Source organism: Juglans regia, chromosome 14, assembly GCF_001411555.2.
Source record: "Juglans regia cultivar Chandler chromosome 14, Walnut 2.0, whole genome shotgun sequence".
In the NCBI taxonomy this organism is placed as follows: domain Eukaryota; kingdom Viridiplantae; phylum Streptophyta; class Magnoliopsida; order Fagales; family Juglandaceae; genus Juglans; species Juglans regia.
Genome location: NC_049914.1, coordinates 12,392,697 through 12,464,785, shown reverse-complemented (window position 1 = coordinate 12,464,785; position 72,089 = coordinate 12,392,697). Strand labels below are relative to the sequence as shown.

The 72,089-nt window shown below is 36.5% G+C and overlaps 5 protein-coding genes and 1 pseudogene across 7 annotated transcripts; 4 read left to right on the top strand and 2 right to left on the bottom strand.

Moving 5' to 3' along the window:
* Positions 1–6,624: 6,624 nt before the first annotated feature.
* LOC108990133 (60S ribosomal protein L12) lies at positions 6,625–7,442 on the top strand. The gene has a single exon (XM_018964007.2). It carries the CDS (start codon positions 6,726–6,728, stop codon positions 7,224–7,226), a length of 501 nt encoding a protein of 166 aa, XP_018819552.1. The 5' UTR covers positions 6,625–6,725; the 3' UTR covers positions 7,227–7,442.
* A 20,020-nt stretch (positions 7,443–27,462) lies between these two features.
* Positions 27,463–29,425, bottom strand: LOC108990075 (annotated as a pseudogene).
* A 347-nt stretch (positions 29,426–29,772) lies between these two features.
* Positions 29,773–32,320, top strand: LOC108990111 (aquaporin PIP2-7). Its single transcript, XM_018963978.2, has 4 exons — positions 29,773–30,271; positions 30,388–30,683; positions 31,543–31,683; positions 31,819–32,320. The coding sequence occupies exons 1-4, from the start codon at positions 29,968–29,970 to the stop codon at positions 31,930–31,932; spliced, it is 855 nt and encodes a 284-aa protein (XP_018819523.1). The 5' UTR covers positions 29,773–29,967; the 3' UTR covers positions 31,933–32,320.
* A 9,983-nt stretch (positions 32,321–42,303) lies between these two features.
* Positions 42,304–42,714, top strand: LOC108990074. Its single transcript, XM_018963919.1, has one exon. The coding sequence runs from the start codon at positions 42,304–42,306 to the stop codon at positions 42,712–42,714; it is 411 nt and encodes a 136-aa protein (XP_018819464.1).
* Positions 42,715–44,287: 1,573 nt separating this feature from the next.
* Positions 44,288–46,842, bottom strand: LOC108990043. 2 transcript variants are annotated; one of them, XM_018963889.2, is made up of 3 exons: positions 46,730–46,842; positions 46,483–46,602; positions 44,288–44,673 (listed from the first exon to the last, which is right to left on the bottom strand). In XM_018963889.2, exons 1-3 carry the CDS (start codon positions 46,730–46,732, stop codon positions 44,557–44,559), a joined length of 240 nt encoding a protein of 79 aa, XP_018819434.1. In that variant the 5' UTR covers positions 46,733–46,842; the 3' UTR covers positions 44,288–44,556. The 2 variants fall into 2 exon arrangements, with proteins under 2 accessions (XP_018819434.1, XP_018819433.1); XM_018963888.2 differs by having other exon boundaries at positions 46,712–46,829.
* An 11,114-nt stretch (positions 46,843–57,956) lies between these two features.
* On the top strand, positions 57,957–70,013 carry LOC108990136 (probable serine/threonine-protein kinase PBL28). Of its 2 annotated transcripts, none has more exons than XM_018964009.2 (10): positions 57,957–59,570; positions 60,818–61,033; positions 61,527–61,662; positions 62,381–62,634; positions 63,403–63,638; positions 63,867–63,993; positions 64,079–64,150; positions 64,226–64,403; positions 68,978–69,110; positions 69,501–70,013. In XM_018964009.2, the coding sequence occupies exons 2-10, from the start codon at positions 60,949–60,951 to the stop codon at positions 69,735–69,737; spliced, it is 1,458 nt and encodes a 485-aa protein (XP_018819554.1). In that variant the 5' UTR covers positions 57,957–59,570; positions 60,818–60,948; the 3' UTR covers positions 69,738–70,013. The 2 variants fall into 2 exon arrangements, with proteins under 2 accessions (XP_018819554.1, XP_035541533.1); XM_035685640.1 differs by having other exon boundaries at positions 59,070–59,570; positions 60,887–61,033.
* Positions 70,014–72,089: the final 2,076 nt, after the last annotated feature.

Genomic DNA, 72,089 nt, shown 5'->3' with positions numbered 1-72,089 from the left:
TAAGAAAATTTGAGTTCAAGCCAAGTTCGAACAAGTAAACATGCTAATCGAGCTAGAGTACCTTTTAGGCCTGAGCTCCGACTCCGACAGAGTTAGAGTAGTCGTTTCTCACCTCCGACTCTGACTAGGGTCGAAGGCCAAAATGTGTTCCAACTCCGACTCCAAAGGGAGTCGGAGTTCGACTCCAATCAGAGGTCCGAGCTTGGAGCACGGAGCTCGGAGTCCAACTCGGAGTAGCGCACAGCATTCGGTCAAAAATTTGAAACAAAGGAAAAATCTTTACTTCCAGATTCAAAATCCAAACAAAAACATGCAAAAAAAATCTTAGGCAGAAATAGAAAATGTATGACACGTTATAAAGGAAAAAAAAGAAAAAAAAAATGTATGGATCAAAGGGGGGAGAGAGAGTGAGAGAGAGAGAGAGGAACGAAATGTTAAAAAAAATAAAACCTTGCAAAGCCTGGCCTTGGACTCGAAGTGGTGCTCCTCGTCGGAATATAACACACAGTGCACCAATTTGAAGAAGTGAAGAACGGCACCCAGAGGAAGAAGGGAGAAAGAGTTCTCGTGGGGTCTGGGGAAATTGGGGATGAGTGAAAATAGATTGGCCCTTGGGTTGGGGATCTGTTACTATACCATTTAATTAAAAGGCCTAAAAAAAAATTATTTTCGTTGGGAGGGTGGGGTGGGGCTCGAACTCCAATAGTGGAGTTTAATAAAATGGTCAACAACTATTAAGCCAATTGTGCAATTTTAATTATTTTTTAATATTAAATATATCTATCGGAGTCGAAATCAGCAATCCAGAGGCTTGTTCAACTCCAAACTCTGGCTCCGACTCTAACTATTTTTATCCTCTAATTCTAACTCTGATTCTGAACTCTGATTTTTTTGACTCCAACAGAGTCGGAATCAGAGCGAATGTTGGCTGGAGTTGAAGTCACCGGAGTTTTTGCCCACTCCTAGTACCTTTGTTCGAATTCAGCTTGACTCGATTCGTTTGCAGCCCTAATGGTAAGATTTGGGGGTTTTTTTTTTTTTTTTTGGATTGAATGGGAAGCCAAATAACCTTATTTTGTCGGTACCTTAAACTCCTGATGTCATTTCCGAAACATCCCTTAATAATAGATCAAGTCCTCTTATTCCATGGCAGAAAGGAAGCCGAATTCTACGTATAATGAATTGTCTCGAGGCATGCAACTTAATATTTTGCTTATAGATTGAACACCAACAATTATTTCACCAAGAGTGTAAGTAATAAAGACTTGTAATCCTCAAAAGTTATTGTCCAAAGTTTAAAGCTTACAGTATGACATATATGAGAATAAATTATATACTACAAGTATTATTTGACTTGCATAATTATCTATTAAAATATTAATTTCTATGATATTTGTAATTTTATGTAATTTTGTAAAGTTTGAACTTAAATATAAGTGTTACAATCACAAAGAGATCCTATAAAAATAAAATTACAAACTGACTTGTCTTAATATGCTATGTTAGATCTATTTTATAAATTTAATGTGTCAAAAATATATTTAACGTATCGCATCAAGTTACGTCTATTTATAAATTTACTTATGTTGAATCTTTTTATAACTAAAATACTTCTTTTTTATAAATAGTTGATCTAAATTGAGTATTTAATTTTATCATAAATATCTAAGTTTAAATTTACTTTACACGGTTTTCTCTCAGAGAGAGTTTGAGGTTTCAGTGCCTTGGGTTTCCACTCTAAGGTTTACGTCTCACTTGATGTGAGTTTTCGTGGCTGGTTCGCTGGTCTGCTGGTTTTGGTATGTTCATAAGGTCTACGGCTCACCTCATGTGAGTTACCTAGTTGATTCTGTTATTGGTTTTCAAAATGGAGGCAGAAGACTTGGCAACACAATGGGAGAGGTTTCATCTCTCAAAAGAAGAAAGTTCATGTTTCCATGCAAATCCAGATCAATACACCGAGGAAGCTGCACGGGGCAAATACTGTATTGTGGGAAAGGCCCTAATGGAGAAGAGTGTTAACATCGAAGGTTTTAGGGTCACCATGTCGCAGATATGGAAGCTGGATGGGTGGGTTATTTTCAAGGAGTTGGGAGAGCAATGCTTTCTGATGGAATTCCAAAAGATGGTAGATAAAGACAGAGTACTAAGTGGACGTCCATGGTTCTTTGATAGACACCTTCTGACCATGATGGAAGTGGATGAAACAGTATCCATCCATGCACTGCAGTTTCGTTTTGAACCATTTTGGGTGCAGCTGCATAACCTTCCATTGGCCACCATGACAAAAGATTTTGGTCAGCAATTTGCAGGATCCATTGGACACGTTATCAGAGTGGAAGCTGAGGCTGATGGACGTGCTTGGGGGAGGTGTCTCAGAGTAAGGGTAGCGGTGGATCTACATAAACCTTTGCTGAGAGAGAAATGGCTGAAGCTAGGTGAAAAACAGCATTGGATTTCCTTTAAGTACGAACGTCTACAAAGTTTTTGTTTCAAATGTGGGGTGTTGTCTCACAAAGGAAGAAACTGCGCACGGTTAAGAGCTGAGCAACAAGGAGATGAACAGGCCTCGTATCAGTTTGGCCCCTGGTTACGAGGACAACCCAGGAACACAAACAAATTTGATAGCCGCAGGTATGGTGGTGGTGGAGGTGGAAACCAACAGGGTGGTGAACAGAAAGAAGATAGTGGCAGAAGTGGAAGCCAATGTAGTGGTGAACAGAAAAGAGCGGGAAAGCAGGATATGTCCTCAGTAGAAAATGAGGAAGAAAAAAAGCAAAGGGTCCAATCTCAACCACCAACAAAAGAAAAAAGAGTAGGCGAGGTTTTTATTCAGGGTGGTTGTCTTGAGAACCAGTTTAAAGATCACATAGGACAGACAGGTTGGATCCCAGAAGTAAAGCAGTCAACACTTGTGTATGGGGTGCCTAGTCTCGAGGGAGCCACTGAAGCTACTGATATGCAAGGGATCCAAAAGAACATGGGACAGGGTTCTAAATTACCAAAAGAGGGCTCCACGTGCAAAGTAGAAAAATGGTCCCCCACGTATGATCTTGAAAAGTGGGAAGTACAAAGGAGTGAGGTGGATTCTACTAGAAGGCTTGCTGGTACTAGGCAGGTATCCGGGAAAAGAGTGGAGACAGGCAATTTGGAGAGTACAAATGATCATGTGAACCCCAGTAGGGTTGACTTGGTTAGCACTATCAGAAGGTGGAAAAGGAAAGCACGTGAAAAAACATCCCAGGAGGAAGACAATGGTGGTGCCCTTCTGATTGAAACCCCTAACAGGTCCACCAGAGTGTTTTACCAGAGAGGATGCACGAGAAGGATCACACATAGTAACACTGTTTCAAAAAAATTTAAAGGACATGAAGTTAACAAGGAAACATCACTTGCTCAGGCAGAGGCTGGTCTCCAGCCCTGCCAAAACCAATGAGTATCTCGGTATGGAACAGCCGAGGGCTTGGGAACCCTCGGTCAGTAGTGTCCTTAGAAAGTTATCAAAGGAAAAGTGTCCCATCTTAGTTTTCCTAGTGGAAACTAAAAGTAGAAATAAAAGGATGGAAGTGATCAGGAGAAATTTAACGATGGATGGGTGTTTTGCAGTGGACTGTGTGGGATTAAGTGGTGGCATTGCACTGTTATGGAAAGACAAATGGGATGTCAAAGTGATTAACTACACTAGATGGCATATCAGTGCACTGATCCAAGAAGAAAACAGTGGACCAACATGGCAGTTTACTGGTTTTTATGGCCATCCAGAGACTGGAAAAAGAAGTGGGAGTTGGCAACTTTTGAAGATGCTTAAACCTTCCAGCCCCATGGCCTGGCTTTGCTCGGGAGATTTCAATGAGATACTGCACCAAAAGGAGAAAATGGGAGGGGCAAGCAGACCTTATAAACAAATCGAGGAGTTTAGGCAAGCAATAGACTACTGTGGCCTAAATGACATTCACTCTCAGAGACTAAGTTTTACATGGTCCAATAACAGGCTTGGAAGGGAATTTACAAAGGAAAAGATAGATAGAGCACTTGGAAATAAGGAATGGAATGATAATTTCAGTCATGCCTCATGCACTGCCCTTGCAACTGTAAAATCTGACCATTCCCCCCTCCTCATTGAATTATGGAGAACAAGTAATGGAAGAAGGAGAAGACAAGTGTGCTTCAGATATGAAATGGCATGGGAACAAAAGGATGATTGTAAAAAGGTCATTAGTGAGGCATGGAAGGAAGGTAATGGATCAAGTAGTGAGGCTAGTACTATAAGGAGACAACTAGATGCATGCAAACAGGAGTTACTGGTTTGGCAGCAGAAAACTAAAAAACAGCAGGCCATGAACATTACTCGGGGACTATAAAACATTGGTCATCTCTAAGAAACTGGCTCAGGCAGACACTTAGCTACCATGAAACAAGCTCAGGAGGATGTGGTGTCTGCATTGATAGAAAATGATCTAAAGTGGCGCCAAAGGGCAAAGCAACACTGGCTTAAGCATGGAGATAGAAATACCCAATACTTTCATATGCAAGCTAGTCAAAGAAGAAAGACCAATACCATCAAAAGGGTCGAGGTCTCACAAGGAAGGTATGTCACTGAGCAGGCAGAGATTGGAGGTGTGTTCACAGGTTACTTCTCTTCACTATTTACTTCCACCTATCCCTCAAATTTTGAAAACTGTCTGTCTGCTATGGGAACAAAACTTGATTTGGAGATGCAGGCATGGTTAATGATCCCTTTCACTAGAGAACACATAACAGAGGCTATTTCTCAGATGAATCCACTAGGGTCTCCTGGCCCTGATGGATTTCCAGCTCAGTTTTACCAAAAGCACTGGGAGGTAGTGGGTGAACAAGTGTGTAATTTTGCACTCAAAGTCCTAAACCAGGGTGGATCCCTTAAGGAGGTTAATGACACTTACATTACCCTCATACCAAAAATTAAAAACCCTAAGCGAGTCTCGGATTATAGACCTATTAGCCTGTGCAATGTGGTATACAAAATAGTCTCCAAAACCCTTGCAAACAGGCTGAAGGCCATCCTGCCTAAGCTCATTTCCCATAACCAAAGTGCATTTGTACCCGGGAGGCTCATTTCTGATAACACTCTAATTGCCTACGAGATCCTTCATACCATGAACTCAAAAATGAAAGGCAAAAGAGGTTTTATGGCCATGAAATTAGATATGAGTAAAGCCTACGATAGGGTGGAATGACAGTTTGTTGAAGCTATTATGGCCAAGATGGAGTTCCCTCCAAAATGGATTAACTTAATTCAGACCTGTCTCCAATCTGTAACATACTCAATACTGGTTAATGGTGAGCCTCAAAGGTCCTTCTTGCCTTCAAGGGGCCTTAGACAAGGTGACCATTTATCTCCCTACCTCTTCATTCTATGTGCAGAAGCCCTCACTGCCCTGTTAAACAAAGCTGAAAGCTGTGGTGTTTTGACCCCTATCCCTTTTGGAAGAGGCTCAGTATCAGTGAATCACCTATTTTTTACAGATGATAGCCTGCTCTTCTGCCAAGCTTCAACCGAGGAACTTAGACATGTGCTCAACTTACTTGATATATATGAGAAGGCCTCAGGACATGTGATAAATAAAGACAAATCTTCTATTTTTTTCAGCAGAAATAATGGCCAAGCAGTTCAAAAACAAATTTTGGAGATTGTAGGAGTAAAATCTTCTGGCTCTTTTGAAAGATACTTGGGTCTACCTGCAATGGTGGGAAGAGCAAAGGTGGCATCATTCCATTCTCTAATTGATAGGACATATAGGAATTGGAGTGCTCATTAGAGATAAAGACTTCAAGCATCCAACTGCTCTCCACCAACTGGCCAAGGCAGAACTGGTAGCATACAAGGAAACTCTCACAGAGGAGCTAGTTGTCAATCCCACAGCTCATGTAGGGACTCAAAAGTGGTCAAAGCCTGAGGTTGGTTCTTTTAAAGTCAACTGGGATGTGGCTGTAAATCAAAGGGAAGGGCATATAGGAATTGGAGTGCTCATTAGAGATCACCAAGGTTCCCTATTGGAAGCCTACAGGCACACAGATCCTTCAAAGGAACTCCCTTCGATGCTGAAGCCTATGGCATACTCCTAGTAGCAGTTTTCTGCAAAGAGATTGGCATAACACAATGTCTGTTGGAGGGGCATTCAAAGCAAGTAGTAGATTTAATGAACCATCATCCAAAGAGCTGGAGTTTGGGTGGCTGTCTGGTGGAAGATGCAAGGGTGGTACTAAACTCTTTTGCTTGCTGGTCAGTGGTGCATACATTCCGAGAAGCTAACATGGCAGCACATCACCTAGCCAAATTTGCCCTGGATTGTACAGAGGATCGATATGATCTTGAAACATGCCCCTCATGTATCTTTTCTATTGTCACAAAAGAAATGAAGTAGCTGTTTTTACTCGATTTCTATTTGTGAATTCATGTAATTGGACTTATGTCTTAATGAGATCAGTTTCTTTTATCAAAAAAAAAAAAATTACTTTACACATTTATAAAAAATAAATACGTAAACGACCAAAATGCCTATCCAACATTCACAAGAAATGGGTAAAATAGGCATTAAACTCCTCGTTATCAAAGGTCACAAAAGACATTTCATCTCCTAACTTGGGGAGCAAAGCTGCAAAACCCTAGCTTCTTTATAATTCTCATGATTTCCCCACTCGCGGTCGCTTCTCCGAAACCCTAGCCCCCTCATACCAAAGCAACAATGCCGCCGAAGTTTGACCCTTCACAGGTCGTGGATGTCTACGTCCGAGTCACTGGCGGCGAGGTTGGCGCGGCGAGTTCACTCGCTCCCAAAATTGGCCCTCTCGGGCTCTCCCCCAAGAAGATCGGAGAGGACATAGCCAAGGAGACCGCCAAGGACTGGAAGGGCCTCCGCGTCACGGTCAAGCTCACGGTCCAGAACCGTCAGGCCAAGGTCTCCGTTGTCCCCTCCGCTGCCGCCCTCGTTATCAAGGCCCTCAAGGAGCCCGAGCGCGACCGTAAGAAGACGAAGAATATCAAGCATAACGGGAACATCTCCCTCGACGACGTCATCGAGATCGCGAAGGTCATGCGGCACAGGTCCATGGCCAAGGACCTCTCTGGGACCGTCAAGGAGATCCTCGGTACGTGCGTGTCCGTCGGTTGTACGGTCGACGGGAAAGACCCCAAGGACTTGCAGCAGGAGATCACCGATGGTGATGTCGAAATCCCTCTGGACTGAGTTCCCCATTGAGGATTTTTTTTTTTTCAAATATAGTTTTAATTTTTTTTTTGGATAATTTGGGGATTGTATGGTTTACCATGTTTAAGGAATTAGAATATTTGCAGGGATTTGTATGCTAATTTAATTATGTTGATGGAGTTATGGTGTTAGTGTGATTTCTTTCGCTGGGGGATTGGTTATTGTTAGCTCCATGCACGCATGGTATTTTACTTATTTGTTTATTGCTGTTATATAGTTTAGTGGCAATCTGATCGTTGTCTACGGTAACGTTTGATGCGGAGAAAAGTAGGGAAAGGTAATTACTTTTGTTTCTGTTGAATTCTTTTAACTATTTTCTTGTGAAACATCCAAAACTTCTGCAACCAATCTCATTTTCCGATTTTATTATGCAGCCTGTCCATTTAAACATCTTTGTTCCAATCTCAATGGGTGATTGACCTTCTTTTGCCATTTAGCTCCTGCTCAAGTGGCGCCTTTTCTACTTTTAGGAAAGTTGTGGGTTCAAAACTCTCTGTATGCTTCTGTAAATTACTCAGAGCAAATGGTAGTGTAATCTCTCTGCTTTTTACTTCGACCTTGTTTTGTAACATTTCATCCTTGATCACCCTAAATCTTTAATTCCCCTTTTTAGTTGAATTTAGGTTGACACATTCGTAGTGTAATTTCATTAAGATACATATACTATTGTTGTTGGTCATTAATCAATTAACTCTCTCTCTCGAGTGACACTCAATTGCTCATATTCTTTGTCCTTCATGGGATCATTAATGAACAGAGTCCAAGCTTACAGTTGTTAAATTTTTGCCCCTTCTACGTGAGTCAGACAATGCATTTAGTATGCAGCTTGAGAAACAACGGCATCTTGCATTTAGTGCTCTATAGATAAGGATTGTGAGATGATGGATATGCATATTGAATGATAGAAATTGATGACAGTATGATTGTGATTTGGGGGGTTTTTTTTCCACCAACCATATGATAGTGGCTAGCTTGTGCTTGGGAAAAAATAGAACTCAGTTTTAGGACAAAGGTCCAATCAAAGTTCAGCACCTGACTAGATTGTATTAATATTAGTAGTCTGAGAGTTTAATATGGGAAATGGTATTAATATGGTGTGTTTATCAATACATAGCTTATACGTTATAACATATTAACATGCATGGTTGGGATGTTATGTGTTAAATTTTGGTGATTGTCATAATCCTATAGAATACATAAATAGAAGTAGTGGTTAACCTGTTAGGGCCATCAAACAGCGTAAATATGTGTTAGAAATGGGTTTGAATTAGCTGACACAGCCGAAGCAAATTGCCGAAGGTATCGGCAAGGATGACCTAGAAGGTTGGATAGATTTATAGCCAGATACAGTGACACCTGCTTTAAAGGTGTTTGTTCTCTAGATGATATCCTCCCCAATTGCATAAAACTTCCCCTTCGATCTTTCACGTATTTCAATTGCGGTGTATGGTATCTTTGCAGGATGATTGGCGCTTATAATAGTTCATTTATACGTTCCTTATTTCCCATCATTCTGCGCGTTTGATTGGTGTATGTTTCACATTTGATTAAATGAAAAAGGATTAAATATATGTCAAATATTACATTTTATGTTTCACATATTTTACATCATGAATCTTAAACTCCATAAAGTGAAAAATGTGCACATGAAACTAGCACAAGTTCTAATGCATGTGTATGGTAGGTTAAGATTTGACCATTAGAATATAATGTGAAATCCCAAGGATTGGCTCAAGTGGTAAGGACGTTTATTTTAAGGATATGCTCCACCAGGATTGAACTTCTATAACCTTGGGTGTACACAGTTACTACAGGTCACGTCCTACTGCGCGGTTAGATCTAGAAGTCGATGATTTCTTTGATTTGCATGATGTAAGAGTATGAGAAAAGATATTTGCAAGTCGTGAATTGTGCAACTGCTGTGTAATCGCTTTGAAAAAAGTAAATAAAACATGGAATCCACATAAAAAAATTAATTTTTTAATAGTAGACTCTACTCTTTTTCAAAGTCATTACGTGACATTTACGCACATCATAATTGTATATAGAATTACTCGTAGTAGTACTAATACTACATGTGTTGGGGTTTAACTTGGTAAAAGACATGTTGCATCTAAGTAATTTTCAAGATTTCTCATCATAAAAAAGATGATTGAAAAGTAGGCAACATAGCATATATAATCTTAAAATTAGGATGTACATTATAAAAGGGGTGATAGTTTGCAAATGCAAATTGTAAACACCCTTAAACATAAAGTCTGTTCATATACTTCGTTCATCAGCCCCTCCTTTTTATGCCTTTTGTTAGCCCTAGAGAGACCATAAGTAGAGCACTGTCTAATCCCGATTAGACATGCTATTACAATTGTTGTGCTCAAGGCTGTAGCTCATTCAATTTGTCTGAGAATAAAAAACCAGCAAACTCAACTTCCCAAACCCTTTTTTATCTTATGAATTCCTTGTTTGATTGATCCCATACCGTACTAAATACAAGTTTAAAAAATTAAGGTATTACAAGGTACTTGTGACCTTATAATAAGATATATCACTTGTTCTCAGAAAATGAAAACGACCATCTTTTTTATTTTTTTATGGTTTACCTATATTAATAAGGCTATATTATATTTCATGAATTTCAAACGTGTATCGACCCTCTAAATCTATTCCAATTTGCAAGGGAACAGATAACAAAACAACCAAATTTAGATTTGCCATGTTTTGGATGTAAAACCTCTTCAGAACATTCGATGATCTGGAGAGTTTGGTTAACAAGATTTCTGTTTCGCTCCACATGATGGTCAAAGATTTCAGTACTAAGCGAGAATTTGGTTACTTTTCTGTGGTTCTTAGCAGCAGATGTTCTATGAAAATCTCTTAATGAAGATTTAAAGATTTTAATCTGTTGTGAGGCACAAAAAATAAGCCAAAGATCATCAATAGTTTGCCAAACATAGTCAATCTCCTTCGCTCATCTTCGTCCAGAAATAAAATAGAGCTAAGAGCAATGCCAAATATATCAGATGGTTTTGATCTTCATTGCTAAATTCAGACTCCTACCCCCATATAAACCCCTGCTATTCATCTCCTTTAGCTCAACCCAATTCTCTCTTCTTCTTTTTTTCCTTTTTTTTTTTTTTTTTCCCTTTTTCCGCCTTGAATTTCCTCCTGTTCCTGATATATTTGGCATTGTTCTATTTTTCTCTGATTCTCCCTTTCTCAACCAAACTCCAAGGAGAAAGAAAGGCATCAAGCTGAAATAATATTGCCCTGATCAGCATCCAGTAATTGCAATGGCAAAGGAGCTGAGGCATGTGATGAGGATCACTTGGATTGAAGTTGCACCATCAGTACTTATTGATTTCCCATTGAAGCCTTCCAGTACCCCTACCCTAGAGACCATTTTGGAAGACAGAGCTGAGGAAAATGACGACCACAACAACAATAACAACAACAACATTAATGGCAATGAAGATTATTGATTGATTTTAGGTTTTGGTAAGGGTGGGAATGTTGGTTTCCTAATTTTAAAGGTTTTCTCTGTACGTGAGTGTGAGCATGCATGCAGACTAGATGGCTAGTTGGTACCGATGACTTATCAAAGATGTTTTGACAAATTAGTGTTTTTTTTCGTCTTTGATAAAAGGTCGTGTATGATTTGTAATCTAGTTTGTTTTTTTGGCATTATAATACTAATATAAATTATTAAAATATTATCTACTACTCTGGCAGGCATCTATATTTTTCTTTTTCTTTTTCTTTTGAAATCCATTAAAACATGAGGTGAAAATGAAATCAGAGTTTAACAATTTATAATGCATGATTGAACGTTCAAGTTATCGTACAAATTAAAGTATATATATTTTGTACAATACTAATTGTATAAAAAAAAATTATCACCTAATTTAAAAGTCTTGATTTAATGACGACAATGCAGAGGAAACCTGATCCACATGACCACTACGTGGCGTAAGTTGATTTGTAAGAAAATTAAATTAAATTATATCATGTCATTGATTTGCTGTTATCAATATGAAAGTTGTGACAACCATATTGATTTGCAAATATAGTTTTTTTATAATTAGAAGGATATGTTAAAGAGTTTAACTTCAAACAAGACGGGGTGAATAGAAGAGATTTACACCCTCTAATAATATATTTACACGTATGCATTTCAAGATAAAGAAAAATAAAAATGCTCTCATGTAAGTATAGATCACCCAATCCATACAATCCTTCACCCCATCGTTCTCTCTTTTTCTCCCCTCTCTCACCAACACCAAATGTTTGCTCTCTCTCTCTCTCTCTCTCTCTCTCCCCTCAAGTGGCCGGTCGAAGCTCACTTTCTCTCACCCCTCAGTCCCTCTCTTTGTTACTGTTCCTCATTTTTTTATTTTTTTTTTTCAATTCCACGTACTCAAATGAGAATTCCAGTACTTGATTCTAAAAACTAAGCAAACATAGTAGAGCTTGTACCTGCTAGACTGGGTGGACAAATAGGTTTCTTTGCCTCTGGTTATTTTTTATGTATGTTGAGTTGGATCTTGGTAACTTGGATAGTCATTATGTACCGAATACTCTGCTAGGTGGGACCCTTAAGCAACTTATTGAGGTCAGGATACCACTGAACTGAAGACTGAGAGAAAGTTATGGGCAATGGCTTGTAGGGAGAGAGATTGAGGGGTGCGAGAAAATGGGCTTCAGCTGGCTTGCGGAGAGAGAGAGAGAGAGAGAGAGCAGACTTTGGTCGTCGGCGAGAGGGAGAGAGATGAGAGAGAGAGAGAGAGAGAGAGAGAACGACAAGGGTTGGAGATTGTATGAGCTCTATTTACATGGAGACAGTTCTATTTTTCTTTATCTTGAAATGTAGAGGTGTCAATCGTTTTATTAGAGTGTGTAAATTCTTTCTATTCACACGTCCAGCCCCTAGCCTCTCCCTATGTTAAAATGATCAAGTTATGTTCCAAGAAGATGTTTGGAAATAGTTTTGATCTCATCCCATCTAATTTCCTTCCTAAATATCATTTAAATACAAATACTTTTAAACTAATCATTATAACATTTTTAAACTTTCAAACCAAAAAAAACAATTCAAACTTTTTCAAATCCCAAAATAAAAAAATATTAAAAAATTAAATTCTAACAATATTTTAAATTTATAATATTTTTATTCAAGTTTTTCTTTCTCCTTTTCCAAAACCCTATAAAATATTAAACTCAAGCTATTTCACTACTATTTACAAAATTTTCATCTCATCTTATTCTCCAAGCATGTCCTAAGTCTAGATGTTAAATGATCAATTTGATCCTTGTTTAATTTGATCCTTGTTTAATAAATAAAAATTATTTAGAAAATAAACTTTATAAATTCTAAAATTTAAAAGTACCCAAATAAATTTTTTTTTAAATATCATAACTACATAAAGTTTAAGCAAATTAATGCATAGAATAACAAAATATCTATTTATCTTGGTCTAAATTAAGGATATCATTTTGCCCTTTGTTATCATTTTCTTTACAATTTATATAAACCTAAAATATATATATATATATATATAAATTTAAAAAAAAACATAAAACTAAAATTCTTCTTCATATTTTATTTTTTTCAATTTAAAAAAGTTAAATTATATATAAAAAAAATGTTTCAAAAGTTTTGTGAAAAAATGACAAAATTAATCCTTGGGGTCCCCTTGAAATTCGACAACGTTCGAGGTCTTGCAAAATTGAAGACTATATAAGAACGTTAATGCAATGCAAAATTATAAAAGCGTGGTAGTTAATTAAGTATTTGTTAATGGATTGTTTTTTTCTTAAAAAAAAAAAAATCTAAAGCTCTTCAGTACTACTGAACATGTACTAGTCCCCAATTACGCATAGAATGAATCCATGTGAATAATTAGTTGGTATGCTTGAGAAAAAAAATAAGTTGCTATATATGCACTTTTAAAAAAAAAATCATAAATTTGAACAAATTCTTGTACGTTGATCTTTTTCATACATTTTTCAGCAATTAAAGATCGAGATCTAATAGAGCAAGCAACGCTGGTGCTGCCTCAATGCAATATTCCTCTGACAATGGTACAGCCGCACTACATAACAGAAGCAGCCTTTAAATGACCTGGAATGATTCATTTGTAACAGAATGGGTGCATAAATGTAATTTCCATTTTAACATGTGAGTGAAACGTAGGCTTGAGAAATGCCTATATATACTGTATCAGACCTTTGGACATTGTGTGTGAATGTATATCATATAAAGAAGTTTCTGTGGAAACAGAATATTCATAGTGGCATTGCGTCGAATATCTATTGTGCATTGTTACTCTGCTATTCTCTTTATGTTATCAGTAGCTATCTAGGACTCACGTCCCCTTCTTTGCTCGATCCTCATGGCCCAGAATAAAATCTCCACTTTGAGTCCTAGTATCATCTCCTCCGCAGCCCACCTTATCACCATCAAGCTTACATTCGATAACTACCTCATTTGGAATGCTCAAATCCTTCCTTTTCTCAAAGGCAACCAACTCTATGGTTTTGTCGATGGGACCTGTCCTAAGCCTCCTCCGACCATTAATGAACAAGCCAACCCAGAGCATGCTAAGTGGGTTCTCCAAGATCAACTTCTCATTTCTGCAATCAACTCCTCTCTCACCGATAAGGTTCTTGCCCAAGTTCTGGGTTGCTCCACCTCTTATGAGGTCTGGACAACTCTTGAAGGGCTCTTCTCAGCTCAAACACAAGCTCACATTATGCAAACACAATACTCCCTTTCAACTCTCAAGAAAGGCTCGGGACCATAACTGAATACTTCCATAAAGTCACAGCCCTCTCTGCTTAACTTAACGTTGTTGGCCACCCTCTTTCACCCTCCGAGTTCAATATCTATCTCCTCGCTGGTCTTGGGTCAGATTACGAGTCACTGGTAACCTCCATCACCACTAGGCCCGATCCTATGTCTTCCTCTCAAATATACAGTTACTTACTCAATCATGAATCTCGTCTAAGCCATCAAACTCAGTCGATCCTTTTTGGCTCCTCCTTTTCCACTAATGCCTCTTCTCTTTGACCACCTGCTCAGCTCTTCTCACCTAACGGAGGCCGTGGTAGTGGCTTTCGGAGAGGTCAGGGTGGAGGACGCCCAAATTAGTCGATTCCCACTAATGTTTTCACTTCTAATTCCTCAAATCGCCCTACATGTCAACTTTGTCTTAAAATTGGTCACACAGCCATGGCCTGTTATCGTCGTTTTGTTCATGCCTACCAGAGTCCTCCCCCTTCCTCTTTCTCTGCTAATTACACCGCTTTTCCCAATGGTTCAATAAATCCGAATAGTTGGTTTCCTGACACAGTAGCTACAAATCACTTTACTGCTGATTTTTCTCGATTAAATCTGGAATCCTCTCCCTATCAGGGCATGGATCATGTTAGCATTGGAGACAGATCATCTATTCTCGTCCAGAACTCTGGCACTGGCATACTTCAAACTCCTTCTGGCAAATTTCTACTTCGTCATTTATTTCATGTTCCATTAATTTCTCGCAACTTACTTTCTGTCTGTCAATTTTGTATAGATAACTCTACTTTTTTTTAATTTAATTCATCTGGTTTTCTTGTGAAGGATTTGTGCACTCAGGCAGTACTTCTTCGGGGAACTGTTAAGGACGGTCTTTATGTCCTTGCAACTGATGCCGCGGCCATGACTTCCAACCCTTCTTCCCCACATGCTCTCATTGGTGTACGAACCACTCCACAAATATGGCATTCTCGTTTAGGTCACCCTTCTCCACGGATTACCTCATTTACCATTAAGCAATTTAATCTTCCCACCACCACTAAAACTCGCATATAAACTTGTCCATCCTGCCTCCAAGCCAAATCCCATGCTCTCCCTCATCCCCTGTCTCCATCTCTGTAACGCCTCAATAGAAGGCCCAAACCACATGTCCTATACTCTAAAAGGACTAGTTAATGGTACAATTAGAGCCCCATTGGAACCTTATAAAGAGCAAGAAATTCTCATTCCCAAGCAATGTGGGATCTCATACACCACCTACCCTTATCCATATCATATAGGGTATCACAATCTACCCCCATTAAATTTCTGACGTCCTCGTCGGGCCTATCCATTGTAGGTGGCACGGCTCAAGTCCCACATTTCTGGTTGGGATAGGCTCTGATACCATTTGTAATGCCCCAATGAAAGGCCCAAACCACATGGCCTATACTCTAAAAGGACTAGTCAATGGTACAATTAGAGCCCCATTGGAACCTTATAAAGAGCAAGAAATTCTCATTCCTAAGCAATGTGGGATCCCATACACCACCTACTCTTATCCATATCATATGGGGTATCACAATCTCGATCACATTATCCTTTTCAACTTTTATTTTTAGATGTATGGGGACTAGCGCCTGTGTTGTCATCCCTTGGTTTTAGATTTTATCTATCTATTGTCGATGATTTTAGCAAGTATATTTGGTTTTTTCCATTATGTGCCAAATCTGATGTCTCATCTATTTTTTTAGCCTTTTTAAAATATGTGCATAATAATTTCTCTTCCAAAGTTCTTGCCATTCAAACAGATTGGGGGGGTGAATTTCGTCCCCTTCCCAAAATTCTCCAAAATTTGGGAATTCTCCATCGCATTACTTGCCCATACTCTCACGCTCAAAATGGAAGTATTGAACGACGTCATCGCCATATTGTTAAAATAGGGCTATCTCTCATGGCTCAATCTTCTGTTCCAACAAGATATTGGACTGATGCTTCTCAAACAACAGTTTTTCTTATTAATAGAATGCCCACTCCAATTTTACAAAACACCTCTCCATTTCAAACCTTGTTCAAATTAACTCTTGATTATTCTTTCCTCCGTAATTTTGGCTCAGCTTGCTGGCCCAATTTACGTCCTTTTAATCGTCACAAAATGGATATGCGTTCTCAACTCTGTGTTTTTCTAGGATATAAACCCGATCACAAAGGTTATAGCTGCCTCCATGTTCCATCGGGAAAAATTTACATCTCTCGTGATGTCATTTTTTATGAGACACGCTTTCCATTTAGTAAGAACTCATCACCTTCTCGGTCTACAGACTTACTCGTAACCTCTATTCCCTCTCTCATGGAACTCTTCGATTCCTTCTCACCTGGGCCTCCCTCATCCTCAAAACCCATTACATCAAACGCTTCCCAGCCACCCATTTTACTAAATTCTCCTCAGCCCACTACACCACATTCTTCCCAGCCCATGACACTCAACTTAGCCCATGAAAATTAACCCAGTATCTGACAGCCTCTACACTCCTCATCACCCAACCCTAACTTCCGCCCCTCTGATACATATGTCCCTCTTACCTCAGCGCCGTCTCCTTCTCACCTGAACCCTAACACCCCTTCTTCTCCTACAGAGTCATCGCCACTTCACTCGAAAGCTCCTCTCGCACCAATTCCACACTCTTCACCGTCCATTATAATTTCTTCTTCGCTGTCTCTCACAGCTGCCATAACCTCTACTCCTTCTTCGACTACCCACCATATGCTTACTTGGTCCAAAACTCAGACAAATCGACCTCTCATCCACTCGGATGGAACCATTCCATGGCCCCTACCCAAACCCACGTCCCTTCTCACCGAAGCTCACAACATTCTCGAAGAACCCTCATCCGACACAGAGGCCTCCAAATTTCCTGCATGGCGTGCTGCCATGGCTAGTGAATTTGAGGCCCTTCTTCACAATAACACTTGGATACTTGTTCCCCCTCACCCCAGTCAGAATGTTCTTGGCTCAAAATGGGTACTCAAGACCAAGAGGCTCGCTGATGGCACCCTTGAGTGACGAAAAGCTCGTCTTGTTGCTAAAGGATTCCATCAGCAAGCAGGCCTTGACTACTCTGAGACCTTTAGTCCCGTCATAAAATCCGTCACCATTCGTTTGTTAATTTCTCTTACAGTTTCTCGTCAATGGCCGCTACATCAGCTTGATGTTCAGAACGTATTTCTTCACGGAGATCTAGAGGAGGACGTCTTTATGCAACAACCACTTGGGTTTGTTAATCCTGACTTTCCTCCCTTTGTTTATAAACTCAGAAAATCCATCTATGGGCTTAAACAAGTCCCTCGGGCTTGGTTTTCTAAACTAAGCTCAAAATCGATCTGTCTTGGTTTTCATGCTTCAATCTCTGATTCCTCATTATTTATTTACACTTCTGGCTCTACTTGTGTTTATGTGTTAGTTTATGTAGATGACATTATAGTTACTGCCTCTAAACCAACACTAATCACAGATTTTATTTCTGCTCTTCGCACTACTTTTCCAATTAAAGACCTTGGTATGTTACACTACTTTCTTGGCATCCAAGTGTCTCGGTCTTCCTCTGGTCTGTTTATGTCTCAATCTCGCTATATTTCAGAACTGTTATTACGGACCAATATGCATAACTCAAAGCCTGTGTCTACTCCCATGGCTACTACTACTAAACTTACAGCTCTGGATGGGTCCTCCTTTGAGGACCCCCAACTTTACCGTAGTGTTGTTAGCAGCCTTCAGTATTTATCATTAACTAGACTTGACATCTCTTTTGCTATAAATAAAGTGTGTCAGTTTATGCATACTCCTTGACTTTCCCATTGGCAAGCTGTCAAATGAATACTCTGGTATCTTCGTGCAACAGCTTCCTTTGGCTTACGTTTTTCCTCTCTTTCTTCATCCAAACTCACAGTATTCTCTGATGCTAACTGGGCTGGCTGCCCTGATGATAGGAAGTCAACAGGTGGTTTTTGCATATTTTTTGGTTCACACTTGATTTATTGGGGCTCCAAAAAGCAGCCCACCATTGCTCATTCTTCCACTGAGGCTGAATATAAATCTGTGGCCAATACCGCATGTGAGCTCTTATGGTTACAATCGATTTTAAAAGAATTAGGCATATTCATAACTGAACCACCAAGCTTAATGTGTGGCAATCTTGGGGCCACCTACCTTTCTGTAAATCCAGTTCTACATTCACATTCTAAACATGTGGATCTTGAATATCACTTTGTGAGAGACCGTGTAGCTGCAAAGACACTCAATGTATCTTTTGTTTCAAGTCATGATCAACTTGCGGATATCCTTACCAAGCCGCTTTCATCAAATCGGTTTGCACTCTTACGTTCAAGCCTCACTATTGTTCCTGTGCTGCTTGAATCGTGGGGAGATAATAGAGCAAGCAACGCTGGTGCTACCTCAATGCAATATTCCTCTGACAATGGTACAGCCGCACTACATAACAGAAGCAACCTTTAAATGACCTAGAATGATTCCTTTGTAACAGAATGGGTGCATAAATGTAATTTCCATTTTAACATGTGAGTGAAACGTAGGCTGGGGAAATGCCTATATATACTGTATCAGACCTTTGGACATTGTGTGTGAATATATATGATATAAAGAAGTTTATGTGGAAACTGAATATTCATAGTGGCATTGCAACGAATATCTGTTGTGCATTGTTACTTTGCTATTCTCTTTAAGATCGATCACTCGATACTGCTCAAGCTCGATCTTCAACGCACTACTCCAGATCAGACGTTGCATATAGTGAATATGATCAATCTCATGATCTATATATACATACATACATATATATTGCTATGGTAGATATGTAGATCGTTTATAAATTAATCTGATCAATAAATTCATAAGGTTTTCTAACATGCATGATTTCATACGATACTTATAACCTCCTTCTATATATTAATACCGGAATGAAGCTAGTTCGGTCGTCCAGATCATCTAGAATTATATATATTATTGGATCCGAGATTAATATATATTTCTTCAGTTGATCATGAATGATTAGCTACGAAGAAAAAGGATGATCAGAAGGTTGATCGATGCATATTGCAGATGGAGGTGGCTAGCTAGCTCTAATCAGATCAGGAGATCGAGATGGAGACACTTTGGAAAAGAGGGTGTGTGTGTGTGTGTATATACATATATACATATATATATATATATATATATATATATATTGGAGATGATCAGGTTCTATTGTTCTATATTAGGAGATCGAGATGGAGACACTTTGGAAAAGAGGGTGTGTGTGTGTGTGTATATACATATATACATATATATATATATATATATATATATATATATTGGAGATGATCAGGTTCTATTGTTCTATATTATTGATCGATGGATTAAAGTCTCACATGATAATATATGGCTTTTCAATTATCATTTTAGCTATAGGACCACAATATATACTTACCATGTACTAATTATTAAGGATATATACCAATACATAACATCCTAGCTAATTATATGGTAGTACTAGTACCACTCGATCGGCCACAAAAATGAAGAACATGGTACGTACGAAAAGCAAGCAAAACAAAACAAAGTCATACATATATATATATATATATATACACACCAGGTTGTAATTATATATATATATATATATATATATTATATATAGGGTTGCCATCAATCTGTCATCAGCAGTAGTACCCTAGCTATGATCATTCACTTTTATCATTATATATATAGAGAGAGAGATTGGTTTAATTTTAAAAAAAAATCAAGAGTCGTCACCGAGCAAACTACAGGTCATTCTCGACCATAAATAATCAAAAGAAATATATCATATGATATAAAAAAATGAAAAGATATTGAATTAATTATATTGCTGCATCAATATTGGTCATTAATTACATCTGGTGTTTCATGGACAAGTTGTGGCCTGCTAGCCGTATATATAGTGATCATGCAGATCAGATGATCAACATGCAGTACTTCAAATCAAAACAGTAATGAAGAAAGCAACCTGTTCACCAAACGCTTTCAACATAAAGAATTAATGTGGGGAATGTGATTGGCCGGGATGGGATCATATCAACCCAATATATATTTAAAGATTAAATAAATAAAAAGGAGGTGGGAATATTACTTAGACTAATACTTGGGGCGGTAATGGTGGTCTATTCTTGGCCTCGACATTTCACAAAAAGACATGATGAGTAATTAATATATATATATACATACACAAATATATATATATGGGTATATATAGTTCAGTCGCTACAATGATCAGTACTAGTCAGCTATCATCATAGCATGTTTATTTACTGTCCTATGCTATGGCTCCAATTGAGAGGTATTGGACATGTCGATTTATAATCAATGCAATTCAAGTACTCCATCCAAACATTACAATTTACAAGAAAAGCAAATACGAGTTACGATATTAATTTATAATAAGAAAAACTATAATTTATAATGAGAATTAATTTATTTTAATAAAAAATAATCATTTTCTTAACAAATAGTACTGATTACAAATAAACGTTTTTCTTATAGTAAAAATTTGTTTCAATCATATCAATGCATGATTTGATTCTCTCCATTTGTTTGATCTATATAGTTTAATGTTTTAATATTCATTCGAAACTATATATATTTAAAATGCATTATTTAATTAGATATTGTCATTTTTTAATCGAAGATGATAATCATGAGTACTACTGCTCGATCGGTCAATAACTTTATTTGTACTCTTCATGATAATTCCTAACATATATATACTATTCAATAGTCAACAAGCTCATCCTTATCAGTTTTACAACAGTACTACTATATATTAATCCAATTATAATATATATATACACACTAGTACTACTTAATCACCATTTTAAGCTTCTAATAAGGTTATATAATGTGTATTATTTATTATCTAGTTTGAAAAAATTACTCTGATCAACCACACCCGAACTATCATCTAGCCGGCCACTTGCATTAATATTGTGACCACCAAGTTATCAATTTTGGCAATTGACACTCAAATTAAAGGTTTATAAGTTGCGATATTGAATATATATACTAATTTCGTAAATATTTAATATTTAACCATTCAGATAAAAAAAAAATAGCTAGCTAATATAATATTATAACATACAAATTGCAATTAAAATTTTCAATTGTGGTGTCAATTATTGAAAATTTAAGATGTTATATATTTTTTACCTAATTTAAAGTCTATATAAAATTTTAAAACAATAATTAATTAAGATCAAACGACCGTGATCAATCTCACTAATTATAAAGCTAGAATGAAAAACAAGGTCTTGAGTGATGGTTTTATTTAATTGTATTATTATGAAACTATAAATTAGGTCATGATCAATATGCATGTGTTACCTATATATAATTCTTTTTTTATTAAAAAAGAAACACAAATTGTTGTGGAATTAAATCCATTGGAAGATAATTATTCCAATAAATAAGAAAAAGTGTTAAAAGTTAGCAATTTGAGTCCTAAAAGGCTAATTAAACAACTAATTTGAACACCAAATAAGATATTAGAAAAAAAAATGGTTTGGTGCAAAAAAAAAAAAAAACAAATTAAAAGTAAAGTTATTTGATATATACGGGAAGCGATCAAGAAAAGGAAAACTCTAGCACTGACACGTATTTAGACACGTGGCAAAATTCAAAATGAATGCAGGTATCTTAACAAGATTCTAGGGTTTACAAAAAAAATATTAAATTTTTGTGAGAGTCTAATTTATTGTTGGCGTTTCCTTTCTCATTCTTTTATCCTTTGGTCTTTCTCTTGTCATAACTCAATCGTACGCCTTTCTGCTGTCGTCAGGGAAATATATTGCAAAGGTATGCAGAACTATATATATATATATATATATATATATAAAACATTACTATGTCCATTCTATTTGATACTTCTATTTAATTACTTATTTTTTTATTTAATAATTAAATAAATAATTTTAAATATATTAATATATTTTTTTATTTTTTAAATATATTTAAATATATTAAAAAAATATGAAAAGAAAAAGGAAATGTGTGGGGCGGCATGGTTGCCGCACCCTATATATCTTATATATAGTGCATATATGCTTAAATGCAGGAATGTCATAGCCAGTTGGAATTGATAATGCATGAATGATTAGTTCAATGTTTTGAAGTAATAGCGCAGGTTCATAATAGATGCGAATTAAAGCCAAAAGGATTATAACCACCATGTGTTTTAAAATGATTTGTTTTAGGTACATCCAGATAAGTTCTTCTGCATACCATCGTCACCCAACAACATGACAACCTTTGTATACTCATATTATATATATGATCCTATTGATCTGATAATTATAATCATGTGTATTAAGATTAATATTGCCTGTTTTTTTTATTATCTTTTATTTTGGTCTGGATAGCATTGGATAGTTAATGGGTTGCTTCAAATGTACTGAAAGGCTGGTTGGCTGGCTATGACTTTTGGGTTCCTATCTCAATTCAACCCATTAATATTAATTGCTTGGGTAGTGGAAGAAAAGGAAGTGTTGGAGAGTGACTTTTGGCAGAGATTAGGTCCTGATCGACTCTTTCTTTTTTTGTTTTGGGTTCTCACTACAAGAAATTTGTCCTTTTTCAGCGCTCAAAATCGTCGCAAATACCTATCGAAATCGCTGCATTTGATCATTTTCGGCGATTTATAAATCGCTGCAGGTTCGCCGAAATCCTAAAGCCATTTTTGATCAATTGTGGCGATAGGCAAAAATCGTCACAAAAAACTACTATTTCCGGCGATTTTAGTCTGCCGGAAATGTTTAACAAATCGACAGAAATGGCCTTTCGGTTGACCTCTAAAATCGCTGAGAACTTTTATTTCCGGCGATATATATCGTCACAAAAACTTAATAAATCGCCGAAAATAACTTATTGTTTTTCTCAGCGATTTAAAATTATCGCTGTTATGAAGTATTTCCTGCGGTAATTTTCGCCGCAAAAAACTATTTTTGGCGACTTCATTTCGCCGCAAATATATTTCTACTAAAAAAATTATTTGCGGCGAGAAAAACTCGCCGGAAAAGATGTTTCAGAAAATAAAAAAAAAAATACACAGAACAGTATAGAGAAAATATTGTACACATCCAAGTTTTGCAGGCTTCACAATTTTACCTGATACTATGGATTGCCCTAATATTCTTTTTACATACTCAAAAAAGATCCAAAGATCTATAGTAACTATACTAAGACTATACTATGAACTGCACCAAAACTAATCCCAAACTTGTTGAAAGGGAAAAAACAGAGTTGAGCAAGATCATTGAACTTAACAAGAAAGTATTTTAAAAAAACACATTTACAGGGAGCAGTACCATTGAAGAGTATCACAAGAATGCCAAATAAAATTTGCCAATTAATAACAAATTTAATGTAACTTAGTTAACTAGCTTTTTGTAGATTTTATTTTCTTGTCTTGCCAACAATCACATTGCAATAAATCAGTAGATTTAATTCTCTGTTCTCTTAACATTTCAACCTCTTATTTTTCATTTTCTCTTCCTTTATTCCATCCCTCCATCTCAACCTCAAGAGGTGACATAAGTACCAAGTGAACTTAAATTTCAACCAAAACTAGCTCTAAGCAACCAAAAACTTAATCCACAAAAAAGCAGTATGCACATCCAAATTGTATGTTCTTGCTCAAAAAAGATATTGCACAAGTGGGAAGCACAAACCCAAAAACAATACTGAATGTAGATCAAGATATGAACTAAATCTACTGAGGATATATCCTACTTGGAGATAAGGGACCCTGCAAATCTATAGTCTTGTTGACAAGACCTGCATGCACCTCTTTCACTTTGAATCATGCAGAAAAATGCACAAATACATAGTAGATGTACAAATTGATATTCGCTTGAAGTATTAAGCCTTTTTTTTATGAATAAACATGGTAGTAGCAGCTGGCCAAGGTTAGTACTATATCAAAAGTGATTACAGTGGCATCCTATCTACTATAATACTTGGTAGGAGGTTAGACTAGCCTATGACAGGGATTGCCACTAAGAGTAAACTCACATTACACATCCAGCTGAGATATAATGTCTAAGGAACCTGGTGACAGAAAGGCGCGCCCCCATTTCCATCAGAGAAGGTACCATGTGTTTTGCGTTGCTCAAAAGAGCACAACTTTTTCCAAGCATACTATGGGCAGCAGCCATGCCAGCCTGCCAAGAAGATACACTGTAAGATGCATTCAACCAACTATATAGTTCTTGGAAAGAAAAATACTGCATAGAAAGCTACAGGTTTGGCCACCATCATTCCCAAAGGCTTGGGTGTTCTATGTAGGAAGTACATCCTAGAAGAGGAACAATCTTTGGTCACCTTGTTACATCATATATCATTATAACTCAGAAATTATTGACCACTAGTCGCTACCTTTTATCCATCCTCATGGAAACCATAACCTGACAAAAGTAAGAACAAAAACGAAAACAAATTTATAGGCCTTATTTCTTGTAGTGAGGGGAAAAACAAAAACGAAAAAAAAAAAAAAAACCAACCTCAGCCAGGCCTGAAGAAGATGACTCCAGTTGAAGAGATGAGCTGTCACCATAAACAGAAAAAATGTCCTTTCAAACAATTGTCATGGATACTGGCACAAATTTATATATAACTTTTGCACAACTAGCGATCCAATTCAAAGTTAATTTACAGACCTAATATTAATTTTTCATATACAGCAGTTTAGAAAAAAAAAAAATTCCCCTAGCATTTGTGGAAGAATGCATTCCTACACTCATCCAGGTTGGCACAAATTTTATAAATAACTTTTGCAAAGTAGCAGTCAAATTCAAAGTTAATTCACAAAAACCTAACATAAATTATAATAGACAGCAGTTTAGACATGAATATTCCCTGTGCATTTGTGGAAAAATGCATTCCTCCACCCATCTAGTTTAATCAAACTCCAATGTTAAGTGATGCAAATAAAAGAGAAGATTTTCTAAGGATTTTCTTGGTAAGTTATAACCAATCAGCAGTCATTAATGTCAAAGAATTTAAATTAATAACAGTATAGTAATTAAACAAAGTAAACTATTGATCCAAAGTTACAAATTCAGTACCCCTTCATCCATTACCAACTGGGATCAATTGGGATCAGATGTTCATTCCTTTCTTCACCATAAACGTAGTCATTGTAACAAGCAGTTAGTAACTTTCCACTAGGTGAACATACTAAGCCTAGGTTCAGTTCTGAATTGTTGATATCATAGTCTTTAGATCCATCAATTTATAGATAACTGCAGACTAAAAAGGAGTTGCCATATGCTTAAAGACGCATTCCCGCTCATAAATGAACTTACTTCTGAGAGCCAGCAGCCCGGTATTTGTGAACTGGTAATGCATTTATATCTTCATCACTCATCGAAGGAGTTGTGGAATTATTATCAGAGTCCAGTGCTCTGAGAGTATCATAATCTGAACCAAAATGAACAGAACTTTTCATCCACAGAAAAAATCACATATTGAAATTCAACCTAAACTGGAACACAAACATAGTCTTGCTATGTGCATGTGGACCATCAATTTCCAAGAGGTGACCCCGTTATAAAAATCTAACAAATACATTTCAACAAAAATGAAAATACCTAGGTCATCAAACTCGTGGTCAAGAAGTGCAAGCTGGAGTCTTAGTCCTTGTAATCGTCCTCATATATGTTACCTATAATATTTAAACTAAATGCTACTTGCAAAAGTAATACTACTCTAACATATTATATATAGAACATTAATATATATCAATTGCACATGAATTTCTTCTTAGACTTGAAAGAAACAAAATAATAAATATTAATACATGTAAATTAATAGTATATGCATGGTTGATTGGTTCGAGTGATAGGACCACATGCAAATTGTAGACAAAGAAAGAAAAACAAAAAATAGTTTAAGATATATACTATATAGTATAGGAACAATTTAATAATTAATAGGCAAATTGCAAGCTGACCAGACAAAATTTTGTGAATACCAAAAGGACCAACTTCTTTTTCATTACTAAGAAGATGACTCAGGTCTAATACCAAAAAAGAATAATGCAAACGAAAAATGTAAGAGTAATGTCTTATGAACAATTAAGAGATTCAGATTAATACATGGTTCAAAACAAGATATGCACATCTCATCTAAGCCAGGGAACAAATAAAAGGTGTGTGCGCGCACATGCACGTGCTCACGTTATAAATATAAGCATATCACCAATTCTAATCAAATGAGATAGTATTTAGAAGAAAATCCATGCTAATTTAGTGCTTATGAATCAACTGAAAATGAAACTATTCACGCATATATATAATTAATATTACTTATTAACAGGACTATAAATAAACAAGTCCTTAAAAAGTGAGGGTCTAAGCTTTCCCAAAAGCATGGGTTGCATGTGGAGCGTTTTGATCTTTCTAGTTTAAAAATAAAAAGTTTTTGTTTTTGTTTTTTTTAATTTAGCTTTTTGCTTCCAAAAGAGTACTTAAGTTTGTGTCAAATAACATCATGTACGTACTGTAAAAAACGTCCAAATTACAAGTCCAATGAATAATGAATCTGTCCATAGCCTCTAAGCCAAATGGGTAATAGCTAGGCCAGCCATCTCAGTTGTTTTTATGAAATCACTGCTTATCCGAAAAGTTTAAACCGATGGAAAGAAGTAGAATTAATTAGTTGTATTATATTCTAATTAATATGACCTTTGTGATTGGGAATTCTATAAAGTAATATGAAAGATGAACATACCTTTAGTTGGAAAAGTTCCTGTCAACTGATTTCCGGCAATTGTGACTAAGATCTAATATCTCCAAGTTCTCCAATCTTGACAAAAGTTTCCAATATGTAATTATTTATTTTATATTAAAATGAAAAAAAAAATTATATGAGAATGAATTTAGAATAAAGTGAGTGTTATAGATCTTATATACACACACACACTCGTGGTCGTCAGAACTTCCCCACCAACAATTTTATAATCTAAAACAATTTGAGAAAGCAAAATGCATGTCCCATTTGATATCTTAGTCTCTCAATCGGTCATGAATTTAGAAGATTATCATATATATATATATATATATATATATATAAATATATATATAACACCTAACTTAATTAATTAATCGTTTGCCAGCATGCATGCTGTGCATTCTCTCATGATCTCTACCCACCTTTCTCCACTATTTCCATCTCCCAAAGAACCAAAACCCCCCCAGCATGCACCTATCTCCTTCAATTCTCCAGCTTTGAAAAACACTCTAGGCCCTTGAAAATAACAATCTATTTCCTTCTAGAGCGCAATAAAATTAAGTAACCTCCAAATTACTAAGAAAATGATCAATTAAGTACTGAATTGATATCTTTTCTCCTGTTTCTATCTAATAGGCATGGTACTCACAAAACACCAGACTATGAACAAGCACAATGATATCTTTTCTCCTGTTTTTTGGGTACACACGTTCTAGGCTATGCTTCAAATTTTCACGCAATGATCCAGGCTCGTTGAATATTGTAAAGTACCAAAAGCTAAAACTTGACAAGCTCACATTTAGTGTGGAGAAATGAAACCAAGATAGGTTTAAGAAAGCATACCTATCTCCCTGCTCACTGTGCTCAGCAAAATCAAGATTCCATTCGCTAATCCTCTGATTGCAGCATATCCTCCAGTGGCGAAGGCCCTAAGAAGGTTCAAAGTCACCGCAGATTGGCAATAAGCCCTTATCAATCTCTGGGGGTCCGGAATCCTTGATTTCTCATTAAAAGCATCTCCATTTATGTTGTCTCCTTTGTAACTCGGCAGTTTCACACCATCCCTCTCCTCAAATGGAGCCGATCTGGGTTTCGCAAACTGACCCGCCATTCTCCCAACCCAAAACAGATCAACCCACCACGATTCGCACTGAACTCCTTGAAACTCTCGGCGCAGTCCCCTCCTTGCAAGAGAAAGGCATTGCCCACGGCCGCCTCGGCCAGCTTCTCCCTCCAGGTGCCTCGCCTCGCCAGCGAAAACGATGGGAGGGAAGGCCTCGATGGTCTGGAGCACCGAGTCCAGCTCCTTCTGGTCCGGGTACTCCGGGAGCTGCAACGCAGTCTTGGACTTCCAGGTCTCCACCGTCCATTTCAAATTCGATGCCGCGACGGGCAGCGTAGACTGCTTGGTCGAGGGCTCTGCAGCATGGACAGCCGAGATGCGAGTGATCAGGGGCTTGGCATCGTACGCTTTGGCGGAAGTGGGAACCAGAGAGTAAGTGGGTTGGTGATGGGGGTGAGAAGGAGGGGGTGGCCGTCGAGGTGAGGTCGCGGTGGCCTGCTGGGGCCGTTGGCGACGGGCTGTGCGCGGCTGAGGGTTGAGGGAGAAGAGGGACTGCGGAGAGAAAGGGGGAAGGGGGAGAGATGGCTGGAGGGAACGAAATGAGAAAACCTAAGGCGGGGGATTTAATTTAGTGAGCTTTTCCGGCGCTTTTGACTCGCCGCTAATAAGTTAAAATGGGAGCATATGTTTTTACAGCGATAATTTTCGCCGCAAATAGTTAATACTGCGGCAATTTTCTTTAATCGACTGAAAATTAATGCCGCTACAGTTAATAATTTTATTGCAGCGACAAAAATCGCTGCAAAAGATATAAATGTCGCCGCAAAATTTAATTATACATTTTTTCTCAATGATTTCCCAATTTCGCAACGAAAATCAAGCGGCGACTTGAAAATCGCCGCAAATAACCTTTATTTGCAGCGAATTTTTTTGTGACGATTTTAAAATCGCTGGAAAAGGCCTGATTTCTTGTAGTGTCTGCTTTTGATCAGATGTTGCATGTGGCCTTAACTTCTTCTAATTCCTACCAAAGACAAAAAGGTAGCCCTAGTTCTTGGTTCGACATACTTCGGACCAAACCTAGCTAGCTGTTTTAACAACTAACTTCAATCTTTCCTTTCCTTTCCTCTCTAGCTAGGTTGCATGGATTTTTGTTTGAGACAAACCATGTGTTGATGATATACATACATACATATATATATATACTATAAAAAAATTATTCAATTGTGATCAGTTATTTTCAACAAAAAATAATTATTTTCTGTCAAAATAAATCAATTTTTAAAAGAGATCAAACAACCATTTAATGGTGTTCATGTAAGATTATTTTTTCTATTTGTCTATATATATATTAGATCATCAAATTTAATCAAGCAATTTAGGAATCCGAGCACAGATCATGCATGATCTCACCCCTCTATCTTTTATCGATCGCTTGGAACCAAAACCACTTGTTACAAACTAAATGTAGGACCTAGAACCTTAGCATCGGAGTTGCATGTATTAGTAGTGTTAATGCTAAATTCCATTGCTAACCTGGATTACATGACCATGCATTTCACACATAACAAAAAAAATATATACATATATATTATAGACATAGCTAGCCGTTGAAGTTGTTGAATTTTGTTCATAGTACTGGCCTGATCCACCACTAGTTAACCTAGCTAGCTGGAACCAAAAAGAAAAAGAAAAACAATGCAAGAAAAGTAATCCAGAGCCGTTGGACGACAAGGTGGGTCCATGCAAGCGAAATCAAGCTCAATGGGCGGCATATATATATATAGATATATATATATATATATATAATTATGTCATTAATTAACATTCTTACCCAAAAAATGAAATATATATATATATATATACTTAAAGTATTAATCTTAATTAATATGGACCCTTTCTCTGTGCCTCTCCATAAATACCCCTTTGTACTCGATCCATCCACCCATCACAACCGCAAAACACAACACACTTCCCTACTGTTCATTTCCTCTTTCTGAAAACTCTTTGTTCTTTCGCTGATCTGTGATCATCAGTTGCTTGTGAAGCCAAGACGTAATTAGTGAGAAAAATGGGAAAGGATGTTGAGGGTGCGGAGCAGGGAGAGTACTCGGCCAAGGACTACCAGGATCCACCTCCGGCGCCTTTGATCGACCCGGAGGAGCTGACAAAGTGGTCCTTCTACAGAGCTCTGATAGCGGAGTTCATAGCCACTCTTCTTTTCCTTTACATCACAGTCTTGACTGTGATCGGGTACAAGGTCCAGAGTTCTGCCCCCGACGCCGACGATTGCGCTGGAGTCGGCATTCTCGGCATCGCTTGGGCCTTTGGAGGCATGATCTTCATCCTCGTTTACTGCACCGCCGGTATCTCTGGTACGTTGTTGCTCGTTTTTAAGGTTGATCGTTACAAAGAACTTCAGCTAAAATCAATGATATATATATATATATATATATATATATATCTATTAATAATTGGGACATGAACATAGGAGGACACATTAACCCGGCAGTGACGTTCGGGCTGTTCCTGGCTCGAAAGGTGTCGTTGATAAGGGCGGTGCTTTACATGGTGGCGCAGTGCTTGGGAGCCATATGCGGAGTTGGGCTTGTGAAGGGCTTCCAAAAGACTCACTACAACCAGAACGGAGGTGGTGCCAACGAACTGGCACCAGGGTACAACAAGGGCGTTGGACTCGGGGCTGAGATCATCGGTACCTTTGTTCTTGTCTACACTGTTTTCTCAGCCACTGATCCTAAAAGGAGCGCCAGAGACTCTCATGTTCCTGTAAGCTAGCAGCTCGCATATATCCTCATCCCCACAATTTACTTTCGCTAGCTCTAATAAAAATCTTACTTACAAATTAAAATTTACTTTGCTTTCGCTAGCTGATCTAATAAAAATCTTATTTATAAATTACTGTGATTGGACGTAAAACGATTTCTATATTTTACAATAAGATATTTTATAATCCGTCACTTCACTTTTTTTATGCAATTACTTTCGTGACATTTTTTCTTCGTTATCTTGTCCAGCAACGTTAAAAGTGATGTGAGCTAATTTAATTTATTAGGCCACATGTGTGCCCATTTTCTCTTCTCAAGTGTTTGTTTGATTTGTGATTCTTAATTTCCTTAGTTAAAACATAGTGATTGAAGTTTTCAGAGATAAAGTATTTCGCTTTCAACATTATTTGTGCAGAAAAAGAGATATGCCTTCATTTTTGCCCTACTTTAGAAGATCAGTAGCTTCAAGAAGATCTTCTTGAACCGTACAGAAAATTTAATAAAACTAGGTGAACTCAATTTTTTGTAGAAAAAGTATATAAGGCCCTGCATCATTAGGTAGTATTAATGATACTTCATATTTTTATTTATTTTAAAAAAAAAAAAAAAAAAAAAAAGCTTTTCATAAAGTAAATCTTTTCTTTCTTTCTTTTTTGGGATAACAAATTTATAACAATATATGATAAAATTTTTATTCAATTCTATTTTCTGTAAAAATAAATCACAAAGAACGGCTAGGCGCTACTGCATCGCATGCATTGTCACAAGTAATTATTATATATATATATATATATATGTATAATAATTACTGGCTACATAGGTCTTGTATAATTGATTTTGTTTGTTGTGAAATATTGAAGGTGTTGGCACCACTCCCTATTGGCTTCGCTGTGTTCATGGTTCACCTAGCAACAATCCCAATCACCGGTACTGGTATCAACCCAGCTAGAAGTTTCGGAGCCGCAGTGATCTACAACCAGGACAAGGCCTGGGATGACCAAGTATACATATTTCTCCCACCTCTTCTAATTCCTTTCCTAATTTTACTTTTTCCCACTACACATTCATGAGTCCAAAGTTCATATTTTTATTAATCTGAGAGACTAATCATTATCTGCATATGATATATGTTTCAGTGGATTTTCTGGGTTGGGCCATTTATTGGAGCTGCAATTGCTGCCTTCTATCACCAATTCATCCTCAGAGCAGGAGCCATTAAGGCTCTAGGTTCCTTCAGAAGTAACGCTTAAGCCTTTCCTCCCCGACCATGAAATAATATCCTCAAAGATCGATGGAGATGGATGGTCATCATGATTCAAAAGAATAACAATATCATAGTGCATGCATGCAAGTTGTCTGATCAGGGTCCCCTTTTATCTATCAGTTTCTGTTTCTCATGGGTTGGAGAGCTGTAAATGGAGGACCATGGAATTGTAGATAAACATGCCTATGGGCAGGGTGTTTCTTTCTTCTTCTTTTTTTTTCTTTTTTTTTTTCCCTTTGATTTGCATGTATTTATGTACTGCTGATTCTCGTCCTTGTTTATCCGTAATTTATTTTGCTTTTTGGTGTACTCACGTTGTTTCTACCTTAAGCTATTAAAATGGGTTGTGGACTTGTGGTCCTGATAACTCCTCAGTGTCTCGATCACCTTTTTATTGCTTTATACTGTGTGTGGGTGTTCTTCTTACTTGCAAATTAAGTTTATATATAAACTGGATACAATGTCGTGGCTCTTTTCTTAAAGTGAAATTTCACCGTAATTTCTTGATCTAAATCTCAATGATTGCTTTGAGACAGTGACAAAGACTGGACACTAAAATATTAGCTAGTGGCATCAAGATAAGGAGTAGTAGGAAATATTTTTCAATAATTCTAAATTCAGAAATTAAGAGCTAAAGCTTATCATGAATAATAGGGATCATCCATCGGGTATATTCGATATGATATATACCCAATGGAAAAATGGGTAAATTGAGAAGAAAAAAGGGTAGAAATTAGGATATTTGCACCACTCTCTCTAGTTAAAGTGATTGCTTTCAGACCCTGAATTCATGGTGGTGAAAATTTAAATCTTGTAATAATTTAAGTGAAGTGATTGCTTTGTTTATAATATTGATCTATCATGCTTATCCAGAATCATTAGTTGAATCATTAAAAATGGGTATTGATAAAAGAGCTTGAGGCACACACTATAAACAAATGTTAGTTGTACCAGAAAGTGATCAGAGCCCCCCCAAAAGATAATATGAGTTGGCTTTTGTGGTGGTGATTCTTTTTGGAGGAGAGATATATAATAGGTTGAATGGTTTGTCTTTTCTGCTAGTCAGTTTTTGAGAGGACAATAAAAAGAGAATAAAAAAATATAAGGAAAAGGAAACATGTTAGGTCAATATATAGAGCTTAAGATTCCTTGCTTTCTAAAAGCTGGATGTCTCTCTTCTACCCAATAAATTATAGTCTCTGAGCTCATCTCTCTTATCCTGTCCTTATTTTATGGCTCTCCCACAATTGTCTAGACCTTGGTAGGTGAGGCTTTAGCTGTTTGATGATGCACATTTTGGCATAATTTATGGGGAAGGTGAGCGTTTTCCCTTTGGACTCTTGCACGAGATAGTTGGCAACCGGACTAGCTACTATCCATGATTAGGGTTAGAGTTAGCTTAGGGTTATATTGGAAAAGAAAGCTAAACGTGCATGACGTCGGTTGAGTCGTTGTAGCTCGATGGGTACGTATATTCTTTTGTTGTAGTAGCAAAAGGAAAGACTCGAGCGAGTCATGTAGATTATAATCCCTACATGCATGTGTTTCTCATTGTAGTAATAAAAAGAGTAGATCTAATCCTTACGAGTATTTGCATGTGTTTCAAAAGAAAATAGAGCGTTCATTAGAAATGATATGAGCAAACAACACAATGATGAATATAATTAAGAAAATATGTTTTGTAAAATGCAAATATGTTATATAAGATTATACATCATCATGACGACTTGGAATTTTTTATTTTTTTTTAAAAAAAGAAAAATTTATTATTTGGATGACGAAATATGATTAGGAATAAATTAGGGTCATATTAATGGAGATTTTCTAATCCTTTGGTATAAGTACATAGGGTTACCAAACAATGGCAAACATTTTTTTATGAGCAATACTAGATACAGTCCCCATTTGGGGACTGCAATGCAAGCCTAGGCAATTTTATTTTTAATTTTTTTAAAAATTACAAAACTATCCCTCCTGAAATGATGCTTTTTCTCATTTAATAAGGGGCCTGCACATGCAGTCCCCAAGTGGGGACTGCAAATAGAATTTCTCTTTTTTTATTTTATTTTATCTTTGTGGTTGGTAATTAGCAACAGTAGTAATATAACAAAAAAGATTATGATCACATTGTTGATATATAAAATTTATTAAATCCCAATATTATCTCATCCATCTACAAGACTTGCGGGGTTATCATGTGATTCTCTCTAGGGTTTCCGCAATGGTTTGTTATCCATGTCTTCATGGCTTCATACCCAATATTCAACAGTATTACTTCCTACCCAAGCCTTCCTTAATTAATTGCCTAATAATCTGAGTTTTTGTCTTCTTTCTTCAGTACGTCTTCGGTCTATATTAAAAAAGAAACCATTTATTCACGCCTTTTTATAAGTAGTTGTTTTCCTTTTAAATTTATTTTATTCTATCAGACTGCATCCAAATAAAATAAACAGTCCTCCTTCCGCAGATGGAGACCTCCTTCCACAGCCATCTGAACACATGAACAATTTCATGTCATGCATGTTTGTTATGATATAAATTAAATAATTAAATCTATGTATTCTCATCATATTAATATTTTGAGATAAATAATAATTTCTCATAGTATTAAAGCAGAAATCCAAAATTTAAATTTTAAATACATTTTATTTAATTTAATTGAGAGTTTGGTCCATATGTGAGAGAGAGTATTAAAATATAAATTACATAATAAAATATAGCTATTCATATCCACTTAACCAATTTTGAGATAAGTGGTGATTTCACAATATCAATTAAGGAGTTTTATCGCTAATTAAGAGTGCTACAAGCCCTATACAAGCGGTTAGCCACCCATTTACACCTAGTCCCCACCCACATTTCTTATCGTCTCTGCCTGTTGGGCGAGCTAATTGACACCATCATTCGACCATCCCATCTATCAACATATTATTCCCAAGAAAAATAGCACAAAATCACTAAAAAATAGAAATATATAAAAAAGAATTGAATCACATAAAACCAACAATAATCGCACAAAATAAAAAAAACAAATCCAAATATGTACTCAAATCTGTGTGGTGGCCATATACTTCCATTACAAAATCGTACAAAGAAATCTTAAATCCAAGGCGGCGTGGTGATGAATGTGGTCTTAGGTCGTAGAGACCCATGGCCAAGCCATGGTCATACTGCTTGTATTGTCGTAGGGCTACGACTTGGCCACAAGTGTGGAGATTCTAGAGAAGAAGAGGATTGAGAGGAGAAAAAGAAGAAGATGAGAGAGGCGCCACTTAAGGGTGTAAATCGGTCCAGGGGCGATGATGGACCCATCATTTTCTTAGACCGGTCACCCCTAGTATACAAAATGGGGGCTCAATCGTACAAAAAAGCATAGCATTCTTGAAGTATATAAAAAATCCCGTAATGTATATTTTCGGCTCATTAGTATAAGAAAAAGCCCACAATATTTATAATTTCGAATAATATAACTATTTAACTTTATTTGCACATATTTTATTTAAAAATAGCCTAAAAAAAGTTGTTCAAATTATCAAAATTGATAATTATATATTAGTTAATTGATATTAGTTAACTAATATTATATATTTAACATTTTATATTGTCAATAGTCATAGATTAGATGAAAATTATAAAATTCACTTATATAACTACTATATTAAATAATATATATAATTTATAAAAAATATTTAAAAAAATATATTTATAGTTCAGTCAGTCTGGTCCGGTCCTGGGTGAAAAACCCCACCTTGAGACCGGACCAAAATCCATTCGATCCCACAAATGGAGGACCGAAACAAACCAAACAAGTTTTCGGTCCAATCTAGTCAGTTTTTCTGGTTTTGATTGAAAATTTTACACCCCTAACACCAGTGTGAGAGGAAGGAAGGGAAGAGAAGAGAAGTAGGAAACTAGAATGTGAGAGGAGAGAGCAAATTAGGGTTTTTTGGTTTATATAGTTGTTTTTTCTTTAAATAAAAATAAATAAATATATATATGGGCGGGCAGATAAAAATCCCGGCGATAGCCACCCACTTCTCGCTCGTAGGTGGAGTTTATTTATTAGTCACCTACCTATACCTACACCTAGGGTGGGCGGGCTAGCCACCTGTCCCCTAACGGGATAGGAGGATTGGACGGGTGGGCCAGGTCACATGATCTGACCGCTAATGAAGTTATTAACATTATGGTTTTTAGTATATATATATATAATGGGATAGGAGGATTGGACAGGCAGGCCAGGTCACACGACCCTACCGCTAATGAAGTTATTAACACTATGGTTTTTAGTAATTTTTTTTCTTTTCAAGCAAGCATAATATATATATATATATATATTATATTAAACAATTACAAGATACAAGAGTTAAAGGAGTGAGAGATCCCAACAATCATCACAAACTAGCTAATACAATATAAGAAATAGAAAAAAAATGGATCAGGAGCTAATGACTTAACTCCCACCCATTCCCACGAGGGGAAGCCGCCTAAAGCTATTTTCTGCAGTTCGAAGATCGGACTGCAATACTACCACCAAAAACTACAATAGATTGTGTTGTGCTGCACTTTGCTAGTCCAATTTGGTTGAAAGAGACACCCACTTTCTCTTTCTCATGATTTTTGGTTAGGAGAAATGGAAATATAAGAAAATAACATTCGGTAGATGTTCTGATACAACGGCGAACAACTACCAATGGCTGTGAATGTGGGGATCACGCATCATTGTTGGTGAGAAGAAGTTGATTGGATCTGCAAGATTGAAAACCGCTTATCTCATTTCTCCAGCACGTGACGGCAAAAAACATACACTGTTGCGCAGCAATGCGTGGATCTCGTGCATGGCGTAGTCCATGCATGAGACTCACACACTACTTGTTTGGATGAAGTTTTTCTAGAGGCCAAAAGTTCGGTAGCTAGGGAGTTCTGTGGTCGACGCGTGGTGATCGTAGGTGGCCAAAAGTAGTAGATCGGCCAATCTCCATACTATTTTTGAAAAACAAGAGAACAAATCGGAGAAAAACCAATGGACAACACGGAAGAAGACCGAATAGTTGGAGGAAGCTCCTCCCTCTTCTGGACAGTGGTGGAAAGATTTTTAAGAGATGTAACGCCCCATACCCGGGTGGGGTGGACAATTACTACATGTCACTTATAAACATGTCTCACAACACATCTAAAAATCTCCAAAGACTTCATAAACAAAAACAATCTCATATCTTCTAAATAAACCCATTCCAAACTACACATAGTCTTTACTGCAATAATAATAAATCAAGGGATCCATAATCTTCCGATAATGATAACATACCAAACTGATAAAACCATAGGTCCTACTAAACCAGAATAAAATTAAATCTTAACATAATAAACTAATACATCTTAAGTTTCAATAAATCTAAACATCAAGAAGAACTTCAAACTCTTCTTCTAACAATGGTACCCTTAGGTACTCGACCGTCTATCCATATCTATCCAAGCTCCAATTTCTATTCCTGACCCCCAGCTGGGTCATCAATATCATCTGAAAAATAATTAAGATAAGAAGTGAGTTATCAACAACTCAGTAAGCAGAAAACCTATACTAGTGTGTAAACATGAGCCCTTTTTAGAAAGTTTTGTATGCAGAAGTAAAACATTTTATTTTCATGTGCATATCTCAATACGTATTATCAGAAAAATCAGAGCGACATTTCAACCTTTTCATATTCATAAACCATTTCATATTCAAGAACACTTTGACATAACATAACTGAATATCTTCATCTTATTATATCATATACCATGTTTAATCCCTGTGGTAGAGTTGTGCTATCCCTAGTGGCCAAACCAGGCAGTATCATATTGTGAAATTTCTCCTTTTTCAATCTCGAAGCCCAGAGTGTGCACACAGGAAAAAACACATAAAAGACCACTTTGTTTCCAAAGTGGTTGCACTCATATCATATCATGTTAGTACCAACCATATCACGTGAACCAGTATCATCATATTAGAACCATATTCAGAATCAGAATAAAAACAAATAAGTATGCCAAAGGTTTTTCATATTCATATCATATCAAACCAAGTGTTGAACATATTCATATCATTTCCATTTGATCATAAACAAACCCAAATGATTTTATATTATACGTACAAAAATTCATAGATATCATATTCGCTTTTTTGCACATTTCATAAACGTGTCAAATGCTGCTCATGTCCACACTATTCATGTCAAGAAAAATTATTTTTCTCTTTCATTTAGATTTTCATGAGTGAATACAAAACACACATACTGAGGTCGTTTTCACATTTTCTTTTAAAAACATATCATGCATATTTTATAAACCAACTTCAGTTCATTTTCTTTATTTTTTATGCAAATCTAGCATAGGAACCCCAATTACCTGATTCTTGCAGCGTATTATCTATGCTTTGAAAATGACCTCTATCAGACTCGTCACCTATTCATAAAAATAAATTATATAAACTAAGTGTTAAAAGGTAATTGACACAACTTCTATCTAAATAAATAAAACCCATAATCCCAAACCATAATATAGCACAAACAACTCACTAAGATAACCATATAGAAATCTGGACAGCCCGCATTTCAACCCAAAGTACCAAATACTAATCTTAATATTGTCCAATACAACCATCAAAACCAATGTCAACTCAACTTATTAATAAATCATATTTATTTCAGCAGCTCATGATCTCAAGCAATCACCAACAATTTAACTAAAATGACACTACACATTTACATTTCTCTCCATTCACAACTCTACAACAGAAAAATCCCAACACTGCTAGATGTTAATTAGCACCCAACAAACTCCCTTCTAATTATTTCTAAAACACCAAACCAACAAACCAAAATTTATAAAATACTCAACGAAGTGAAAAACTTACGGTGAATGCTCAACGTTTAAGTGAAACCGAGAAGATTACGAACTCACTGCACTGCAACACAACACACACAAGGTGAACCGAAAGAAAAACCACCAAACTCACGAACCAATGAATAAGCTCTCAGCAACCAGTCACAATATTTGTTTTCCACCCAACAACGTAGCACTTCGTTCAACAAGGCCTCAGCATCACTCACAGAGATTGTCCACTGTAACTCCAAGCAAAACGCAGAGAAAACAGAGTAAGAGAGAGGGAGGGCGTCGGATTGGAGAGGAAAACCAGATGTTGAAAAGAAGAAATGGAGAAAAGTTGGGGCACGCGATTCAAACTCACGAAACCAACCAAACGAAGAGGAAGAGATGAAAACGGGAAGTGAAAGTGGGTTACGCATGAGAGAGGCGTTTGAGAAAGGGAAACCCAGAGAATAACAGAAACCGAAAGAGAAAGAGTGGGAGAAAGAATCGGGGGAAAATAAGAGAAGTTGAGGAAGAAAATACTTACCCCCAAAACGACGCCATTCGCACACCTCGAAGGAAAAAGGCTGGGCCCTCTAGCACGAACCGGCCTCACAAACAAAAGCTGGGCCTTACAAGAGATGTGTTTTGGGAGAGAGAGAGAGAGAGAGAGCTTTTCTCTAGGTCGGAGAAAATAATTTAAAATTATGGGTTTTCGGTAAATTAAGAATGATAATTAATTATTATCATCTTGTATTAATGAATTAATTAATGAAACTGCATCGAACACCTTTCAATTGTCATGTAGCGTATCAATGTTTTTTTATGCATGGTTGCATATAAATTAAGGTGTTTGGCCAGAAATGAAACAACTAACACTGTAGTTTCTTCTTGTCAAGATAGGATTTGAGGAAAAATTACAAAATTTTCCTCTCTGCATCAATAAGACAGCATTCGAAACAAGCTTCAATCGAATCTGTCTTTTTAACAAATTTATTATAATGAAAATAAAACTAATCCAGTCCCAGTTTTTTTTTTTTTTTTTTTTTTTTTGAGGAGGGGGTGGGGGGCCTGTATATATGTTTTTTAGCCTTATGATTTGGCTTCATATTTAATTTCCTATTTTCTTCGTTTTTGTTTTCGGTTTACTGTCCAGAGAGCCCAAGAAATTACCCAATCCAAAAGCTGAAAAGGTCCAGTCCATATTTTAAGAACTGGGATCCTTTTCGGCCCAAGCATACATACATCCTTGGGTTTGTATCTGACCAAACCAATCTCTTTCCCGATATTCCAAGAGATGGGGGCCACCATGTTAGTCGTTATTGGAAATTTTATTATATTTTGCAAATGTAGATTATTAATGCCTTCTCTGATTTCCAACATCGACGAAAAAATAGGATGTGCAAATAAAAAAGCAATGGTAATTTGGGAGTGTAAAAATGTAGTTTTTGGCTGACATTTATCACACACAGACGAGTCTTGTGAAATGAGAGCGAGCTGCATGACCAAAACATGTGAACAAGCCCTGAAGGCCAATTAACTACAGCAAGGATCTTGTGCAACTGGTAAATGTGCATACGAGAGAGAGAGAGAGAGAGTGAGAGAAGTGAAAAGCAAAGGAAAAACGCATGAAGGGATGAAATGATTTCAATATTAGGAGTGGTGGGGAGGAGAAATGCATTGATTTGAGGTGCAGCATGCGTTATAGCATTGTAATAATGTCCAAAGTCCAAAGACACAAGGCTAGCCTTTATGATTACACGCATATTATATTGCATCTTCTACCCACCCTTGCTGATCCCCCAAGCCAAGAAAACCTCCCCAAAAAAAAAAAAATCCTCGTTAATTTCTTTGCTTTGTATAGAAACTAAGCAAAGAAATTGTTGAAAACTGATGCTAATGCTTCCTTCTTCTTACATTGTTTGGATTAAGATTGCGTTTAAGTAGTGTGCTATTCTCAAGTATTCTGTGAATAGTAATAATAAAATAATGAATAGTAGTAAAATATTTTCAGATATTCTGATAATACCTCACTATCCAAACTATTGCGCAAGGTGATAGTGCCATACTTGTTTCCAAGTAAGAGATGAGTTCCACCTAGAAAATTAATTAAAGAAATGCAGATTATTGTGCTCATTTTGGTATTTTTCGTACAGTTTTGGGTAAGAATTTGAATGGGTCTTTTCTAGAATCTAAGGGCAGCTTGGGGTAAAGACAATATGAGTTTCTCATCTCATCATTACAATTTTTCTAAATTTTTATACAAAATATAATAAACAATTCAATTTTTTTAAATCTCAATTCAAATTTTTCAAATTCCAAAACAATAATAATATTTTAAATTAATATTTTAAACTTATGAGCTGCAATGATACTGCAATATTACTTTATCTATTTATCTCTCTTTTACTCGAGTTTGAACTTAAGAAAATCTTTTTTTATATACAGCTGGAGTCTCTTAAATCGATTATAAAAAGCCAAGGCTCATTTCCAAACATTGTAAGAGCCCATTCACCACGTTTCAATACTATATTCAATACCATGATGTTACATTAATTTGTCTGCCACCCCCAAATACCGCTTGTTAACAGGGTGGTAGTATGAAAGAGCTAATTGCATGTGGCTGCATAAAGCATGATATGTTTATACGCACGCAAATTAATACACATCAGTACATTTTTGGGTTCAAACTTCAAAGTATATGATTAGTGAGGAACAAGAGAAGCAAGTTGATAATTAATCAATAAATCATTATAATCCCATTCCCCACTCACGTGTCTTTGAGTAGAAGCATTTGAGGGGAGAAAATTAGAACATGATATTTTGAAGGCACTCGAGTAGAGAATGTAATATTCTCAAAGTCATGTCAAGGTGAGCAGCATTACAAGTAAGATTGTAAGAAATTACCTACTAAAAGGGTTGAATTATAATGCAAAGATAAGATCATAATTAAGAATTATTACAGGAAATTTTGAAGTTGCTGCATATATTCTTTACGGGAAAATGCTAGTATGCCGCTTCTCTGACCGCTCGGTTTGCCCCCTCTACATAATCTTAAACTAATAAAATATTCACACTTTAAACTTTCATTAAGATCTGACAATCAATATTGTACCATGTCACTTATTTTTCTTCTATCTCAACGGCCATGATTCAATTAGAGTGAGTATAGGTTTTTCATAATTTGAGAGTATAGTGTGTCAGTTTTGATATTTTGGAAGGGAGAAACATCTGATAGTTTGAAGATGTTAAGTGTATATTTTCCGTCTATAATTTAACCAAAAAAGAAAAAACACTCTTGACTGACTAAGGCAGTTTGGGGAGTCCTGAGTTTTAAGTCATGGGATGGTAAATAATACATTCCCAATCATTCTGTTCCCTCCTTTTCGCCTCTTCCATCACCAGAATTCAATTCCAAGCAACCACCACTTCCTAAAGACCTTATAAAAGCCAGTTCGAAAGACCAAAAGTTCACCAAAAGTACACTAACTTCAAGGAACCGCAAAACATGTCCCCCATGGTTTCCTTCCTGCTCTTCACTTTCTTAACTATTCTCTCCATTGCTAGAGCTCAAGATAGAGCTCCTCATGGGGTCGCTAATGAAAACCCCATAGCTTTTCCACCATCAGCATATGATTTCTTCCATCCAAACACTCAAAACCCCAATACCAAAGAGCCTTGTTACCTGTCCGATTGCTCGCCCTTGCCAATGGCAGCACAAGTAGTTGAAGCCACTCCAGCACATGAGAGCAGAGCATCCACTTCCCAGCATGGCAGGAGCCGAGTTGGAGCTGGTGGGATTGCTGGCATTGTGTTCGGCTTTGTTTTTGCTGTGCTTTTGGCGATGGGTGCATACTATGTAGTGATCACGCGTCGAGCCAATACAAGTCGGACCAATTCTGTTCAACCTGATGCTTAATCGACATGCTCACCACAAGAAGCTTTATGAAACTTAGGCCTCCACATTTCTTGTCTCTTTCTTTTCCTGTTTTTCTTTCGTTTCTTCACATTTTGTTCAGGTTATGGAATGTGGCTGTAATACTATAGTGATAAGCTGCATAGTATTTCACAATTATGGCTCATGGTTCATTTATGGTCAAACTTTGGTGTATAAGCCATAAAGATAATCAAATGATTACTGAACTCTAGTGAAGGACAATGGGAGAGCGAGTACAAGCAAAGGCTCTAAAAGCCGACAAAAAACACGCCCAAAATATTGTTACGATCATCAAAGGTGCTTCCACTCAAAAGAAAGAGAAAAAATTGAAGAGTATCCAGGCATTCTAGAGTAATCAGACTGATTGCTGAAGTATAGAGAATTAAATTAGCCAGAAAGGATACCTTTTTATAAGTACAGCCGTATCATTGCCAACTATGCAATAAATCATTGAATCAAGAACCTAAATATATTACAGCAGTATAATCAGGACCCTGATTATAGCTTGATCAGTGAGAAACTGATCAGAACATTGCTCTAACAAAATCAACAAATTCTTCTCCACACATTTCTTTGACTCCCACACAAACAATGCAACTCAGTACAGAAGAAATTGTTTGCTGAAAGTTGCAAACTTATATTCCAAAAGAAGAATTGCTATTTGTTGGGTATATTAATCAATGGTTTGGAACATTCTTCTGTTGGAAAGGGGAAAAGTCAAGATTTATGCATGTGTAGCTGGAAGAAACTAGAAGGAAAATAGAGAAGGGAATAACAAATGAGAAGCATGGCCTATGTTTGGTTTCAGAATTTCAAAAATGTTTAACTTCAATCCAAACATTTTTTAAATAACAGCAACTTTTTCTGTTCTCAAAGAAAAAAACTTTCATCTAATCATTTGCCTATGTTTCCACGAAAAATAAAAACATAAAAACTTAAACAACTTTCACAAAAATCCAGAAATATTACACCTCTCGCAAATTATTCAAACAACTTCTCAAATTTACCTACCCAGTTTCACAAATCCCAATATGCAACACTTACCAAATAAAGTCCCCAACAGTTTCTCATTTTATGCAACCCACTTTCACAAAAAACAATACAAAATACATCTCAAAAAGTTTTTTAAGAATTCTCAGAATTAGACAAATTTTCACTTACCAAAATTGTCATTCATTCTCAGTTTTTTAATTCCTTTTAAAAATAAGAAAAATCTTCATTCTCAAACACTACCTTCCCAGCTAATATACAAATCCCGCTGTATTTTGCATAGCTCCACACTGAGATTTCAAATAATTACATTAACATGCCCAAAAGGGCTTTAAATCAAGCATCATTTATTCAAAGATCTACCATGACTAAGATCAAATGAACTCAAAACGAACATCCAAACCAAAAAGGGTCTCCAACTCTCACGAAGTCCACATGTTACAACCAGTTAAGTGATGAGGCACGTATCGTGTGGGCCACACAGTATCCAAAGATTCAATAAACAGAAATAAAAATCTCCATTCCAAATCATACCACGTAAATGCATCATATTGATAAATAGATGTTTGGAGGAAAGACTAGTATCATGTTTGTCTAGCTGAGCAAAAATAGAAGGAAGAAGAAGAACCACATCAAACATATCGTTACTCATTTAGGAATAATAATTGTCGGAAAATTATTATGTGGGTTCTTAATCATGTTTCCTGACCCAGGGTGTGTGTCCCTTGCATAATAAAGAACAGGTGCAAAACTACAAATGTGGCCAGGCTGTAGTATGTGTATGAAAAGAACAGAGAAACACTCATAAATTGGTAGTGAAGTACTCCAACATTTCTACCACCCACGTGAACTAAGCAAATCGATTACTGGTCCAAATGTCTGGTCCACAGCCTTGTTCCATAGATGTGCAAACTGCGAGCGAGATTGCTTTCCGAATATAGGTTCTCTCACCTGGAAGGAGTTCAAAGTGGAAACGATTAGAAGTCACTGCCTTGCATTGCGTGAACCAGGTGCTTAAAGATTTCAAAGAAAATAACTGTTGTATTAAGAGATCAAGCATCCTTTATCTGTTTATTCAATCATATCAATAAGACCCCATTATTATTACCTAGTTTGAGAAAGTGGATTGAACGCAAAGATTAAACATACAACATTCATATGATAATAAAGCAGAGACCCAACCTCAATCAACTGCCAACAATACAAATTGGAGTCAGTATCTATGATATGCAGACCTAAGATTGTGGCATTTTCAACATGAGAGGCTCAATCACATCAGATTCGTATGTAGTCACCTCACATACAACTTGGTCATTTCACAGAACTGATAGCCAGAAAATTGAACAATAATTCTGCCCCCAAAGACTTCGCCTCTCATAATTTACCTAGGACTAATCTTTTTTATTTGTGTGAATCCCATACACCAAACTTCAGCCACACTCCCCCTTTACTATTCAGGTCCCATTTAAACTAGACCCGCCCGAGATATCTCTGAAATGGGAATCAGAAAATGCTAGCACAACATCTTACAATACACACAATCCTAGGTATCAAAATCCCTCATACTTCAATCCTTGACGTTCTCATCAAGGTCAGTGTTATGCCACAATGCTGCCTTCAGTTGCATGGCATTGCTAGGTTGGCTCTTATATCATTTTTCATGATCCAAATACGTCCTAGTCATATCTATGTGATACTCCATGATGGACCAATCACTTAGTTAAGACTCACTATGATATCTTGAATAGTTAAGATTGACTTCCCAAGCCAAATACGGGAGTCTACAAATACACTCAATACGGGAGTCTACATATACCAGCACAGCAAATAATTCAGAATATCATAGTACAATGCTTCCCTTGGTTCTATGTTACGATCCCACATCGACTAAGTATGGGATTGGTTGGTGGTTTATAAGCCCCTAGGCACCCTTCTCTTGTAAGCCTGTTTCAAGGGTGAGTTCTACATAATGGGTTCATAACAAATGGTATCAAAGCCACCCCACGTATGCAGTCTATGTTGCGACGGTGCAATCGTGTGGCACAGGGAGTGGTGCCGGCATGACAGTGTTCATCCGGGGCTAGGAAAGACCTAGCGCACAGCCAGCCCGTGTGAGCGCCGAGACAACCGTGGATGTCGGCTGCGGAGCGTGGTGGTTGTTACAATCTCGCATCAACTAAGTATGAAATTGGTTGGTGGTTTATAAGCCCCTAGGCACCCTTCTCTTATAAGTCGATTTTCAAGTGTGAGTTCTACCTAGTGGGCTCATAACATTCTAGGAAAGAATGGGGCAAAAGCCTGCTTTCAACCCTCTGGGTTAAAATCAATAACAAAATCAAAACTAGGTTTTCATACATATTAAATCAAAAAGGAAATTTTGAAAAAAGAAAAAAGGAATTAATGTCGAACCATAGCTGTTCCTCTTTTTTCCAAATGCAAAAAACCAGAAACGGGGAAAAAATCATTCGCAAAGTACAAAGACGTAGCAAGCTTTCCGACACGATCCTAAACGTTTCCCTCTATATGCGTAGCCAAGATTCATTTTCCTCTCACATTGACCATTGTCTTCTCCCACATACACAACAAAACTCCCCAAAAAAAAAAAAAAAAAAGAAAAAAAACGAAGGGAAATAGAAAACGAGTAGAGGATTCAATAAATTCTGAGATGCCTAGCTGTGACAAAGGTTCTCACTGAATCCTAGGGTCTCAGATACCAAAAGTTCATATCACAATGTTAAGGAGAATGGGCGCTAGAATCACCTGAGACAGAACATCGGATTGAGCTTGGTTATCAGAAATGGATTTATAGATGCTTCTACGTTGCTCAAATACAACGACTCCCGTGAATATGCTTCCGAGAGCAGCGCCGAGAAGACGCTCCTGCATTAATTAAAATTTCAACAACAAAATAGCCATAAAAAACTGGATTATTTTTTTTGAAGGAAAAAAAGAAATAATCTAAGGGACCTGATAGAGAATGAATGAGCACCTGAGTTAGAACGCTAACCATGATGGCGTCTGGTGCTGCTACTTAGATTTGTTGGGAGTTCTCTGCAACGTAGAAGAGAATTTGTCTGCCCGCAGGAACTGGTTAAGAGTCCTGAGAGGACGGCCATGCTGGACTAATGGCCCAACCAGGCTGGGCTACTATCAAGTTTAGCCCACTTTCCCAGACCATTTGAATCGAAAAACTCGGATAAGAGCATGCATCTTCATATTCCGGCTAGGTATGAATAAAATTTCCTATATTGGATTAGTCAAATCACTAAATCGTAATATATAAGCTACAGTAAATTAAGTTCCCTAGTCATAGTTGGCTAGTTACTATTCACTCATTAAAGTAATATTTTAATCATTTCTAACAACCATTATATTTTAATATCTATATTATCTAATTATTTTAAAGTCTATACTATCAATTTCAATTTAGATATATAGTTCGTTATTTTCTATATTATTCTATTTTATTAATAATAACCAAATTATGAAATTAAAATCAAATTATTAATTAATATATGAAGTGTATTTGTAAAATATTATAAAATAAATTGTAAAATATTATTAAAATATATAATATTATATTATTATTTGAAGTTTAAGGTGGCTAGTTCAATATGGATTCACCTAACCAAAGGTTAATGCTATAACTAAAACCTGAAATTCTAGTCAAAATTTAGACTTGACAATGACTAGGCCATTGTCAATGCTCTAAGGCCAGTTTGGATTTTGAGATTATGAAATGAGACGAAAATTTTTTAATAGAAATAAAATAGATTTTAAATAATAGTGAAATAATTTGAATTAAAATATTTTATAGTGTTTTGAAAAAGAAGAGAGAAAAAGTTGAATAAAAATATTATCAAGTTAAAATATTATTAGAATATTATTTTTATTTTGAGATTTGAGAAAATTGAATTTTTTTTTTCTTTTTTATTTTGTTTGGAAGTTTGGAAAAGTTTTAATGATTATATTATAATTAGATGAAAATGTTGAAAATTTGAAATCGAAAAATGTTTGTGTTTGTGGTGTTTAGATGTTGAGATGAGAGAAAATGAGATGAGATGAGACCATTTTACAATTCAAACAAGGCCTAAGACTCTGCTCCTCACCCATCTGAGTTTACTGTCAAATGGACCGTTAGACTTGCCAGTGCAACGTGGGTACTGCCATATCATATTAAAAAAAGTGGAACATAAAATTCATTTTTTCACTTATTATCACTAGTATTAATTTTTTATCATGATAGCAAGCATCTATAGAATGGTTCATTGACTACAAACTATTATCAAATCCCTTAATAAATCCTCAAAATGTACTATTTAGTTCATTACCAAATCTCGAACCAGTGGAGGCCGTGTCATTGCATGGCCCCTATTCAAAGTGTCGCCAAAGACACCTCCAACTCCTTAGACAGTGTCGTTTCACTCTCTAATTCCACGGGCCACCACAAGAGATTAGGTACAATATTTAGAGTATTAGGCACATTTTTGCATTGTTAAGTGTGATACGAATGATTGGTGGTTGTTAGAATTTTAATGAATTATGTTAGAATGATAGACTTTATAAGTTGTCTTGTTTACTATTGACTTACTGTTTGACATATCGAAAGTCGCGTGTTTGTGTTGTTGTGGGCGGAGGAGACTTAATGTATGCAGCTGTGCGAATTGAGTTGTTGGATGTTTCATAATTTGGTTGGTATGTGGCGGTTTGGGTTGTTATGTTGTTGTTTGGGTTGTGTGTGACATGTGAGGAGTCACGGCTGCTGAGTATTGTGGGCTGGTTGTGATTACTTGATAGGCTAGTCCGTGTCGGGAGTACGGTTGATTGTTAGATGTGTCTGTTTGTGGGTTATTTAATGGAGTTAACTGGGTACGAGCTCGTACTATTCTATCATGAGGATGGTGGAATTTATGTTAGTTAGATTAATATGCTGGTGTAGGTTATTAATGTTTGAGAAAATATTTTTCTGATTTAGGTTATGTTGGGTTGCATGTAGAGACTGGTCTGTGAGCAGAAAATCGAGGAACAATGAGTTCGCTCGACATGCGCTTGACAGTGGGCTCAAGCGAAACTCAACCTGTGAGTTCGCTCGAGGTGCGTTCAATAGTGGGCTCGAGCGAGACACAAATCCCAGTGTTTGCTCGAGCCATGCTCGACATCCTACTAGAGCCAATATTCATTGGTTGTTCGCTCGAGGCATGCTCGATACACCGCTCGAGTGAAGAACATAGTTTTTGCCATATTAGGGTTTCCAACGCCATTTACTATAAATATGTGTTATATTTGACTTGTTTTGTACAACTTTCAACATATTTTTTAAAGAGAACAATTGTCAAGTGAATACATATTGTATAAGAGAGCAAAAAGCCCTAGAGAGTTTGAGTTGAGATTGAGTAACTGTAATCTCCAATGTTTAATAAGATTTTTGCAGCTCTGTAGACGTAGGCAATTTGCTAAACCACGTATATTGTGTGTCTTGTGCTTGATCGTGTTTGCTTTTACTTTAGTTTGACATTGTTGGTGTGTGTGTTTTACATAACAACTGGTATCAAGAGCCAAAGTTGGATCTAAAAGAGAATGATGGCTGGACATAAAGTGAAAGCACTCGGGATTGAGAAGTTCGACGACATTGATTTTGGGTACTAGAAGATGCAGATCAATGACTATCTCTATGGGAAGATGATCTATCTTCCACTGTTAGAGAAGAAGTCGAAGAGCATGGATGATTCTGAGTAGACTCTGTTAGATCGACATGTTTTGGGGATTCTTCAGCTGACCCTGTCCAAAACAGTGGCACACAATGTTAGTAAGGAGAGAACCACGACGGATCTCATAGCGACGTTGTTAGGTATGCATGAAAAGTCGTCGGCAAATAACAAAGTGCACTTGATGAAGAAATTGTTCAATCTGAAGATGTCAGAAGGTATGTCTGTGGCCCAACACTTGAATGAATTCAATACGATCACAAATCAACTGTCTTTTGTAGAGATTGATTTTGATGATGAGATCAGAACATTGATTCTGTTGGCATCGCTGTCAAATAGTTGGAAGGTCATGAGGATGGCTATGAGTAGTTCAGCTGGCAAGATGAAACTGAACTACGACGACGTACGTAACATGATCCTTGCTAAAGAGGTATGTAGAAGAGACTCGGGTGAGTTCTCGGGTTCAGGATCAGCCCTAAATGTTGATAATCAGGGCAGAGGACATGACAGGTCAAGCTCCAAGAGCAGAAGGAAGAGCAAGACGGGATTTGGGCAGCAGATCACGTGCTGGAGTTGTGGCAAGCCGGGCCACATTAAGAAAAACTGCAGGAATCAAGAAAACGCTGAGAATGATGCTGTGAATATAGTGGTAGAAGAAATTTGATGCCTTATTTCTTGCAATGCACAGTCCAATTGATGATTGTGTGTTAGATTCAGGGGCTTCATTCCATAGCACCTCACATAGAGAAATCATGCAGAACTGTGTTGCTGGTGATTTTGGGAAGATGTATATGGCTGATAGAGAGGCACTGTCGTGAGAGTGGGTGATGTGCACATCACACTTCCAAACAGAGGCGTGTGGACTTTACAGCAAGTCAAACACGTTCCAGATCTGAAGAAAAACCTGATCTCACTGGGATAGCTTGATGACAGCGGTTATGCAATAGTGTTCTCTGGAGGAGCTTGGAAGATCACTAAGGGTGCACTGGTCCTAGCGCATGGTAAGAGATCTAACTCTTTATATTTAACATCAGGGTCTAGTGATGTGCAAGGAAATACAAGAGTGCAAAAGGGCAGGCTTGATCACGCGAAACATATGAGGAAACCAAAGGAAGTCAGCTTTGTCATTCCTCATGTAAGCCTAGGAAAGTTGGCTGAGGTTGCCAAGATTGGTTCGAGATTGGATACTCCTAGTGCAATGGGAGTTGTGAGTTGCCCAGTGGATGTCCTGACTAAGGTCGATGTATGTGGAAGACTGAAGTCAGGCTTGACTTCAATGCTTCTTCTAGCTTGAAGACGGGAGCTGTGAGCTGCAGAGATGATAGGGCTTGGCTGGAAACAATGGCTGGCATGTGGAGACCTAGTCTCCAAGTGGAAGATTGGTGGGTTGCAAGTGGAGACTGGTCTGTGAGAAAAAAATCGAGTAACAGTGAGTTCACTCGACATGCGCTCGACAGTGGGCTCGAGTGAAGCTCAACTCGTGAGTTCGCTCGAGGTGCGCTCAACAGTAGACTCGGGCATGACACAAACCCTAGCATTTGCTCGAGTCACGTTCGACATCCCGCTCAAGCCAATGTTCATTGGTTGTTCGCTCGAGGTGCGCTCAACACGCCGCTAGAGCGAAGAACCTAGTTTTTGCCAGATTAGGATTTTTAGCGCCGTTTACTATAAATATATTATATTTGACTTGTTTTGTACGACTTTCAGCATATTTTTTAAAAAGAACAATTGTCAAGTGAGTGCATATTGTGTGAGAGAGCAAAAAGCCCTAGAGAGTGTGAGTTTAGATTGAGTGATTGTAATCTTCTCTGGTTAATAAGATTTTTGCAACTCTATAGATGTAGGCAATTTGCCGAATCACGTATATTGTGTGTCATGTGCTTGATCGTGCTTGCTTTTATTTTAGTTTGCCATTGTTGGTGTGTGTGTATTTTACACAACAGACTATTGTAATACGACTAGAATACAGTCTCAAAACATGGAGAATATGATACAAGAGTCAGGTAAGCGGTGCTCCTATACTAGATTTTGTATAAAAAGAATGGACTAGGGTTGTTTTATTGAAAACATGCATTTCTTTTGTTATGAAAAACTTGAAAACAACCACAATCATTTTATCTGCATTACTCATTATATCCGTATAACAAGAGAAAAATATTTTCTGTCATGATTGGTCTAGACATGAGCAATTTTTGGCATTATGTTTTCAATTGTGTAAAAAGTACGATTATGAAAATTTGAAATTTGTGCATGATTATATGAATATTATATGTTTCTATTCAACACTTGTTTTGATAAGAAATGTTGCATCTGAAAAACCTCTAGCATGACTTTCTGTTTCTGCTTCCATCCCAACCTTACCACGGGTGTAAAACTGTGGCCTCCGTTTGTGTTGGTACCAGCATCTCTATTTCTAGTGCACCTACTTTGGAGACAAAATAGTTTTTCTATATGGTCTTTCCTATGTGGACACTCGGGGCTCCGAGAATAATGAGAGGAAGATGCAAATTCTGTTTTTACTTGATTGGCCGTCGAGATTTGCCCAACCCAACTACAGGGATTAAACATGGAATACGTTCTATTATGATGCTATTCAGTTATATTTATGCCAAAATATTTTCTATGATTTATTGTTGTAAATAAATGTTTTCTAAAGTTTTCTCTGATAATTTGATAAATTGTTTTGTTTTGCATTCTGTACTGGCTCGTGTTTACATACTAGTATATGTTTACTACTTACTGAGTTGTTGATAATTCACCCAATTATATTCAATATTTTCAGATAATTTTGATGATTCAACCGTAAATTAAGAATAGGAAGTATGGGCAAGATTAGCTAAGGATAGTCGATTTAGTACCTAAGGGTACTATGATTATTAGAGCATTTTAGTCAATCGATTGGATCTCATTACATCGATTTGGTTTATGGGGATGTTGATAAATTATTGAGACTTGTGGAATTATTGGTTAATTATGTTGAGATCCTTCTAGAGGAACATCTACATTTAGTTTGAACAAATGACTTTATGTTTATAAAGCATTTGGAGTGTGTATATATATATAATATATATATATATATAATGTACTATTAGGAGATAATTTTAGGTAATAAGAACTAATTCCTCAAACTTTTGGATACGGGGCGTTACAGAGATAGATCGCAAGTCTAATCATTAAATTATTACATACATGTATTGCAATATACAAATAAATTCTAATGACCTTGTAAATGTCGTAAGATGAATTCAAAGGAAAAAAGTTATGTGAATTATGCAAATGAAAATGACCTTACAAGAAAAAAGAGATGTTTTGTATTATACGGGGTTTCAATCACGTGATTTCACAATTTATCAAATAGAAGTGTTACTAGGTTTATATAGAGATTTCATAAAAGAGTGGGGCTACTCTGCCACCCCACTCTTACCGCTGGGCGTACCGCCCAGTGGTTTTTTTTTTTTTTTTTCCTTTTTTCTTTTTTCACATTTTTTAAATACATTTAAATATTTTAAAAAAATAAAAAAAAATACACCAATACACTTAAAATCACTTCTTTAATTACTAAATAAATAAAATAAAAAAAATTTGACCAGCGGTCAAATGGAGTGGTCAAAATGGGGAGGCAAAGTTGTTTTATTCTTTATAAAAATAAACTTATAAATTAATATGATTTGATATGAAACGTTAGATCCATTGTACAATTAAAAGAGCTTTATAATCAGACATCTAACATCAACTCATATCAATTTATAAATCCACTTTTTATTAGATTTTTGTGCAAATCAAACACTTATCTTCATCAAATTGATTGTTTTATTTATTTATATTAAAAAAATTGAAATTTTGTCAATAACCACACATCATGATTATGGAAACTACCTCTATTTCTTACAAAGAATATATCTGGATTGTATCCCATACTCGACCCAACCTCTACACATGGTATGGACTCCCACCCGTATGGACTCCCACCCCACAATCCATCCCTTCCCACACAAAAGAGGTATGTCTCAAGAGACTCTCAACACCACCCTTCGATAAGGATTGCTAGGCCTACTAACCGCCTATTATGGGTGGGCAGCCGGCCATCCCGCCCGCCAAGTTTGGTCTCTAGTAGGGGTGTAACCGATCCAGTCTGGTCTGGTTTTGGACAAAATTTAGCACTAAACCAGTATGTACCGGTTTTACATTTTTCAAAACCGATTACGCCCTGATAACCCTCCTAAACCAGTACCTTTGGTTTTACCAGTTTCCAGTCCGATCCGGTCCGGTTTTTCTATTTTTTTTAAATGTAAAAAATATATAATAAAATGTTACTTCTTATGATAAAATGTTATTAATAATTTAATATATATATATTATGTTTAAAGCATATGATCAATTAAATTTTCATCTTTAAGATTAAACTTTTATTTTATAAATTATAACGACATTATCTTATATATAATTATATTAATAACATATAATCAAACAAATTACAAATGTTCATATTTAAAATTAACATTTTATGTTATAATTTATAATTTATAATATGAAATTATTTCATATATGATATATAATTATATATATTATATATAAAAATTTAATATATGATTATATATATTATATATATAAATATTTTGTATAATATATAAAATTAATTTATATATATATATTTTTTTTCCAACCGGTCCGGTTCGGTCCAATCCCGGAAACTACGGAACCAAAACCGGACCGGATCCGGCCGGTTTTCATAAAATAGGAACCGGTTCCTATCCCGGACCAACCGGTTCGGTTCGGTCTTGTCTAGACTGGTTTTTCAGTTTAAATTTACACCCTTAGTCTCTAGGCCCTGACCCCCTTTTACATGAGTGGGTCACCCCGCACAGATGCCAGGTGGACAGATTGGCCTATGGGTTGTCTACCCACCCTTGGTCACTAGTAACACATGTTGAGAGAGAGAGAGAGACCAGGATACCTGGGGTGATAGCGAGAGGAAGAGTCTGAGAGACCAAACTGCAATGAAGAGGAGAGAGGATGAGGCAAAAGAGAGAGAGTTTAGCCAGAGGCGAGTTGAGTGGGGAACATTTTTATTTTACCCTAAAACAAAACATTGTCATTTCATTAAATTTCTTTCTTAAAATATATGTAATATATATTTGTTGAACCCAAGATTTCAAGTATCATATTATTATATATCTACATATGGATTTTGATGATAACAAATAAGTTCGAGTATAAATGAATCTCAAGTTCAAGTTGTACACATAATGGAACCAAGCACATCAATGTATCAAGTATGAGCAAGAAAGGGAACAAGCTTACAAATAAAGCTCTTAGAGTTAATTTTGTACATCTTTTTCAAAATTCGAAATAAGATTAAGGCTAAAAAAAATCTTTTCTCATAAAGTATCAAATTGCATTTTCGACATGTGCATTATATATTTGAAAATTAAAAGTTTAATATTTAAATTTTTGAAAGATGATTGATTGTCATTTTTCACATCAATCATCTTTCATATGTGCATAACATTATTAAAAGTTTGAAATTTAAAAATTTAAAAGATGATTAATTGCCATCTCTGACATGTACATGATAAGTTTGAACATTTTTAAAAGAGATTGATACTCTTTTTGACATATGCAAAAGGTAGTTGCTTTTTTTTGAAAATTTTGAAAAGAAAATAATGTTCATTTTTCATATGTGAAAAATAGAAGATTTGATTTGAAAAGTGAATGATATTATCTTTGACAATTGTAAAAAGGAGAAACTTTTATTTGAAAAACTTAAAAAGTGAGTAGTGCTCATTTTTTACATGTGAAAAGTGAATGGTGCTCATTAGTCTCATTTCCTACTTTTCTCTAGTTTAATGTATTTGTTGATGATTTTCTTTTAATATTTAATTATGAATTATTAAGATATTAGGCCAATCTTCCAGAGATTAAAGATGATCAATGAAACATTAATCTTTGAAAATATAAGAAAATGTCTATTTATAAGCCAGTGTGGATAATACACATAATAAAGTACTTATATGTCATAATTTGATTTGAAAGAAAAATTTTAAAATTTAAATCTTATAAATTAAGTCTTATCATTAAAGCAGGCCAGTTTGAGAATAAAATAACTCAAAATATAAAACACCTTAATTGTATTTTAATAAAATTGGAAACTCAATCGTTTTATATAAAGTGTAAAACCAAAAGACTATTTGTTTAGTAGGTAATGCTACTATGTCTCCTAAATTATATAACTCACTTTTTGACATCACGATGTGATGTCACGTGATTTATTAAAACAATAAAAATGTCATATATATATATATATATATATATATATATTAAAAACAAAATGGTACCCAACTGCCATTTCTGAATGATTTTAAAAAGCAAAAAGTCACCTGAAGGAGTTTCTGGCTGCTTGAAAGAAGAAACAAAAAAATCACTGGAAGTTGTCTCGCTAGTTGGGTCTGTTCTCTCTCTCTCTCTCTCTCTTCCCCACATAATCACCATATTTTTTCTATACTGATCTGTTTTCTCTTTCCATGTTCTGTAATTTGCATTTGTTTTGTTTTCAATCTACTTGTGCAGTCTGGGTTGGGTGCAATCTCTATAATTTTTAGTTTGATTGAAATCTCTTTGCATTTGCTTGTTTGCCTGCAAATTGTTTGTGAATATTACCCGACCCCTATCTCATATGTTACCGACCCAATCTCTATCAAAATGGAGCCTGTTGGCTGTTACCAACCCTACTCTGTTATGGCTCATTGCACTTATGCTGTTGACAGCTACTTCCAAAGAAAGGTTCAATCTCAAGGCTCCTGTGATCTTGCTGGCACTGCCTCCATTTCAACTTTTGACCCTTGTTAGTTGCGTGCCCTTCATAATATTCTCACAAATTTCTTTCTTTTCTACACAGATACAATTATGGAAAAATAGAACCAAAAAAAAAAAAAAAAATTAAGATAAGAGAGCTCACGGCTACTTTTCTTTTTTCTCTCTCGATGATTTACAGGCAGTATTGGTTGTGTTTTACCCTTTTAGCGCTAGGAAATGTTCTCTTTTGTAGTGAAAGAATATAACTGTTAGAGAAATATAGTCATTAAAATAATATATCTGTTGAAAATATATGACCGTTAAAAAATTATATCCGTTCGAATAATATAAACATTAAAAAATTATATTGGTCGAAGAATGTCGTGTTTTAATGTGCGCTTTTTTAATAAGGAATACTAATCACCATTAGAATTAAAAAGTATAAATGAAAATTTAAAATAAATATTTTAATGGAATAAAAATATATTTAAAAAATTAGTTATTTGATGTCCATAAAAAGTGATTTGCTAAAGTGAAAAAAGTGGATTCACTAGCCAAAGTTTAATCACTTCGCTACTAATAAAAAATGGCTAGCTTATTAAAAAAATTAAAATATATATATATTCAAAAGTAAATGGTGCCAAAAAAAAAAAAAATTTTAATTTTTTTAATAAATCATATGGCCCACATCAACGAGCAAAGTGAGAGAGCACCAATACTCTGTTACGGCTCATTGCATCTATGCTGTTAACAGCTACTTCCAAAGAAAGGGTCAAGCGCAAGGGTCCTGTGACTTTGCTGGCACTACATCCATTTCTACTTCTGACCCTACTTTGTTGCAAGCATTTCGTAATATTCTCACAATTTTTTTTTTTTTCCTACACCGATACGATTAAGGAAAAATAGAAAGAAAAAACAAAACTTCTTAAGATCAGAGAGCTCATGGCTACTTTTATTTTTTCTCTGTTGGTGATTTATAGGTAGTATTGGTTTTGTTTACCCTTCGTCACGAAATATTCGGTTTTGTAGTGAAAGAATATAATCATTAAAATGATATGACCGTAAAGAAATTATTATATCTATTAGAATGATATGAACGTTAGAAAATTATATTATCTAGAAAATATTGTGTTTTAATGTGTACTTTTTTAATAAGAAATAAATATTTCAATTACCATTCGAATTTAACAGTATAAATGAAAAATAAAAATAGATATTCTAATATAATAGAGATAAATTTAGATAATTTGTTACTTGATATCAATAAAATGTTGCTAACTAAAGTGAAAAAAGTAAATTTTCTAACCAAAATTTGGCCCAAGTTTAGCCACTTCGCTATTAATAAAAAAGGCTAGCTTATTAAATATATATATATATATATATAAACAAAAGAGAAAGACTTAATCATAGACTCCCTCTATCCTTTTATATTTTTATTTTTAATTTTTTAATAAATCGCGTGACACGTAATAAAAAGTAAAATGAGTGGAATAAATTAAGAACATAATAACATTAAACTTATTTAGTTAATCCTTTTAAATATACAAGTGGAGATTGTAAATACAAGACAAGTGCCTGATTCCCTTATTCGATAATTTCTTAGGATTACTATAGGTTGTGATGGATTTGAGTAACTGTCAATCCAAATCACATAAATTACTACATATATATGTAACTTACTATCCAATTTATCTTTTCTATTTGTACTTATTTCATAAGGTCTACGAATGCGCATCTACTCCATCGATATCCACTCCACATCATTTGAGAGAAAATCATCTCTTGTACAGAAAAAAAGTATGAATTCTAAACAAAGTTTTTACTGTTATGAGAGGAAGCAAGGATCATTGAGTAAAGGATTAATTACATTTTATTCTTTCGAACTTTCACTCAATTTATAATGCGCTTTCGAAATTATTAATTGCATCAAAATAGACCTTCAAACTTTCAAAACTTCTCAATCTTCCATTCTATCTACAAGAACATTAAAGCTAATAGAAATTTATTGTAAAGATGTAATTTTTATTTAATTTATTTAATATAATTTTATATTATTAGACCTATCTGTCATGGGCCAGAACCTAGAGATTGCAATGGGGAATCAGACCCCTTTTCTTCTTTGTAGGTTAAGCGGGATTTGTGGGGTGGGGAGTGCTTTGGGGGCTGAAAATGAAGGAACGTGTTAGCAAAAAGGAAAGGTTTAATGGCAATGGGTGTTTGCATGTGACTCCCGCGCCCTGCTAACGACCTTCCCAATCCCGACCTCTCTGTCGTCATGTGATCGTCGCTATTGCAGCTTTGAGAATGGTCCCCCTCTATCCTTGCCGGATTGGAAAACGACTTTGGGAGCCACTGCTGAGTGCTCAAAAGACAATGCCTTTTCTGATCCCGACGTTTCTTGTAAAAAACCCCACATCGCTCTGTGTGCTTGTTTTACATCACCCTTCGTTTTGTATATGGAATAGAGATGCATGGTGGGCTATGTTTGTTTCATCTTTGTTTTTTGTGTTCGCTTGGGGTTAAAAAAAAAAAAATGCTGGTCTCAGAACATAGAACACCTGATCAGCTGAAAATATAGATTCTAAGATGGAAAATCGAGACGTGAGCTATTTTCCGAACCAAATCAATATGAAAATGACCAGAATATTGTGTCCTAGATCTATATTTTCATCCAAGAAATACCATTATCCAGAGTTATTAGTATCATCATTATTTTCTTCAGGAAGAAGCAGAATAGTGAGGTTGATCAGGAGATAGGCCAAATGTCAAGGCAAAATGGTCAAAAGGGTGAAGCACTTCCTTCTCTATTATTGGTTCGTAGGGAGGCTGTGATCATTACGATCCTCTATTGGCCCCTATAACGAATTTAATAATTCTGAAACATTGTCTTCGTCAATGTTCATAAACATCAAGCCAATTATTAGGTAGTTGGGGCCCGGGGGTCATAAACATTCATACTTTGTAAAGTCCACGTTTTTATATGCTTTTAGTCAAGATTCTCTTAGAAGTCTAAAACCCATTTCAGATTGAAGAAGTCTCGATTGGTACAAACAAAACCAGGAAGGAATTGCTGCATTTTCTAACTAAGCTTGGTCAAGGCAAACCTCCCAGAAAGACTAGTGATACTCTGAGGAGGGTGGTAATATTGTGATTTTGGAAGCAGGTGGGTCTTCCCATGTGAAGCAGGCAAAATCAGTGTCCTATTTGAAGGAGTAGTGTTTTTGCGTCATCGGGGCAACCGGTCCTACTTGTTGGATTGTATCTGATTTTACTAGGTGCTTTCTGTGAAGCCTTGTGCTTTCAATGCAATCTCACAAAGTTCCCCAAGGCAACTGGCAAAAGCTCTCTCTGGTAAGTTTAATAGCATAAAGCTGCTTCGTTCTTTACCTGAATTAATGATTCTCTCTAGCTCAACTCCTTGCAGCAACCAGCAGGCATGGGCAGCCTTAATTTTCTTTTTCCTCTCTCCTTCCCTCCCTCTCTCTCTCTCTCTCTCTCGTTCTTCTGCCCAGTACTTCTGTTTTTGTCTGTACAGTTCATAAAACATGTCATGTCCTTTTAGTTACACTTGTTTTGTCTTGAATAAGTTTCTGGGACTTGAGATTCCTTGGCCATGCTGGATGGCAGGAAAAGAAGTTCTTGGCTTCACCTTTTTCTGGTTAACTTTTTTGTACAAACCACCGAATGTCTTGTACTATGGATGCTATGCTGTTGAAATATAATAGAATCCTGAGGTCTTTTCAGATTAGGATTCTGAAAATCGACGAACACCATATTATTTTCTTATTCTAAAATAACTTTTCCGGAAAGCGATTCTCAAATCCTTTGGAAAGTGAATGATGGAGGTTGTGATAGGACACTGTTTTTTGCCTTCCCTTCTCTTTTTAGAGGAGGAGACCTAGCTTGCTCACACGCCAGATTTGAGTTCCATTTTAATTATTGTTTAAAAATTATTGTTATAACTATTTGTATTTAAAATGGATGACTAGGAAAGAAATATGATTAAAAAAAACTGATTTTAAAAGGATATTATTTTTTTGCTAATTTATGTCTGATTTCATAAGTCTTTCATGATAGAAAAACTACAGCTATAAGTCTCTTCTAATGTCAGTTACTTCATCATATGTCATGGCACTTATGTTTGACTAACGTTAACTAGAAATAATCCCTGTTATTTATGAAGTATACGATATAATAGTTTGTATAATAAGCAATATTGGAGTACAAATCCGAATGTGACATGTTTGCCAAGATCTCCTAATGGAGGTGGAGACCTGTGACATTTGTGCCAGTTTTTCTCTCTACAAGATTGTATGTCCTTGATTGTCTTAATCTACTTTTTGGATCTTCGCATTTCAACAATTACTAGATCTTGGACTCCCGGGGAATCTTTTGGGATTTGCATTTGAGTTTTCTGGCTGATGGGAATTTGTAGGGGTTTTAGCCAGTCATAGCCTTTGCACAAGTATGATAAGTCTTGCCACCCCCAATTTTTTCTTTTTAAGTCGGTGACATAGAATCGAGTTTTTCTTTTATTTTCTCATTTCATTCAAGGATCAAGGAAGGAACATGGTTATTTTGTGCTTTGTCCCTTTCAGTTTGTTGAAACCATTCGGGGTCTAAGTCAGTGAATTCAGATATTGTGCTTTTGTTACGCTTTCCACAAGATCAAGTAAATGTTTGAAGTTATTGGAAGTGAGGGGTTTCAATGGAGTGATGGTTGTTGACAATGCGCTTGTTCTGGAGGCAGCAGCTGCCACTACTTATACTAATTCAACTCTTGGAACCCGGCAGAACAAGCCAGCAAATATATGGTTTGTCTTCTTTCACTTTCCTTGTATTATTTATATATAATTTCTACGAGTATAGAACAGTAAGAGACAACGAGCAACTGGGTTCTTTGTATCTTAAATGCTCTTCAATTGGTGAAATGATCAATATTTCTTGGAGAGTTGATTTGCATATTTTCACCATCAAAAAGCATATTGACTTGGTTTGGGGGCTGTGATAGCTCAACAAATTTGGGACTGCCAAAAACAAAAGAGGGCCTAAAAGGGAATAGTCTGTTTTCCTAGATAGATATGGTGGAACTGATGGGGAGTCCATTGTCACCTGCTGTCTATCATTTTTGTTGTCGAGAAGCAGCACCTGGATTCTTTTTTTGCCCAGAAAGAGTGGTTCTGTTCATGTTTGGCTAACCGGTTCCTCAAGACATGCAAAAGATGTCTACAGTTTGCATGAACAAGCCAAATTTCATTACTAGTACCATAGAAGGATTCTGATTGGTTACAAATTTTTTTATTCTAGCTGAAGCTTTACTCACTTTCAAGAGTGAGGTTGGAAGTCCTCAACTATCCCCCGGAAGAATTTGGACATACCCATGCCTTAGACAACAACCACAAGTTCACTGTTATAAACTTAGACAACCAGGAGTTGTTTCTCTGTAAGCTCTCTCTCTCTCTCTCTCAGAAGTTTATAGAACCATCCACCGATGCCTAAGACAATGAACATGTCAATTACATGTTTGTATTCTACAGTACATGCAAATTTACATGCTGCACAAATATCTATGATCTTTTTAGCCCTGTAGAAATTCGTATAGATTTTGTTTTTACTCTAAGAACAAATTTGAGAACTCACAATTGCAACAGATATCCTTTATGCGACCCTGCCAAATAAGCATTTAATTTCAACTTTTAATTTTCTTTTATGTAATCTAATTTTCCATTTTCAACTTTTAAGCTTTGTTGGGACCTAGTACTGTTATTTTTGGACATGTAGAGTACCCATGTTTCAGTAGTTTCATGGTTCATTAGAATTTGGGTGTTCTATAGTTTATTTTTAACAAAGAGGAGGGTGTTTCTATACTTGAAATCTGTTTTTTTTTTTTTTTTTTCCAAGCAGTCTATTGTTTTCAGCTGTTCAAAGGATTCTGTTTCATTAGTTTCTTAGATTCTAAAGAATGTTTTCTATTTATTAAAACCGTTTCTGCTTTCCTCTGCTTGTTCTTAAAAGAAAATTTCAATTAAGTCATCTTAGGGCTTGGACTTCATAAGCGGCCCTCGAATCTATCCTCTTTCTCTGCAAAGTGAAACAATCAATTTGTCAACATTTGCTTTACATTTCTTTGCCGCTAATTCTTCAAATTAATTATGAGGAAGGCTCTACAAATCAAGACTCGAGAGGGTTGAGGCTTCAGTTAATGGAGATAGTGGAGTTCCAACAATCACACCTTTGCAAGAAGTTGTTGATGTTAAGAAACCAAGTAATAAGAAAGTTGCTGTCGTAGTAGGAGGTGTTGGTGCAGCCCTGGTTGTGGTTGTCATTGTGGTGATTGTGTACACCTGCTTGATGCGCGCTAAAAGATTCACGAGACGAACATCTGAGACAGGATCCTCCCTAGCATCTCCTCCAGGTAAGTTGGAGTTCTTATTTAAAGATGGACATCAGATACTGAGTTTCTTCAATTGATGGAGTGCATACTGAGATAGCATTTTATGTTGTGAAGTTTATTATATGACTTGTCAATATATGCCTTTTCAAATGGTGAAAGAAGCATGGCTCAATATCACACGCATCCATTACCTTGAGGATTTTATTATGAACAAAATTGACAGTCCAGACTTTCAAAATGTGTCAGAAAATATAAAAGCACTAGAGCAAACTATAGCTTCTCCATGTGCAGATCATCCCAATATGGTTTTGAACTAGCTAGCTCTATTTTCCCAAATTGTCCATCTGGACAAAAGGACTTGCTTATGTAGAAAATATTGTTTATATCCAAAATATTTGCTTTTAAGAACTCATTGATTGTAGCAATTTAGTGCCTTTTGATTAAGGAGCCAAATCTGAAATCGAGCATTTCATTTGAAGGTTGTATGTTTCTCTTGAAATTATTAAAAGTTTTTTTTATTATGTGTGTTCAGAAGAAAATGCAACCACCTTAAAATATTAGGATGGTCAAGACTTTTACAGAATACAACCTTCAAAATGTGTAGTGGATTTCCCCAAGTTATTTGTCGAAATTATTTGACACAATATCTTTGGCATTGGGAACCTCCAAAGTCAGGTCCACTGGATGCTGGACCTTTCTGGATTGTACATGTGCCAAGTGTAATATGGTAACTACGATCAATGCTTCATTTGGTAGGTAATATATGGTATCTTGTTTAAAAATTTTCAGTTGAATATGAACCGGGAAATGCATCCCCGTATGGTGGTCTTCTCTATCCGTATGATATGCAGAATTTGAGGCAGCTAACGTTTCTGGAACTGGAGCAAGCCACATGCAATTTCAGTCAAAGCAACATCATAGGTGAAGGTAGATTTGGTTTAGTTTATAAGGGACTGCTTCAAGATGGATCAATTGTGGCTGTCAAGAGATGCCTACATATCCACACTCATCATTTTGTTCATGAGGTACATTTAACATTCTATAGAAATAAAGGTAACTTTTGCAGAGACATAACCATTCATAGTGTTGATACAAGTTCATATTTGACAGATTTTCAACATTCTAGTAAGACTAAATTTATTGACTTAGCAGAAGTCTTTTAATAGTTTTCTTCTTCAGTTGCCCATGACTTTGTTAGCATATTTAAATGCTGTGTAAACAGAACATTGTTGACCTCCCTCGATGTAACACAGGCAAACCGCATAGCTCGTGTGCACCACATCCATCTTGTCAAGCTTATTGGTTATTATGAAGATAATCATCAACAATTACTTGTCTATGACTATATCCCGAATGGAAATGTTGGAAGTCACCTCTATGGTAACTCTCTCTCTCTACCCCTCTCTCTCTATCTCTCTCTCTCTCTCTCTCTCTCTCTCTCTCTCTCAAGTGCACGTGTTTAAAGACAGCGAAGGCTTACCTATTGGAAAGCTAGACATGTGGCGAAGGCTATCTATTGCTTTGGGTGTAGCGAAAGGTATGTGCTTTGGTTTGTGTTCCTTTGCATTCCTCTTTTTATGATGTTCGTCTCATACTTTTATATTTGGATCAGGGCTTGAACACCTTCACAGTTCGGTGCCTCCTCTCTTGCACATGCACTTTAGAACTAGTAATGTTCTTGTAGATGAAAATTTTATGGCCAAGGTTTCTGATTATGGACTTTATAAACTGTTGATCGATGGTGATCTGGCTGAATCATCTTCAATGATAGACTGCTTTCTTGACCCAGAGTATGTCATCTTTCTTAGAAGCACACAATTTTGCATACTTGATTACATGCTTTCTATTTACAATTTAGTGAGAACTTTGTTCTAGTTGGAATGCAGCTATCAATTTCCCAAGATTTTATTGCGGGTTTTGTTTAGTGAATGCATTTCTATGCTAAAAAGAGTGTTTTTCCACTGTTAATGAAGTTATTCATACTTCTAAATGATGCTGGCATAAGTTGCTAATACTTCAGAAAAGACCTCTCACTAAGTCATGTGATTTTCATTTTCTTACCTGTCAAATACTCTGAGATAATTTCCTTGCACCTTATTTCCTTGTGCCAAACACAGCCTCAATGACATTTTTGTTTCACATTTACAGTAATTGGAGACACGAATTGAGCTGACTTCCTAACCTTAAGATGCAAGCATAGGTTTACTTTCAGTGCTTTGTTATCTATTGATTTAGTTCTTCGGATGGCAATGGCTTCATTTGCAACCTAAAAGTTTATGTATGAGCTCAAAAAAACTACCATTCTTTTGAACAACAATGGAGGATTTTATGTGGTGCTCTCGACCCCAATGTTAGGGACCCCGGTCTTGTCTCTAACACTAAAGACCACAAGCTTGCCTTGGTGAGGATGATGATCGAGTAACCTTGCCAACTTGCCTGGCTTTCCACAAAGGATTGGTGTTTGGGTGAGGGAATGATAAAGATAATGATGAACTTAGGAAAGTTAAGTGTTTAGGGAGGGTAAATCAATTTGGGCAGCTAGAGACTTGTCCTTGAGTGTGGCACCAAGATGATGGGCTAGGGTTGGATGAGTGAGGTGAGGTTCAGGTTTTAGATGATCTAAGTGATGATTATGAGTGTTTGATGCAACGTGGATGGCTTGAAAGGTGCCCTTGATGTTTAGGTCACTTGGATGGTAATTAGGGTTGATATAGTGAAGTGTAGCTAGGGTTTTGTGAGATGGCTAGGGTGGATTTCAAGATTAGGAAGAGTTGGCTTAGGGTTGGAGTTTAGGATGATGCTAGGGTTTGGGAATGACGTGGAAGAGTGAGGCTAGGGTTGTCGTGGCTAAGGATGAGAGATTAGGGTTTTGGATGTTGGATGGTTAGGGTTGCCGGAATGGATATGGTGAGATTAGGGTTGGGTTGTTTGGGAATTGATATGGAAAGATTCTAAGATGGTGGGAATCTTGGAGGGAATTGGGAAATTCGGATTTGGCTAAGATTGGCAAGTCAATGGTTGACTAGAGAGATTTTAGGATTAGTGATTTAAGGAATTGAAGAGGATTTGCAATTCCTTAAATTAAGGAATTTGAATTTGAGGAAGTCAAGACTCCTAAAAGGAATGAGTTACCTTATAGGGACTTGAGGTAGGCTGCTAGGGGTTTATGGAGGGAAGGCTTATGATGATGGCCGAATATGGTAAGTGTTGTATGGGAAGATGGAAGACAATTAGGGTTTCGGCTAGGTCAATGGATTTAATGGGTGAAAGGCAATTATGGTAATGGTTCACTTATGGAAATTAGGGTAAACACTATGGTTGGTCGAGTTGGGTATGTGGGAAGATCAAAATGGTTGAATGGAAGGGGTTGTGGCCGAACAACACAAGAATGCCTCAAGAACAACACAAGTAATTCTCAAGAACACAACAAGAATAATGCACATAAACTAATAAGATCAAAGGATAGAAAATGGAAGACAAGAGATGAAATGAAAAACACTCATGAGATTAATGGATCTTTAGGAATTCACGAATTGCACCCTAAAGATGAAAAGAAACAAGATAGATTGAACCACACCTATTCACGAATTGCAAGGTGTGATCCTCTCTTAGGGGATTCATATATTGCACCCCAAAGAGCCAAAATGCCTAGCACCGAAGGGTGATCTTAAAAATAAAATAATATGCTCATAATAGGAATTTACCAAAAGATGTAAATGCAAAAACTAAGAGTCCTATTTATAAGGATTACAACTTGAAAACCCCCAATAAGTCTCTTGGAAAATAAATAATTAAATTAAAATAATCAATAAGCAATAACATAGTTGGCATGAGCCAAGTTGACCCATGACATGCATGAGCCCATGGGTGGGCTAGGCTGGTTATGGGCATGGCTGACATTGTTTGCAAGGCTGCTGGCATGTGGCTGATATGGCCCAGGCATGACCTGGCTGGCATAGCCCAGACAGGGTGCCTGGGCGCTGGGGCGTTGGGCGTGCTCGCTAGGCTGCTCTCGCGCAAAGCATACTGGCCTGGTCACCAGCCTCACTGGGCATCCTAGGCATGTCAAGGCAGAGCCCATGGCATGCCCATGAGGCTGCTGTGGGGTTGTCCAGCCTTGTCTCAAAATGGCTAGTGGCTTGGTCATGGGCCACAATACATGGACTCCTACCAGTGTGCTTTGGCAGGAGTCGCGACGCCAAGGTGCTGACCGCACGGATCATACACCCCAAGCACAATGTGAAAGCTAATGTGTGCAAGCATGTAGTATATAAATATACATTTATAAACACAACGGAAAAATAAAAAGGGGCAGATTGACCTACTAATAGTACCAAAAAATTTAAATTACAACCCCACACAAAATATCCATAAGCTACCAGTCACCCAATCCCCGACATAAAATTTATACAATCATCAGACTAAGGAAAACACCAAACAATGCTACATAAGGGGAAATGTACTCAAGTCTTCACTCCTCAAGCGGAACCAATCTTCCAAGCTCATAACAGTCCTCGGCATCAAAGTCTACGGTTGCGCAGAACGGAACCGTAGGTGGGGACACCACAGTGAGATTTTACAATCTCAACAATTAAAGCCAATAGAATGACACCCAAAAATACAAATACGGAAAAATATACACATCAATTTTTAAAGCATCCATTTAATAACAGCATGCACCATGGTCTCCCATAGGGACCATCCGCACACCCTAATTCCTTTCGTCACACCACGGGTAACAATCGTGAATGTGACTTTGTAAAGAGCGATGCTCAACTCCACGCCCAGCGCATACGTGTCTAGGTATCATCTAGCCTCCACCAGTAAAGAGGCCACGAAGTCAGCACGAGAGCGATACAGTCTTGTTCGAGCCCGTTCCCGAGTACCTAGAGAAGTTCCACCGAGATAATACCCCATCTCGGCTTGGGGTCGTGATCCACATAAAGTCCATACAATCATTTTATTTACGTATGCACCATGGTCTCCACTAGGGACCATGCGCACACCCTAGCTCCCTTTGTTACACCACTGGTAACGACCGTGCGTGTGACTTCGTAATAAGCAATGCCCATCTCTGCGCCCAATGAGTACGTGACTAGGCATCCTCTAGCCTCCGCCAACAGAAAGGCCACGAAGTTGGCACGAGAGCATTACCGTGTCATCCAAGCTTGTTTTCAACCGGCGATAACTCAGGGGTTGCTACTTAGTTTTACACGCTTTCGAGTAACCAAAGGAGCTTCATCAAGATAATATCTTATCTCGGCTTACGGTCGTGATACGCATCCACCACAAAACACATTTTTAATAAATAACACTAAAAACACAGTTTTCCAATTTCACAACACAACCAAAGAACATAGCACAATTAATAAATTAATCACAGCACATACATGGATCAGAGCACAATTAATACAATAAAGGTAAATATCAATAATTAATAATGCAAATGTGTGAGCACACATATATTGGATGACATGGCAATAATACATCAACCAATGGCCAAACAACACAGATTCACAAGTCACAACTACATGCGATTCTCAACGCTCCATCAGACCCTTAGCCAACAATTCCAACACAATCAGATTACAACAAACACAGTTAAACAATTTTCCAATGTCAGTATTCCAAGGGTCAGCCTAGGGTTTTACTTACTATGCGGAATGCTAATTTTGGATGATCAAGCACACCGACTTAAAGTATCCCTCTTGAATCGAGAGGAAATTGTGAGTGTACACAAGCACAAGTCGCTGCGCAGATGGAAAAGTGGTTAGTTAAATCTGAACACAGCCTAAAAATAAAATACTAAGTGAGTGGCAAACGAGCATACTGTAGTGGTGTTTGGAGAGGCAGAGTACAGTGGAGGCAGTGGCGGGGCATAGTGGACAGCGGCGGATTTTTGGGCAAAACAAGAGACTCAACATGGGAAAATTTGTGGGTGGCTGATTTGATGAACTTAGAAAATGGGGAAGGATGAAGAAAACGTGGGTTTGCAGAGGGGGAGAAAGGATTGGGGAGGGGGTGCGACGCATGGGAGAAAGAGTGAGGAAGAGGAAAGTTTTTAGGATTTTCTCATCCTTGCACAAAATGGTGCCATTTTAGTGGGGAGGGCTGGGCTTTTCTCATCAGCTTATGGGCTCACACACGGGTTGGGCCGTAATCTTGCATCTACTCACACAAAAAAGAATCCACTTAATCCATATATTTGGGCTCCACCTCACTAATAAAAAAAGCATGCATTTTCAAACTTGGGCTTCACATGGATTGTGCTTCACATTATACATTTTTAGATATTTTTCTACTATTTTCTTTGTGGATGTCTTAAACATGTAGACTGATATCTACTTTAATCCTTTCTCTAAAGGTTAAGTTCATCGAAGAATTTTTCAGAGAGAAGCGATGTGTACAGCTTTGGTGTCTTCTTACTGGAACTAATTAGTGGGCATGAAGCACATAGCAGAAGCCAGTCAAAAAAAAAGGAAAATATAGTATTGCAGGTACATAGAATTTTTCCATCCCAAATGATTCCTCTTCCTCATCATCACTAACATCAACATCTTGATTATTAAAATCCACTAGTTTAGAAAGCCTTAAAACCAAATGCATGAATTTAGCTAGGAAGATTTTATCTTGTATATGATAAAAACTTTCGGATTTCTTATGTAACTTTTTTAATTTAAATGGTTAAAATCCTACTATCTCAGCATTCAGTATTGAGGTAACAAAATAAACTATAATGGTCAGGGATTTTTAAGAACTTTACTGTAGAGTTATACTAGGGAGATTCCAATTCATATAATATTTTTTGGTTGAAGTGCTACCCTAAAGGATAAAAAAGTATGATTAAGCCAGTCATGGTGCCTAACAAATCCTTTTCGATTTTGAAGGCAAGAAGCAACAATTTTGACAAGTTTGTCGATAAAACACTAGGAGACCAAACAATGGATGTTGCCAATCAGATGCTAGAATTGGCATTACAGTGTCTTGATACTTCAATTAGAAGACCATCAATGAAGAGAGTTGTCGAAGAGCTGGAAAAGATTCAAGCAAGCAAATATGGTCACTTGCATTCTGGGTCGTTTGAGATAGGTGTTGTGAAGCTTGGTAGTGAGCTTTTCAAATGATTTCTTTCTGCCTCATGGCCTTGTAATTATTCTTTAATTGTGTTGATTTGTTGCAATCATGAGAGTCACAAAAGGAAATCCCATTGTCAAAACGTTCTTGAAGGTAAATAAATCAATCCGTTTGGTGGAAGAGATCATCAAATGGGGTTGTGTATGTCATAAAGTATAGTTTCCTTTGTAAATATTATTGTTGGTATGTTTGCTTCATGGATATGTTTAAAACCTGCTTTCTGAAAGCTGCAAACATGCATATCAATCAATTTTATGCTTTCCTAACTCTCATATTAGTTTCTCACGAGTCCTACCCCATTTTTCTTCTTTCCTTTTTGTTCTGAGAATATCTTCTATATGGATCTCCCGTAAAGGAGGATGGGCTTTACTCCCACTAAATGCAGCTTCTCTTAGGTGGATGTTGTCTCTTTTACTTGTTTGCATTTGGGGTTCTTCTCTGTAGTGAGCTAACCTGAAACCCCCCCCCAACCACCACACCACCCTCACAAAACAACCACGATGAACGGTAATATGAAGTGTCAAAGAGGCATGTCGGTATAGGTAGCTCAATTTTCTTCTACGCTTGAATTCTTACTTTTTAGGGAATTGAGTTTTGTTACAGATATTTAAGAATAGATTATCTTGTTAAGTTTTCGTGTTCAATGATGGGAGGCGGACTAAAGGGGATTGGCTTTGTTCAAGTTTGAGTTCGAGGAATTGTAAGAGTTTTATTAAAATTATATATCCCACACACTCATATTTTAATGGGTTTAGATTAATTCAAATATTATCACTTAATTAATGAGTCACAGTGAGATAAGAATGAATCTATTCTAATTATAGTGGGATAAGAATGTCTCTAGATTTCATGATGGTCAAAAGTCTATTAATAGCACAGGGGGTTAAGGGTTCTTACCTATAACATTATTATGTCTCTTGCCATCGGGAGACACTTGAAGGTAAAGTTGTTAGGGTGATCCTTCTCTCATAGTCAGATCGGATTCTTTAGCAAACTAAGATGAAGGGAGATACGCTTTTTAACTATTATTATTTTATTATTGTAGATCATAGAAAATTGAAGATTCAATTATTAATATTCATGTTAAAATATTTAACATGTGGTATCAGAGCCAGGTTATAGATATTTTATGATCTCCATAAATTATACTGCAAATTTTGATTTCGATGTTCATAATTGTGTGTTAATTTTGCGTAGTAATCTCGCATGCTTTCTTTCTCCAATATATATTATTTTGATATGGGCAGAAACTAGAAAGAGATTCATGATTATAGTTTGGGTATGAGAGGAAAAGTGGAAAAGTTTAGACTTTACGTTATTTGAGTTTTGGTTCAAGAGAAAATAGGAAAGGAAAAAGATATGTTGGCCTCGGTATGTGAATGTTGAGGGAGAAGATGATTTTACGGGTCCTGGGTCGTTGCTATCGGGTAGGGTTTCAAACCCAGTTATAATGGGCGGTTGGGCTTTTGTTTTGGGTTGAAAATCTAGTTCCAAATATTGAGTGGCACAATAAATTAAAATAGTGGGCTGAAGTTGGCCCAACCCGAACTGAATTTTAAAAAAATAAAAAAATTATTGTTACACGGCCTGTGGGCTAGCACAGTAGGCCCGCAAGGTATGGCCCAGCCTAGGCCCAACGCTAGAATTGAAACCGAACAAAAAAAATGAAGGAATCAAGGATGCCCGACCCAGTATTGAACCGAGTCGCGAAATGTGTTGGGTCAATAGGATCCGGTTCCAACCCGAAATGTGTTGGGTCAATAGGATCCGGTTCTAACCCGGGTCCAGTCACATTATTACAATATTATTATATTATTTTTTCAAAAAATTAAAAAATAATTCTTTTCTTTCTCTCATCTCTCAAAGTATGTACTTCATTGTTTAATAAATGTATGAATTATTTAAATTTGAGTTATGAGTATGAGTTATAAAATTCTTAATTATTGTTTCTTATGAATTTTATTTTATAGTAGACCATATAAATGTATGAATTTCTTTTTTTTAATATATGAATTGTTTGTACTGAAATTATGGCTATTTGTTATAAAATTCTTAATTATTATTTCTATGAATTTTATTGTATGGTAAGCCATATAAATGTACGAGTTATTTGGACTTGAACTATGGCTATTAGTTATAAAATTCTCAATTATTGTTTTTATGATTTTTATTATATAGTTGGTGATATGAACCCGTGGGAATGGAATTCATTGAACTCACAATCAATTTGAAAACTCACCCAAGAAAGTCAAAATCAAATCAATGGATGGAGAATCTAGACAAATTGAGAACTCGCTTCAAGAACCTAGATTATATTAAAATCTAGACCCGTTGAAAAACCT

Bases quoted from the DNA above. Each gene is read 5' to 3' on its own strand.
- LOC108990133 (XM_018964007.2), top strand. From the start codon at position 6,726: ATGCCGCCGAAGTTTGACCCTTCACAGGTCGTGGATGTCTACGTCCGA.
- LOC108990111 (XM_018963978.2), top strand. From the start codon at position 29,968: ATGGGAAAGGATGTTGAGGGTGCGGAGCAGGGAGAGTACTCGGCCAAG. The intron at 30,272-30,387 runs GTACGTTGTTGC...ACATGAACATAG, and splicing joins CTGCACCGCCGGTATCTCTG to GAGGACACATTAACCCGGCA. The intron at 31,684-31,818 runs GTATACATATTT...TATATGTTTCAG, and splicing joins ACAAGGCCTGGGATGACCAA to TGGATTTTCTGGGTTGGGCC.
- LOC108990074 (XM_018963919.1), top strand. From the start codon at position 42,304: ATGTCCCCCATGGTTTCCTTCCTGCTCTTCACTTTCTTAACTATTCTC.
- LOC108990043 (XM_018963888.2), bottom strand. From the start codon at position 46,732: ATGGTTAGCGTTCTAACTCAG. The intron at 46,603-46,711 runs GTGCTCATTCAT...TAATTAATGCAG, and splicing joins TGGTTAGCGTTCTAACTCAG to GAGCGTCTTCTCGGCGCTGC. The intron at 44,674-46,482 runs GTGATTCTAGCG...AACTCCTTCCAG, and splicing joins AATCCGATGTTCTGTCTCAG to GTGAGAGAACCTATATTCGG.
- LOC108990136 (XM_018964009.2), top strand. From the start codon at position 60,949: ATGCGCTTGTTCTGGAGGCAGCAGCTGCCACTACTTATACTAATTCAA. The intron at 61,663-62,380 runs GTAAGCTCTCTC...ATTATGAGGAAG, and splicing joins CAACCAGGAGTTGTTTCTCT to GCTCTACAAATCAAGACTCG. The intron at 64,151-64,225 runs GTATGTGCTTTG...TATTTGGATCAG, and splicing joins TGCTTTGGGTGTAGCGAAAG to GGCTTGAACACCTTCACAGT.